The 72,089-nt window shown below is 38.4% G+C and overlaps 3 protein-coding genes across 4 annotated transcripts; 2 read left to right on the plus strand and 1 right to left on the minus strand.

Moving 5' to 3' along the window:
* The first annotated feature begins 40,104 nt into the window (after positions 1–40,104).
* LOC132624203 (leucine-rich repeat receptor-like tyrosine-protein kinase PXC3) lies at positions 40,105–41,887 on the plus strand. Its single transcript, XM_060339018.1, has 4 exons — positions 40,105–40,175; positions 40,407–40,579; positions 40,772–41,245; positions 41,811–41,887. Exons 1-4 carry the CDS (start codon positions 40,105–40,107, stop codon positions 41,885–41,887), a joined length of 795 nt encoding a protein of 264 aa, XP_060195001.1.
* A 452-nt stretch (positions 41,888–42,339) lies between these two features.
* Positions 42,340–48,689, plus strand: LOC132624204 (receptor kinase-like protein Xa21). Its single transcript, XM_060339019.1, has 5 exons — positions 42,340–42,535; positions 43,864–44,079; positions 44,163–46,142; positions 46,230–46,568; positions 48,505–48,689. The coding sequence occupies exons 1-5, from the start codon at positions 42,340–42,342 to the stop codon at positions 48,687–48,689; spliced, it is 2,916 nt and encodes a 971-aa protein (XP_060195002.1).
* On the minus strand, positions 48,016–51,753 carry LOC132623666 (uncharacterized). 2 transcript variants are annotated; one of them, XM_060338456.1, is made up of 2 exons: positions 51,038–51,753; positions 48,016–48,800 (listed from the first exon to the last, which is right to left on the minus strand). In XM_060338456.1, exons 1-2 carry the CDS (start codon positions 51,375–51,377, stop codon positions 48,760–48,762), a joined length of 381 nt encoding a protein of 126 aa, XP_060194439.1. In that variant the 5' UTR covers positions 51,378–51,753; the 3' UTR covers positions 48,016–48,759. The 2 variants fall into 2 exon arrangements, with proteins under 2 accessions (XP_060194439.1, XP_060194438.1); XM_060338455.1 differs by having other exon boundaries at positions 48,016–48,804.
* Positions 51,754–72,089: the final 20,336 nt, after the last annotated feature.

Genomic DNA, 72,089 nt, shown 5'->3' on the forward strand with positions numbered 1-72,089 from the left:
ATGGAGTGATTGTTGGAGAAAGTAGAGCACTTGTTGTGCAAGTTGGGAACCTAGCCGAGCAAGAATAGCTAAATGAAAAAGGTATGTATTCAATCTTCTTTCATGTGTTATGGATGATTCGTGCATGTTGTAGTATGTGGAATGGGTGAAATTCATGAAATAGATGTATGTTGGGGGTGGCCGAATGGGATTGAATGGTGTAGGAAAGATGAATTGATTCTTATTTAGTAATTTGATTGTTGTTGTTGTGGATTTCATAATAAAAATGAAGATTTAATGGCTTGAAATGAAGTTGTAATCGTTTGTGGATTATGGAAGAAGTTAATGTGATATTAGTATGGTTTCTTATGATTATAAGAATGAATGATATTGCTAAAGTATAGATTGTTGCTGTAGTTTATGAATTTGGAAGAAAGGAAATGTGTGGTTAGTGTTCTTGTGGAATTTGGGAGGTTTCGGGTGGAGTAGTATGTTAATTGGGTTGTTTGAATATTGTGTGAATTGTTTAAAGTGTTCTTGAATCATGTTAGAATGATTTCGGATAAATACTTGAATATGGGATCATTGGTGTTAGCTTGAGTATATGTGATTGAGTTGAATAAAAATGGAATGCCGTCGGATTGTGTAGAAAGAACTGTTAATGCTAGAATGTATTTTGAAAAAATTGTTGAAGTTGGAGATATGATTGTTGGTATTATTGTTGATAATTGGGCCGAATTCTCGGGTTTGTTGTTGTTAAATTGGCCGAGTTAGATTCTCGGGGATGTTGTATTTACAGGGGAAATGCTGCTGAAATTTCGGTAGAATATAAGTGAATTCATTTGAGAGACTAAGACAAGTATATGTCAATGAATCTAATGATTACGTGAATTCTTTTGTATGTAGACTAGCAAGCTTGGATAAATAAGCGTAGCTAATAGGACGGGGAGCAGGTATATAAGGCTTACCTTTCTTTCTTTTGGCATGATCTTTATGATACGAGCAAATGACGTATATGTATGAATTCAAAGGAATGTCCTATTCTTAGAGCCACTAGGATGGCTAATATTCTTGGCTTCCATAAGTGTTCCATATGGCTTTGATGCAAATCTATGATGTCCGAAGTTTGTCGATATGTTTCCAAATGGCATTCGAAAGATAATTTATATGACTAAAGTTTTGGTTTTTCAAATGCTAGCACGTTCGACTATCCCATTGAGTCTTGGATATATTTTGATATGTACATATGATTCCAAAAGTTATATTTGATTTGATCTATACGATATCCGAAAGATACTTGATATGATAATTGCTTCGATTTTCCAAAAATGGCTTTTGAAATGCTCGTAGAAGGTTCTGTACTTCAAACGTCCATAACTTCCTCATACTAAGTCGGATTGACCCGAAACTTGTTTCTGAGCCTTCAGGAGTCGGTAAGTATACTTGTCTATCGAGTCTTGATTTATGTGCCTATGGTTTCGCATTATTCTGTTCGTGCAAGCCTCAGTTTGGATTTCACTGAGCCCGGGCCAGGACATGTTCTCGTGCGTATTCCACTGCATTGTTCACCGAGTCCCTCTCACTTGCGGGCCGGGACACGTTATATGTATATGATGCTATGATGATATGGGGATGGTGGCCAGGATGACATATGATGATTTTATTCACGAGACCCGCAAAAGAGGGCCGAGACACGTTATATGTATCTACCGAGTCCCTCAATAGAGGGCCGGGACACGTTATATGTATACATGATATATGATGTTGACATGCATGATTCTAGCCACCGAGTCTCTCACTTGAGGGCCGGGACACGTTACGCATATATGACATATGATATGGACATGTATGATTTTATCCACCGAGTCCCTCAATAGAGGGCCGGGACACGTTATCTGTACATATGATATATGACATGGATATGCATGATTGTTATTTAAAAAGGCAAGTAATTTGATGTTCTAAAAGGTCATACTTGATTTTGGTAATTCTCTGTTTCAGTCATGATTCTGTTTCGTATATTTCATGCCTTACATGCTCAGTACATTTTCCGTACTGACCCCCTTTCTTCGGGGGCTGCGTTTCATGCCACGCAGGTACAACCAGGTGAGTGGAAGATATTACAAAAGAGGTTCCAGTGAATTTGGCAAGCCCCATCTGTTCCTGGAGTGCTGCCGAGTCAGAGTATACGTGTTATGATGTCTGATTAATGCTAGAGGCTTTGCAGACAGAGTCTTGGGTATTGGTTGTCAGTTCTGTAAGCGGCTCCATCAGCCGATATGTCGTCCTGTGTTATGATATAAATTCTATATGATTATGGATTTTGGTTTGATTTGAGAATAACGGAAAGAATATTTCTGAAAGTATTACTATGTATTCCTTTCTATTTGATTTAAAAGTCCCAAAAGAGTATGTATGTGATAAGAGTCAGAGGGTTCGCTCGACCCTAAGTAAGGGTCGGGTGCCCATCACACCCTAGGTAGATTAGGGTGTGACAGAAGTCTAGTGGACAGTGGAGCCGATGGAGGGGGTAGTCGCCTCGCTAAAGGGCAAGATTCGGGATTTGGCGTCGTAACGCCCTGAACCATGGCCTGGGCGTAACACAACAGTCGGTACCTGACTGCTTGTGACTGAGCAAATCAACTGGCTCGCTGGACCAACATGTGATATAAAAACATACTGAATGCGAAAATAAACTTAACACATGCTGATCTACTAAATTTTTAACTAAATAAACATAAGTGCATAAATACTGAATAAGTCTGAGAGTATAAATACGTATCCAACACGCCTAACACAAAAGCCTGCTAAACTCTGACTGTTTACAACTATAGTCTATGAAGCCTCTATGAAGTATTGGAAAGTTAAAATTTATGACACAAGACCCCCGACATACCTGACTGTCTGTAAATGCTATAAAGACTATAAATAAATGATAAGGCCCTGAAGGAACTGGGGCTCGCAATCAGCTGATACTGGAGATCCAATTGAGCAGATACAGCATCCTATAAATCATTACCTGAATTGCGAGATGTAGGCCCGGGACAAAAGGGACATCAGTACATTCGAATTGCATTGGTATGTAAAGTAACTGAAAGAAAGAACTGTAAGTGGGGTGCTCGGGGAAAGGGCAGCCAAATAAATAAACATGTAATAAGTGCTGAAATTGAAACTGATAACTGAAAACTGAATGAACAAAGAAGTAAAGATATGAATATTCCCTGTTTTGAATGAGAAACCACCTGTTTATCTGAGTAAATAAGCTATGTCCTCAGGCCCAATATAAAAGTGCACAAGCTACAGCCTCGGGCCTAAGTATATATACATACCTACGCCCTCAGGCGCAAAGGTGCATCAAGCATAAACTATGGCCTCAGGCCTAAATACAGGTGTTGAACATTCAACAATTTATATTAAGGAACTGAGAATCACATTGTAATACATAACTCTAGAATACTGAACATTACTATACAGAAACATGTGTTCATGAACTGATTATGAGAACTGAAGCTTCAGCTATTTATGACATGTTGAGTAATCTAGACTGAGACTCATGGGAATCAAACACAAGTCTATATATATTACACATTGATCTCACAACATTCAGAATGAAAGTCATGAACAAATTATGAAACAAGAGAATAGAAGTTCTGCAACTATTCAAAGAGTTAAGCTTAACTATATTTCTGAGGGAATTCGTAACGTTGTAAAAGAAACGTAGTGTAGGGTGAATCATTAACATTCCCAAAGTAGAGAGTTAGCCTCACATACCTTAAACTTCCTGCTTTTGAGCATAATACAACGTTGTTCAACCCTTTCAACTTTAATCTATAGCAATACAAGTCAAAGGAATTCCATATTAGCAATCATATCCATGCTTTGATCATCTAAGCATTTTATCAAACACTTAGCAGGCATAAAGCTCCACAACTTTCATTAATGGTGTTTTCTTCACCCATTTTCCATTCTATTACTTCTAGGTGATTCTACAATCTCAATTAGATGTAATTAACACCATCCTTCATCACCCATATGATTATAACAAATCTTAAGTGAACAATCCAAAACCTTACCATCATTCATATGATTCTCTTTATCAAACCCATCAACTCATATCTCATGAACTTATATTCTATAATAAGGTTACAATCAATTAAAGTAGGAAAGTCTTACCTTTTGACGTTCAAGTCTCTTGAATTCGGATTCTAGGGTTCTTTTGTTCAAGACGAAGATTCAATCGATAATCTACGGGATAGATGAGGATTCTAGCATCAATCTTTGTTAGAATGATGTAATAATCAATGGGGTTTAAGTGAGAACTCACCTTGTATGATTTGAGAAAGCCCTAGGGTGTTTTCTCTCCAAAAAGACGGTTTAGAACGAAATGGAAAAAGTTTTACGAAGTTAGGCTTTTAAATTTGGGAAAAATCGCTTCAAGGATAAAATGACATGTGCGACGCGTGGGGCGCCACGACCCGAGTCGTGCATGGAGTATTTTTTGACATTGTCAGAATTTTGTGTTTTCCTGAAAATTTGCCCTGAAGCGCTTCCAGGCGCTAGGCCATTCTGGCAGTATTCAGTTAGATGGGCTTAACCCCTAGCATAGAGCTTCATTTAGGCTCCATAATATATCGTTGGAAAGATATTTCAAAGGGATACAACTTTCTTATTTTAAGTTTTCTCAAATTCCCAATGGATTTTCACAAAATCTGTCTGGAAAATAGATGTATTGAAAACTTAGCTGATTCTATCGAATCTTAAGCTCCTCACTATCTGTCTTAATTACAAAACAACTATTTCCACCCATAGTCATCCCGATAGTACTTCACATGTCTAAAATGGTACATTAATACTCATTTAATACCTCCACACCTAATTCAGATTTACGGGTTGTTATAGGCATAAATACTGCACATATAGGGCGATTTGAGCCATACAAAGCTCACGGATTCCCTGACAAAGCATGAACTGGGGTGGTGACAGAAGCAATCGGAGCCTCACCAGGAGGGCCGCTGTGTTATGAAGGAACAATGTTAAGAGGAACTGGGCCCCAAAGCTGGTAGATCACAATTTCAACATCGGCGCGATGGAACTCATCACGGTAATGAGAACAACGAAGGAAGCAAGGTTCCCTGATGAAATTCGAACCAAACCGGACAAGAAAAACACAGGGTTACGATGCTACTTTCATAGCATGCACGGGCATGCCACTGAAGATTGTGCGAACTTGAGGATTGAGGTAGCCCAGCTACTGCTAGCAGGGCACTTCAAAGAATACATCGGCGACTGGACGAAGGTAACCCTGAACTGAGTTCTTGGACAAAAGCCAAACAAGATGCCACAACTTACTCGCACCATCAGCATGATTTTCAAAAGCGAGATAGTGAACAAAATTATGTATACGTCACTCAGAAAGGCCAAAATTTCTGTCACAATGACTACCTGTGCCCGGGAACCTCTTGAGATTAGCAGCATCTCCTTCTCTGACAATGACTGCTCGGGACTTTCCCCTTCACACAATGACGAACTGGTAATATATATTTAAATGGATAATTCTCTAATTAAACGTGTGCTCATTGATCCAGGGAGTTCGTTGAATATAATTCAGTCGCGAGTCCTGAAAGAATGGAAGTAGAGAAATCGATCATCTCGGCGACTAAAGTACTAGCAGGATTCAACATGTCAAGTGAACTGACTCAGGGAGAAATCGAGCTGCCGGTTCACGCTGATGGCATAGAATAGGGCATTATTTTGGATGTCGTGTTCGGTGACATATCTTATTACGTGATACTGAAAAGGCCGTTCCCCCTACTTTCCATCAAAAAGTTAAATTCCTTATTCCTGGGGGAGTCAGGGAGATCAGAGGGGACCAAGGTGCTACCCGGTAAATGAAAGCTGTGGCAATAATGACGGCTCGGGGGGACGAATAAAACAAATAGCAATCACAGATACCAGGACCAGAAGCCAAGGCTGGAGGAATGACGGGGCAACACGCAAGGGTGGCGACAACGGAAGAAAGCTACCAGAATCAGACTGTCCCAAAAGGGTTCGTTATCCCCGTGGATAAAGACCCCGCGGACTCAATCGTAGAAGAATTGAAACGCGTGGAGCTTTTCGAAGAACATCCGAAAAAGAAGGTACACCTGGGCTCATGGCTCTCGCTCGAGCTCAGGAATAGATTTTTAAATTCTTTGAAAGCTAACTCAAATCGATTTTCTTGGTCTCACCTGGACATAACAGGAATTCCTCTAGAGATAGCTATACACCGGCAAAGCTTCAATCCTAACCACCCCCCGTAAGACAGTGGAAGCGACCAATCTCCACCATCTGAGACCAATTCATTATGGAAGTGGTGATGCAATTGCTAATCATATGATTGGTCTGGAGAGTGAAGAAACCAGATTGGCTGACAAACGTGATGTGGTCCCCAAGAAACTCAATAAATTCACGATGTGCGTAGACTTCAAGGATCTTAACAAAGGTTGCCTGAAGGACTATTTCTCGCTTTTACACATTGATCAAACGATTGACGCCGCGGCAGGGCACGTGTTACGGAGCTTCTTAGATGCGTACTTCGACTATAATCATATTAGTCTGCACCCAGAGGATCAAGAGAAGATGTCGTTTATGACAAATCAAGGTAGTTTCTATTATAATGTAATGCCTTTTGCTCTAAAAATGCAGAGGTGACGTATTAAAGGTTGGTAAACAAAATGTTCGAAGGACAAATTGGGAAGTCCATGAAAGTCCGTATAGATGATATGCTGGTGAAATCTTGGAGAGCAGAAGACCATATTTCTTCCTTATAGGAAACATTTGACATCTTTCACCGATGCAGCATGAAGCTGAACCCGAAAAATTGCGCCTTCAGGGTTAGGTCGGGAAATTCTTGGGTTTCCTGATTTCCAGCCGACGCATTGAGATGAACCCCTACAAATTCAAAGCCATTCAAGAGATGCCCAACGCATTAGGCAATGTCAATATCGTGCAACGATTAATGGGAAGCGTCGTTGCCTTGGGAAGGTTCGTGTCCCGATCCTCTGACCAGTGCCATAAATTTTCTATTTAATAAAAAAAGATAACGGATTCAGGTGGACGCAGGAGTGCCACCAAACCCTGAAAGACCTCAAATCCTATTTGTCTGAACCTCATGTAATGGCAAAGCCCAAAGAAGGAAAGTGTCTGCTCATATACCTGACTGTTTCGATAGTTTTAGTCAGCATTACACTGGTGTGGGAAGCCGGTGGAGATTTTCTCCTCGTCTACTATGCCAGTAAAATGATGACAGGTGCAAAATCTAAATATCTGGCTCTACAAAAACTGTCCCTGCTTTGGTTACGACCGCCAAAAAGCTTCACTCATATTCCAGTGCTATCCGATAACAACGGTTACGACTGCCTCTTTGCAAGCAGCGTTACAAGGCGAGAGCCTCACAAGTTGGCTATCCAAATGGGCCGTCGAGATAAGTAAGTACGATCTGGCATATAACCATCGCACTTCAACGCATGCGAAGGGACTGCCAGGATTTTTAGACAACTTCGCTCCTACCGTGCGGCCTTGAAAGACACAGGTATGAACCTCCGACCCATCTCTTCAACTATTTTCCATTAACTCTTAAATTGTGGGAGTGGTACTGGGACTGGGACTAGCTAAAAGGATGACCGGCTCTAATAGAAGCGAACAAGAATCGAAAAATAAGTGTTGCACTCTTTTCATTGGCCGAGTTTTTCTCCCTCGAAAGAAGGGTTTTCATCGGCAAGGTTTTTAACGAGGAAAAAACCGTAAAGCATATTACATTTTGTGATTCCCGGTCAACCCAGCCAAGACCCCACGTCAATAACCATAAGCTCTTTTCCATGGCAATTGGGAGTTATTGATTTTTCTTTGCTCTAGATCATTATGTAAATGAACTCGGGCTCTGAGCCCCACCTTTTGTGAATAAAAGAGGGTCATGCCGCAACTGTTATGCTCTAAATTCATTGATACAAGCGTGTCCTCCCAGAATCGCAAACATTCACCTCAAACACATGATGTGGCCTACGGGCCTCCGAGAGTGAATGAACAATAAACCTTATGCCAAATAGTATGAAGTCGAGACATCTTCCTCATCGGCATCGAACAATTGGAGCCCCTCCTTTATTATGAATCAGATGAATAATTCCTGGTCATAAAATATGCGGTCCGAAGTAATATGTCCAGATTGGGAAATGCGATTTTGTAAAATATCAAAACAGAAATATAAGGAAATAAAGTAATCAGGATTGCTAACCACATACATCCAAAACAAAAATGGAGCAAAATTTTGACAAAGGGATCTTAGGGCGAATGAATCCCCAGTATCAAAGAGCTCCCCTTCAAATGGCCGGATAGCCCTTACATCCAGCCCACAATAAATATCAATAGAATAACAGTATTAGAGATTAAAAATATTTCTTCGCAAAAGACACTTTATCATATAAAGACAGAGACATAACCAAAGGAACGAAATGAGCATAACTGCTTATAAAAACCCAAAGAACAGGGGTAGCATTCAAAGATGAAATAACTATTATGTTACACCTTTTAGTTTTCTACATTAAGATTCGTCGTATGTTAGCTGTCTTAATTTTGGACACCGGGAATTGTTTCAAGGATATATGAGGTTGGACATGTTTAACTTGTGTTTATGAGTGTTTAAATTCATGTTGGTAAGTTAGGAAAGGATTAGAGAATAAGTGAATCAAAGCGAAAGAGTTCGTCAAATGTTATTTTTGGAAAATATGGTATATGGGTCGTATAAGTGAGATATGGTCCGTATTTTGAGATATGGACCGTATTTAAGGATTTTAAAAATTTCCAGAGAAGGCAGTTTTGGAGGTGATATTATACGACCAACTATACGAACCGTATAATTTTATACGACCAGGATGTTGGTCATATAATGTTACACGACCAATGATATGGACCGTATATATATTTACAATGTTTCATCTCACAAATTCTCGTGTTGGTTGTGTCAGAGGTAAACTAGCGTAAGACGGAGAGGTCATGGAACCATTATATGGGTAAGGAATACCTTTAACAAGTGTTAAGAAAGTATCTAAAGGTTTTTGGATCAAGCGAATCGAAGAAATTAAATTTGTTGAAATTTTGGGAAAACTTGGCAAGATTTTGGATAGAAATTTACTCTAACTTAAGAGAGGCATATCTCCTAGAATACGAGGGGTTACGGAATCCATAACCTATGTAAATTGAAGTTCAGAAAGTCTCCTTTCCAATGCAATTGAGAGATTGCAAATCTGAGATACGAGGCCAATTATAAGGCCCGTATAATATTATACGAACCATATAAGTCAATATCGGTGGAAATTTTCAGAATTTAAGTATGATGACCCCTCTTCATTTCAATCATTTTAAACACACTCCCAAGTCCTAGAGAGCTCTAGAAACCTCTCCAAAACATATTCAAACATATTTCCAAGCCTAAATCAAAGATCAAAGTGAAGATTAAAGTGGTTAGGGTTTCCAAGTAAGGTCTACCCTTGTCTCCTCTTCTTGAAGATGTTTTGGTGAGTATTTTTAAGGTGGAGTAACCATGGAATTGAAGTGTTCTTGAATTTTGAGGTTAAGATTTCATCTTAGTTTCATGTTTACGAGTTTGTTTGGTAATTATGTTAAGATCTGAGGAGAAGAAAATTGGAGAAAAAGTTTAAATATGCATTTGATGATATTTTGAGTTGTGAATTAACTTGAGTTATGATTATTAGCATGTTTTGAGATTAATCTTGTTATGAGGGATAATAATGATGTTAAGGAATATTCTTATCCAAGTGTATAAGGGGTTGTATGAAGTTGTTGTTATGGATTGATTATCAAAAGAAGTTTTGGGATTGAATTGAGTATAGTTTGAATGTAATGTTTTGATTATGGAATTGTTGATGTTTTGTTGTGTTTTTGGGTGTTGTTTTGAAGATTGGAGGAAGTAGAGATATAAGGGAAATGTTGTCTGATTTCCTTTAGCTTACCAATTAATCTAATTTGACCTTGTAAGTGTTTCAATGACTTGCCCTTAGTGCGAATCATCTTAAATGTAGATTTACAAGCTCAGAAGGATAATCATTGAGTAGTTAAGGAGACGACAAGGTATGTTAAGGCTGTCCCTTTTCTTTCTAAAGGCATGATTCCTTTGTTGTAAACCTACTCATGATATCCAAGATGTTCCTATTCTTAAAAATGCTAAAAGCTTATGATTCTAAGATTCCTATGATAATGTTGACAAATGTCTTCCGTAATGATGATTTCATTTCTAGAGATTCCAAAGCTTATGGTTCTTGATGTTCTCATGATATTATTGAGCTTGTTACATGATTATTAATTTTATTCATTGTTGTTGATCTCATCTTATGATTTTGTTCTTTCAAGGTGAGATATGTTTATGATGATAGTTCCATAATGATAATCGGAGGTTTACCGACTTTACGTCACTCTGATAGAGTCATAGCTTTTATTTGGACTCTGATGCATTCTTTATATATATGTATGTATTTTCTCACACCGTGTTGTGCTATAGTCGGCCGGGCAAGCACGTAGATGTGAACACCATTGTAGTAGGCAATTTATGATGTTACCCCCCGGACACGGGATGATAATGATATGATGATAACATCGACCCTTAATGCCCGGGCATGATACTATATATATAATACCGAGCCTTAATGGCCGAGAAGGATACTATATATATAACACCAAGCCTAAATGGCCGGGCAGGATACTATATATATGTATGTATGAAAAAGTTTTTTTTTTTAAAGCTAAGCATGCACGACATCCACATTAAAAAGGCATTCAGAGGCACATGTTGATCTCTTTTATATTATGTTATCTTCATACTTTCATTATGTTGTTACTTATGCCTTACATACTTAGTACATTATTCGTATTGACGTCTTTTTTGTTGCGGACGGTGCGTTCATGCCCGCAGGTAGACAGGGAGACGGACCAGACCCCTAGGTTGCTCATCAGCGATATTATAGGAGTGCTCCATTTGTTCTAGAGCTACAGTTCAGCTGGTATTGTTCTTTTGTGTGTATATATATATGGACATGGCGAGGTCCTGTCCCGTCCTTATTATGTTATACACTCCAGTAGAGGCTCGTAGACAGATATGTACGGTTAGAGGTTCTAGGATCATCTTAGTCTATACTTTGTTGTACCATCATATTTTGATAGCCTTATCGGCTTGTGTACTTGAGATCAGTTTGATGACATTTATACATATACAATTTTGGGCTTGTGTCCCTTGCAGATTATGACATTTATGAGTTAGTTTTACAGCCCACTCATATATGATTATGAGATGTACGTTTTGAGGTGCTCGGTAGGTTAGCTCCAGGTGCCCGTCATAGCCCTCCGATTGGGTCGTGACATATTACAAGGCAAATGGAATCTGCCCAAAAAAAGGCACTGATAAAACACTATAACAGGTTCAGAACTAAAAAAATAGAGTTAAGAGTTGGTAGCATTAGCGGGGGACCAGATTCTTTGATCATAGGGGGAGAAAGTTCTTCTGGGTATGGAGGGGTGGACTTGGTTCCGGAGGCTCCAGCTTTGGTAGGGGCTTTCTCGAGCTCAGATGCAACATCATCGAGAGGGACTTGTGGAGCTGGGTCCTTATCTTTTCTCGAGACCTCTTCTTTTTCCCCTGAGTCTGACGACCACCCATCTCCTTCGGATGACTAGGATGGATCATCATCCGGGGGTTGAACAGGCAAAGCTTGGGAAGCAACCTCCTCCACTAACAATGCCACAATAATTTAGGCATCGATATCGATCATCCATCTCGGATCTCCTCGAGAGAAATTCTACAGACACGATATATAGCATGGGCCTTCTCTAGGGCAAACCATTTCTTTTTCCTTAACGAGCAATCACCCACGTCATTACAACCCAACCAATTTCGATCAATGTTGCTTTGAAGGGTAGCGTTGGTTTTGAAAAGATGCTTGTTGGCCTCAACCTGCTCTTTATTGTTAGCTATCTAAGCCTGGAGCTTTACATCAAGAGCGGCCCAGGCTTTTTCAGCAGCTGCCTTTTCTTTCTGGAAAGATAGTAGTTCGATTTTAAGGACCCGAACACTTTCAGATAACTAAGTCTCCCTTTGCAAGACATTAGCATAATGTTCTTGGTTGCCCTCCTATTTCTGTTGCAGCTCAGCCGGCTCGGAATGAACTTCTCTGCCTTCTCGCTATGAATTTTCCTGTACTACTCCGACTGAGCCAACTTCTCCTCTAGCTCTTCCAAAGATACCAGCTTAACCTTCAGGGCAGGGAGGCGCTCCTACAACTTGTGGTATCTCTCCCACTTCTCCCTTTCCTCAGCAGCTGGAGGCCTTCCAATGTCAGAAGATGGGCCTGACACAAGAAAAATGACAAGGCGTTATGAACCAGTATGCAACTATGGGTGGATGAAAGGAGAAATGGTGAAGGAATAAAATATGTACCTGGGCGACCGCATGAGATTCGGTGTTGAGGAGACAGTCTGCGGAGACAACATTCATCTTTCTCTGGTCCTTTTCCGTGGCCAGAGGCTTCAGATAATTTGCAACTCCTATCGGCGGAGATAAGAGGTTGCATTCTCGAGGAACAGACAGGGAGACTTGCTGGAGGGACAAGGGGTTGCGGACCAGAGCAGGAAAAGAGCTTACCAAGCCTCGCCTTGGGACTTCTCAGGAGTTGATTGGCCTTCCGATAGCTGGTCGGCTCTGAGGGGAGCGGTTCGTAGTTGCAGAGCCGGCACAGGAGACACCCAAGAAGAAGAAGGAATAGATGAGCCGGGTGTCAGGCCTAGAGCATTGACTCCAACACTGGACGGAACAAATAAGGGATGGTAGGCATAATCGAGCATCGGAGCAAGGTCCATCTCCTTGTAAAGGACCTCATTAGAAATTTCTTAGGGGGATTTCCCCCTATGGATGAGCGCCCCTGAGCTGAGTCGGCCTTGTACTTGCTCGTATCGGCCTCTAAATTAATCTTCTCTTAAGGAGTTGCCGGCGTCCCCAAGGTCAAACTCAGATTACCCGACCCGAGGCACTCTTCCTAGTTCTTTTTGCCAGAGAGGTGGGGCTGGTTGATATCCTCTTAGTTTGGGAAAGGGATACCCTTTCTTGACCCCGACCCAGCTCAGATGTGGCCTGCAAAACTTATTGTACAACTACCTCAGGATCATCAAACACGTCCGCCATGGGAAGGACCGCAGACCTTTTGGGGAAACCATGATTTTTTCCCTTCAAGTTGGCTTTTGTGGAAATATCCTTTGACACTCAAAGAGCAAGAGAAGAGGAATCCAATATCTTTTGGACCTATCTAGCTAGATCCCCCATCGGTTCAGGTCTCCATACCATAGCTACAAAAACATGATGAATAGAAAAAGATAAAAGACAAATTCAGAAGTATGATAATACAACCAGGAAGTTAAGACTCACGGTTTGGGTTCCATCATTCGGGAATCGGAGTCTCTGGAGGCTTAACTAGGTCCGCGGTTGAGACAATGACATACCTCTCCGTCCATCCCTGGTTCGAGTCATCATCAATTCTAGTGACCAAAGAATTCTGGCCACGTCGGGACAGTCGAAAAAATCTCATCCCGAAGAATCTTCAGAGAGTAAAGGTGGATGAGGTGAGAAAGCGTGAAATCCTCTCTTACTTAGAAGGAGAGGTACTGGAGGCATGCCATAGTCCTTCAAACAACCATCCCCACCCGGGCCAAGCATATCTCATACCGTCTGCAAACCTCTAGAATGACTGGGTTGATCCTTTCACTTACCCTAAGTGAGAAGGGTAGGTGTAGACAAAAGAGTAACCCGTCCTGTGAGAGGTGATGTTCTCTCTCTCCCCAGGGATAAGTACTTTGATGTCCTTCCACCCGAAATCTTCTTTAGCCTGGTCAAGACTGCCGTTACGGATAGAGGAATTGCATAGGCTCACCGGCCAATCCCTGTCATTGTCAGGGGCAGTGGAAGTAGAGCTCTTGGTGAGGTCTTTCTCTCTTGTCCACTCCTTGGGGATAAACGATTTAGCTTTTTGACCGGCGGCGCCTGTAGATGGGGCTTTCTTCTTCGATGTCTTGCTCAGAGTGCGAAAAGAGTAAAACCCCTGACCGCATATATGGAGATTGAGGCTAGGGATATAGGATAAGGCCAGACTCTTTAAACTCTTCCACTTTCCTGGGCCCACGCAAGAGGGACCGTGGAAAGTGGGGACACTTTGTATTGGTTGAAAAATGGATCCGGAGTTAAGACCTCTGATCGGGTACTTAGGAAGTCCGGGGGTGTTGTCCAACTGGCTTCCTCTCTCACATACTCGGGTCACATCCAATCGCTTCAATCAGGATGTCAATGTGCGTGCAAAAGTTAGGGCTATAGTGAAGTCACATCACCCGTACATTAGGGTTTAAAAAGTGGAGGATTAGCTTATATAAACTTAGCTTAGGGTGGAGGGAAGGGATCTTCTTTCTCTTTCTCATACTCTTGTAAACACTACTTTTTGCCTTCAAGTACGAGCAATATACACAGAATCATTACTTTCTTATTTTTTAGCTGCTTGAATCATATCATATTATCTTTGTTGCTTACCAAACCCTATCCACGATCTAAACTACCCCGGACTGAGCTCATAAAAAGAGTTCTCGGGGTTGGATACATCCCACTTGTCTTTAAACCCTATGAAACAAATCTAACTGATTTTTTGATTAAATCCATTTTTACCGAAAAATAGAAGTCATTAGCAATTATATACGAAGAGTTTTACCAGTTGTAAAGATATTTATATTTGATCCGTTATTATTTTTAGATAGTTCCTTCTAATAATTTCATATATGTAAGCACTTATATTTACTAAATACTCATAAAAATTATAAATTGAGTCAATAAACAAGGCACATTTACTGAATGTTCTGAATACTTTGTGGTGCAGCTACACAAACGGAAATATAACTTGAACATCTACTATAATAATCAATTCAAGTTCTAGGATCGTGAAATACTTTATCAAATTATTGTGCATTTTTGTGAGTGATGTGCATTGTGCATCTTTTTGAGTGCATGTTTAGTGCATTTTTCCCAAATATACCTTAAACAATTGAAAATGTCTAAATTTCCAGAATGCCTGAAAATGCTTTATGTTAAGCACAATTAAGACTGAAATGGCTATTGAAATCATTAAGACGATTTCACTTAAGAATATAAGAAAAAAAATTTAATCTTATTATTCCTTTGTGAGTACAAAGAATATACCATAAAAAGACTATCTCGAGCCCAGTCCTGAAGCAGTCATCAATAATGGAATCTTGTGAGGCTGAACACACAGTTACTGCACGTTCTGAATACTTTATGGTGCAGCTACACAAACAAAAATATAATTTGAACATCTACTACAATAATCAGTTTAAATTCTAGGATTGTGGAATACTTTATCAAATTAGTATGTATTTTTGTGTGTGATATGCATGCGTTGTGCATCTTTTTGAGTGCAAGTTTAGTGCATTTTTTCCAAATCTACCTTAAACAATTAAAAATGTCTAAATTTCCAAAATGCCTGACAATGCTTTATGTTAAGTACAATTATTGGTTATTACTGGTCCTCTCAGTTAGTTCTTGTTCTCCTTGATCTTTTCTTTTTGCTATTTTGCCACTTTGTAGACTTGTATATATAACAATGAGCAGCAGTTGAATGAGGATGAACAATATTTCAATTATAATAGGTATCTGAAACAAATAACTGAATTTACAAAATGAATAGGATACAAAGTTGAAGGAGAAAAGGCTATGGAGTAAACTTTCAAGAATGTAAATATCAAAAAGGATAAGAGCATAAACAGCCTATGTGAAGCTACAGTACGGAAATGAAAGAGAGGGAGAAAGAGATGTACTCCATACTCTTTTTTTCGTCTGTTGTGGTGAAAAATGGATGGGTTGGTCGAAATTGGATGGGTTGGAAACGGGTTAGGTAAAAGGGGTTGAGTTATAGCCCGCTCATATTAATGCGGATAAAAAATTAATTGGCTAAGATATGAGTTGGACAAAAACAGATCCTGACCCCTTTTTTTTAATCTCCTAAGTTGAAAATTTGCTGAAGTTTTACTCTAGATACATAAACAAATGATATACTTATAAAAATACCCAACTATTATTCAGATTCTTTTTATGGTCATCAAGTGAATCTTTTTTTAACTCTCAAGAAAACACAATTATGCCACCAATGAAGAGAATCAATAAGTCAAATAATGATATGTTTTTTCAGCAATATGGTTACGCAAAATATAAAACCAAGAAAGATAGTAATCGATATATTGATAGGTTTAAAGACTGATTAGCTTCAAAAATGCTTTACTTAGAAGAAGGAATTTATTACAATGAGAGTTTTTTATCCGTTTATAGTAAAGATGCTTTCAGAATTATCATGGTATCGGTGACTTATTTTGACCTCGAGCTTCCCAAAATGGATGTCAAGTCAACTTTTCTTAATGGTAACTTGTTTGAGGAAATTACATAAAATAGCTTGAAGGTTTCATTGAAAGTGGAAAGGAGCACCTAGTCTGCAAATTAAGGATGTCTATTTATGGCTTGAAGCAAATTTCTCGTTAATGGTATCTCAAGTTTATTGTGACATCATTTGGTTTCGTGAAAATATAAATTTGATGAATGCATCTACCTGCAGATCAGTGAGAGCATATTCATTTTTATTTTTACTCTACATGGATGACATTTTGCTTGCTAGTAGTGATCATGGATTGCTTCATGAAATCAAACAATTTTACTAAGAAACCTTGAGATGAAACATCTTGAGAAAACATCTTTTATAATTGGCATACAGATTCATAGTGATAGATCTCGCAAAATTCTTGGATTGTGTCAGAAATCTTATGTTGGTTAGATTCTTTCCAGATTTAATGTGCAACCTTGCAAAACTGGAGATGTACCAATAGTCAAAGTAGACAAATCAAGCAAGACGCAATGCCCCAAAAATGATTTGGAGAGAAAACTTATGATAAACATTCCTTATGCTAGTGCAATAGGCAGTTTGATATATTCACATGTGTGTACGAGACCTGACATAGCTTTTGCTATGAATGTGCTTGGCATATACTTGTCTGATCCTGGCTGTGACCATTGGGTTGAAGCCAAAAAGATCATGAGGTATTGTCACGACCCAACTGGAGGGCCGCGACGGGCACCCGGTGCTAGCCCACCCGGGCACCTCTTAGCATACCTTTACATTTACATTTAGGTGAGCCACATATAAAATCATACATTTCTATGCATCAATCATACTAATCCCATTGGACAACAATACATTTATATCAACATTAGCAACTATGCCCATATCAATGTACACAAGCCGACAAGGCTAACAAAATGACGTCCAAAATATAGGCCGACAAGGCCAAACACATCTAACCATATACACATGTCTACGAGCCTCTAAGGAGAGTATGTCATATCATATAGGCGGGACAGGACCCCGCTATGCCAATAAATATGTACACAAAAGAATAAGTACCAAAAGCTATAGCTCCGAATGAGATGGAGCTCCGCTGTGTAGTCCCTGAGAAATATAGCTATGGATCAAGCCTGTCTCCCTGGTCAACTGCGGGCATGACGCAGCGTCCACAAACAAAAGGACGTCAGTACGAAAAATGTACTGAGTATGTAAAGCATGATCAATATCAATATAGAAGCATAGTAAGCAACATAAGAAATAGTAGAAGATGGGAAATAGTAGTATCAACGTCATAAGCACTTATTTCCCTTTCATAAGGACTTTCCATTTCTAGTACGTGATTGTACATACGTCCGTATTCGTATCCGTATTTATATCCGTACACATTTACATTCGTATCCATAATCGTATTCTTATACACATTCTTATTTGTATTTGTATCATGTCCGTATCCATACTCATATCTATATCATATACATATCCATATCATATACATATCATTTACAAAGCATACCCGACCACGAAGGTTTGGTGTTTCACGTACCCGACCATGGTTAGGCTCGGTGACCATACATACCTAGCCAACCAAGGCTCAGTGTTACACATACCTGGCCCTACCAAGGCTCAGTGTTACCCGTACCCAACTGCAGTGGTGCGCGCGCATCGTCATATACATATATATATATATATTCTACCCGGCCATATAAGTTCGGGATTTCATAATAGCCATACATAGGCACACATACATATAAGCTCATAGGCATCTTTAGCATTATCACTACTATCATTGTCATCATTATCGTTATCTTCGTTCACTACGTATATCCTTATAGGATTATTCTTCATATGAGGAATTTAGTACGATTGCAATACATATCAAGGATTATAAGCTTTGTAGCTTTTTGAAGATAGAATCATTTGGAGCGCATCATAGGCTCATAGAAGAATAGATATTTGGCCAAAGAACCATGCCTTATGAAAGAAGGGTTAGCCTTACATACCTTTCCGTTCAACTATTTTATCACTCGCACGTTCTCCTTCAATGCTCACGTTTCTACCTTCATTAGGGTTATACTATCATTAGAAAACCGATAGCTAGCATACATGACTAAGGCTAGAGAAAATTGGATAGCATCTCCTTTATTTATACAACATTCCTCCATATCGTAAATCAACTCCCAAACGTCAATAATACATTCACAATATCATAACAATAGTCTTTATTTGTCCACATTATCTATATTTCTCAATTCACTTCCAATCACCCATATCCATGGTCATAACATACGACTACGTTCATTCATATACATTTCCTATTACATGTTCTTAACATCATTTATAACATATCCATATCACAACACATCAAGAATCATGACTCAATTCAAGCTATTACTGAAAATGGCACTATTTCCATATTCATGACCCATTTTTCTATATCCTTCTACAATCCAAGTGTTTCAACTTTCAAATACCTTAAACAACATGGAAATACCATAAATATTACCTTAGATGTTGTAGGAACAATCTTTGGGTGGAAATACTTTACTTGAGCCAAAACCCTAGTTCATCTCTAATGAGATTTCTTGACTTGGATGATCTCTAATGGGTTTCTTACACTTGATTCACTTAGTTTATGTTGTTGATCACTAATATCTCTTGAATTCTTGTGGAAGAAATGTAGAGAGATGTTTTAGAGAGAAGGGGTGTGATAGGGAAATTAAATGAAATGAAACTTGGATCCCTCATTAAATACACCAAATCTGTCCCGACCAGTTCTACAGACCAACATACGGTCCGTATAATTTATACTGAGCGTATGTCTGGCCGTAGGTTTGTTCCAGAGAGGGGTGCCACTCTGGGCTGATTGTACGGTCCAACATATGGTCCGTATGTTTTATACGGCCAGTATGTTTGGCCGTATAATCCCTAGTTTTTCGAGGTTCGTTCTCGTCGTCTCGTTTGATCTCCAATCCTTATGGAACCTTCTTAGCACTTGTTTATCACCTCATTAACAATCTAAGGGACGTTATAACTCTTCTCCAAAGCATTATTAAGTCCTCGTTAACTTGTTACTCGTAATTCCTTTTCGATACCTATCGTAAGCCTTACCTTCTTTTGGCAAACTTTCTTCCCTTATCTCGAACGTCTTTGAAGTTTTAATTAGAGTCATCAAATGTCATTCCTTACTTATCAAAATACCGTATACTTCGTGCTCTTCATTAGTCTTTTCATTGTGCATCAACGGAAAATTTTCCGAGGTGTAACATTCTTCCCCCCTTAAGAACATTCGTCCTCGAATGTTAGGTTCTCGGGAGTTTTATAAAAATTTCGCCAGAGTTTCCCCTATAATATGGCACTACCATCCTGTCACAACAACCCATAATAACAATGCCTCACAGGGCCACAACATAATAGTAATAGAATTTGGCCACACACGACCCAAAAGCATAAAAGGAAAACATACATACCTTATGATCTTGACGTCTCATCTGGGATGTCTTCTAGGGGCTGAAATAAATGCGGGTACTTGGATCTCATAATTTCTTCCGCTTCCCATGTCATTTCTTCTCGTTTATTGTTTCTCCTTAAAACCTTAATTGAGGCTACTTCTTTGTTTCTAAGCCTTCGTACTTGCCTATCCAGTATGGCAATGGGTACTTCTTCATAAGTCAACTTTTCTGTCACTTGAACATCATTTACTGGTACGATCCTAGTAGGATCTCCAACACATTTACGAAGCATCGAGACATGAAAAGCTGGGTGAACTGACTCTAAATCAGGAGGTAGATCTAACTCATAGGCCACTTTTCCTATTTTGCGCACAATCTCATAAGGCCTAATGTATCGGGGACTAAGTTTCCCCTTTTTGCTAAATATCATTACACCCTTCATTGGTGACACTTTTAAGAATACCTAATCTTTCACTTGAAACTCTAAGTCCCTTCGACGATTATCCGCATAGGACTTTTGATGACTTTGAGCTGTTAATAACCGATTTTGTATGAGCTTGACTTTCTCTATGGCTTGCTGGACCAAGTCTGGCCCTATCAATTTAGTCTCTCCTACCTCGAACCACCCAATTGGGGATCTACACTTTCGCCCATATAAAGCCTCATACGGTGCCATTTGAATGCTAGAATGATAACTATTATTATAAGCAAATTCAATGAGGGGTAAGTGATCCTCCCAATTACCTCCAAAATCTATCATACATGCCCGTAACATATCTTCAAGAGTCTGAATGGTACGCTCAGCTTGTCCATCAGTCTGCGGGTGAAATGCCGTGCTAAGGCTCACTTGGGTCCCTAAAACCTCTTGGAAGGACTTCCAAAAATTAGCTGTAAACTGAGTCCCCCTATAAGAGATAATAGATGTTGGGACACTATGGAGTCGCACTATCTCTTTAACATAAAGCTTTGCATAATCTTCCGCCACATATGTCGCTCTGACTGGTAAGAAATGAGTTGACTTCGTGAGTCTATCCACAATCACCCATATAGAATCAGACTTACGTCGAGAACGGGGTAAGCCTGTAATGAAGTCCATGTTAATTACCTCCTACTTCCAAGATGGAATTTCTATAGCTTTTAGCAATCCCCCCAACTTTTGGTGCTCGATTTTCACTTGTTGACAGTTGGGACATTGAGCTACGAATTCTACTATATCTTTCTTCATCCCATTCCACCAATATATATACTTAAGATCATGGTACATTTTCGTCGCTCCAGGGTGGACAGAATAACGGGAGCAATGGGCTTGTCTCAATATTTGGTGGCGTAAACCTACCACATTAGGAACACATAATCTGCCTCGGCATCGGAGAACTCCGTCTCCTGCAAGCTTAAATGATGACTCCTCCTTCTGAGGGAGTGTATCTCTGTAATGCATTAGCATGGAATCTTCGTATTGTTGCTCTTTCACTTCTGCTACTAGCGACGAGACTGCTGAATTCTGAATGGTAGTTCCCCTGCTATCTGAGTCCACTACTCGAACTCCTAGGCTAGCTAACTGCTGGAGCTTACGAGCCATTTCTCTCTTCTCTGGTCGTACATCATACAAACTTCCCATAGATCTGTGGCTAAGAGCATTAGCCACAACATTTGCCTTCCCGGGGGTGATATAAGATATCAACATCATAATATTTTAGCAATTCCAACCATCGTCGTTGCCGCAAATTCAACTCTTTCTGCTTGAAGATATACTGAAGGCTCTTATGATCTATATAAATATCCACATGTACACCATATAAATAATGTCTCCACATCTTTAATGCATGAATCACTGCAGCCAATTCTAGATCATGGGTTGGGTAATTTTTCTCATGTTTCCGTAATTGCCTTGAAGCGTACGCAATCACCTTACCATGTTGCATCAACACACAGCCTAGCCCAATGCCTGAGGCATCGCAATAAACAACATATCCTTCCAATCCCTCTGGAAGTGTCAGGACTGGGGCAGAAGTCAATCTATCATTTAACTCTTGGAAACTACGTTCACAATCATCTGTCCATTGAAACTTTGCTGATTTCTAGGTCAGCTTTGTGAGTGGTGCAGAAATAGAAGAAAAACCTTCAACAAATGTCCTGTAATAACCTGCTAAGCCTAGAAAGCTACGAACCTCCATAGGAGTTGTGGGCCTTGGCCAAGTCTTCACGCCTCAATCTTTTGGCTATCTACCCGAATACCCTCGGCTGAAACGATGTGCCCCAAAAATGTCACTGAGTTTAACCAAAACTCACACTTAGAAAATTTGGCGAATAGCTCTCGAGTTCAAAGAACTCTAAGGACAGTATGCAAATGATCCGCATGTTCTGCCTCAGATTTAGAGTACACCAAGATATCGTCGATGAATACAATCACAAACAGATCTAGGAAGGGCCTGAACATGTTGTTCATCAAATCCATAAATACTGTCGGTGCATTAGTTAGCCCAAATGACATTACCCGAAACTCAAAATGGCCATATCTTGTTCTGAAGGCTGTCTTAGGGATATCTTTCTCCCTAACTCTCACTTGATGATACACGGACCTCAAATCTATCTTGGAAAACCATTTGGCACCTTGTAACTGGTCAAATAAGTCATCATTCCTCGGAAGAGGATATTTGTTCTTAATCGTCACCTTATTCAATTGCCGATAGTCAATGCACATTCTCAAGGAGCCATCTTTCTTTCGGACAAACAATACGGTTTCTCCCCACGGGGATGAACTAGTTCTAATAAAGCCTTTCTCAAGCAAGTCTTTCAATTGCTCCTTAACTCTTTCAATTCTGCGGGAGCCATTCTATAAGGGGGAATAGATATAGGCTTAGTGTCTGGCAACACATCAATAGAAAAATCAATCTCCCGCTCAGGAAGGAGGCCTGGAAGCTCTTCCGGGAACACATCCGAAAATTCATTCACCACGGGGACTAATTGAAGAGTTGGCGATTCAGCTTCTACATCTTGAACCCGAACTAGATGATAAATACATCCTTTTGTGATCATTTTCCTTGCTTTTAGATAGGAAATAAACCTACCTTTTGGTGACGCAGTATTCCCTTTCCATTCTATATCTGGTTCTCCTGGAAATTGGAAACGAACCACTTTCATTCTACAATCGACATTGGCATAGCAAGAAGCCAACCAATCCATACCCATAATAACATCAAAATCTACCATTTCTAACTCATGCAAGTCAATCATAGTACGACGGTCACAAATCACGATTATGCAGTTTCTATATACTCGGCTAGCTATTACCGATTCACTAACGGGTGTAGACACCTCAAAAAGTTTGATCGACTACGGTCCGATTCTAAATCGACCCGCAATACGGAGTAACATATGACAATGTGGAGCCCGGATCTATCAAAGCATATACATCATGAGAAAATACCGATAATATACCTGTGACCACATCAGGAGAAGACTCAAGATCTTGGCGTCCAGCCAAAACATAAATACGGTGCTGAGGACCGCTAGAACTGTTGTATCCCGCATTTTGCGCATTCGGATAATTCAAGACAATTGCGGGAGGCTGAGAGCAAGCCTATATTTTTAAACCTTGATTAGCACACAAGTTGTTTATAAGAGTTAGGGATGCGGAAATATTGAGGAAGACTAAGGGTAAAATTGGAAATTTGGAGAAATAGTTTTCATGAATTACAAGAATTAGTCACAAAGTAATTGGGCTTGGAAAATTAAAAAAAAAAAAAGGAGAAGAAGAGGCCCAACATAGGGTGGCCGGCCCTAGAGAGAGGCCCAAGGCCCATGTAAATTTAATCCAAGTAATTAAAAGAAAGGGCCATCATTTATCCTCTCATTTTCAAGAACCTTCAAGAAAAGAAAATAGAGAGCAAAGAAAACAAGGGGTTCGGCCATGACCATGGAAAATTGAAGTCTTCAATTTTGATCCCAAAAAATGTTTTCTCCTATCATTCCTACTAATTCAAGGGTCCTCTTCAACGTGGCATAATCGTTGAAACAAGAAAACCGCTCTTTGTCGCAAAATCACAACTCTAGCTAAGTGGAGAAGTTGAGAGGAAAAGGTAAGATTTAATCCTCTATTATATGTTATGGAAGGTTTGTTTATGTTGTAGTATGTATAAATAGATGGAAACCATGAAAACTATACATGTTGGGGTTTGGCCGTGTGGTGTATATGTTGTGTAGGAAAGATGAACAAAATTTTATGTAGCAATTTGATTGTTGTTGATATGTATTTTATGATGAAAATGAGAATTTGATGATTCAAATTGATGTTGGAATTGTTACGGGCCGATTTGGAAGCCAACGTGACTTTGGTGTCGTTTCTTTAATTGTGAGAATAATGTTGTTAATATGTGTGTTGTTGGGATAGTTCATGAATTTGGAAACAAGAAATGCATTGAAATTATTCCTAGGGAAGTTGGGGAGTTTTCGGGTGAAGTGTGGTATGTTGGTAGAATTGTTGAATATTGTGTAGGTTATTTGAAGTGTTCTTGAATCGTATTTGAATGGTCTCGGATTAGTAAAGAATATATGAGCGTTGATATTGGCGTGAATGTACGTAGTTGAATTGAATATTGATGAACTATGTGGAGAAGAAGGTTACTAATGTTATAATGCATTCTAAATTGATTGTGATGTTATTAGTATGGTTGTTGATGTTTTGGCCGAGTTAAATTCTCGGGGATGTTGAATTTATAGGGGAGATGCTACCCAAATTTCCGTAGAAAAGTGTTACTTTAAGATCTAACTCCTAAGGCTTATGGTTAATGTTTGGTATTTGTGACCAATTGTAGATTTTAGGAAGTTCGGGACTTGAGTTTGGATTAGCGTAAGAAGCGAATAAGGTATGTGAAGCTCTACCTTTCTTTCTTTTGGCATGTCCTAGTCCTAATAGGCTATGATACGAGTCTTGGGGAAAACTCCATTCTTAGAAATCCGAGCATAATTATGACCCTTATTCATTTCAATGTAATTGAATTATGAACTTTATGCTTTGATGAAAAATAGCTTAAACACTTTTTACTTCTAAAAGAGTCTTGTGCCATAAAACGTCCGTAACTTTTACAAATAGAATCGGATTACCTTGAAACGTTCGTAGATGACTCCATAAGGCCTAATGTCCATAATTCACGTATGCCACCTCGACTTGACCCGAGGTGGGCCCACAATTCCCGAAACCTTCTTGTATTGTTCTATTTGACCTATTTCCGTACGATAATTAAAAGAAACCTTTGGTTATTGTTCCGACTACTAAATGATAGTTGTTTTAACTATTCCATTGAATCCTATGATATATTTTGATATGTACAAATGATCTCAGAAGTTTTTCTTTGACATAATCCGTCATAACATCCGAAAGGTACGTACTATGACTATCGTCTGATTTCTTTTCTAAATGACCTATCGTTCGGACTATTCTATCGAGTCTTTCTAAATATTTTATGATGCATATAGTTTCTCACTACTCTACTCGTGGATGCCTCAATGCTTCCTTCACTGAGCCCGGGCCAGGATATGTTATCACGCGTAATCCATTGCATTGTTCGACGTGCCTCGATGTGAGGGGGCAGGTATAGCATGTACATGGGTCCGGAGTATGATGTGCCATGTACATATATTCTGGTATTGATGATATGATATGATATGGCCATCTGATATGTTATGATATGTTACAGAGCTATTCCCTACTCTGGAGTATGATGTGTTGTGGCGCCAGTGATGGGGTGGCGACCACGTTCTGTTCACCGAGTCCCATAATGGGGCCGGATATGGCATATGTTCTGACATGCATTACCTATGTTTTATGAGTAAGCATTTTTGATACTCCGGTTATTGCACTTATTTTCTGTACTCCTTGTTCAGATTATGATTCTGTTTATTGTATCTCATGCTTTACATACTCAGTACCTATTCCGTACTGACCCCCTTTCTTCGGGGGCTGCGTTTCATGCCGCGCAGGTACACACAGATGATGTGAAGTTACTACAGGGGACGTTCTAGCAGAGTTGGCAAGCTCCATTTGCTCCTGGAGTGCTGCCGAGTCAGAGTTTGTATGTATGTTTTTTTTCTGGATTGATGTTAGAGACTTTGCAGACAGAGTCATGGGTATAGTATGTCGGTTGTGTAAGCGGCTTCATCAGCCGATATGTCATTCTGTATTTTGTGATAAACTCCATATGATCACAGATTCCGTTTGATTTGGAAAGCATCGAAAAAGAATATTTTGAAAGTTTATTATGTATCTTATCTTTATTTGATTTAAAAGTCTAATAAGATTATGTGTGCCCTAAAGGTCTGTGGGTTCGCTCGGCTCCGGATGTGGAACCGGGTGCCCATCACACCCTAGTGGAATTAGGGTGTGACAAGAACTGGGGACTCTCCCTCTGCCTTTACCATGGCCGACTGGCGTATGTGAACCTGGCCCATAAGGCGTACAAATGATGAAGATCCGGCTACCGACCCTGAAGGCTGGGTCGTACCTCTACCATGAACTAAGGGGAAATCACACATAATATGGCCTGGTTGAACACATGAATGGCAAACCTCTGAACTCAATCGGCATTGACCCCAATGTAACTTCCCACACTGGGAACATCGTGGTACGGGTGGCCTCGCCTGACCCGAATCACCTCTGAACTGAGATCTCGAAAAACTCTGACTCGGCCCGGAACGAGTAGATCTATCAAATCTCTGGCCTGAAAACCGTGGTGCACTAGTCATAGAAAGGCCTGAATGCCTAGAAAACTGCTGTCTGTGCCCGCCTCTAAACTCGCCCATCAGACCCGAAGATCTAGCCCTCTTGCTATGTCCCCTATCATGCTCACGCTCACTTCTTTGTTGTTGTAGGCTTTCTACGAAATTCTGAGCATGGGCCTGAATGCGTGAAATATCCATGTTGTCCTGAAGGGACGCGGTCAAGCACCTATCCATCAAATGTGGCCCTAGGCCTTTCATAAATAGGTGCACTCGGTCACCCATATTCGCTACCATGGCCGAAAAATACCTGGCCAAAGAATTGAAGCGGAGATTATACTCTAGAGCACTCATGTTTCCTTGCCTCAAATTCAAGAACTTATCGGCTCTAGCTCGGCGAACTTCTGGAGGCAAATAATGTCGGAGGAAAGCATCAACAAACTATTTCCATACCGGGGGAGGCGCATTGGCTCCCCGTGAAGCCATCCAAGCCGTGTACCAATGAACCACAATATCCCTCAATCTATATGACGCTAACTCCACCGATTCGGTGCCCGAAGCATGTATCTAACGAAGCGTCCTTAGCATTCCATCAATAAAATTCTGAGGGTCCTCATCCGGCTTTGATCCAAAGAATTCCAGAGGGTTCAAGCTAATGAAATCAAGGGCCCTTGCACTAACAACCCTATCACCTTGCCCTGTACTTTGCCGCTGAGTCTGAGCAACAACCAATTGAGTAAGCAAATGAATGGCCTCTTTTACATCTTGGCCTGAAGCATCCGGTGGAGGAGCCGGAGGTGCTAGAGCTGGGGTTGAGGCTCCCTCACGCTCCTAAAAAATAGGCACTTTCTGGGAGGACTGAGATTGAGCTGCAGTCTGGGACTCACTTTCCTCTACAACTGTTGGCGGTGCTCTTTCAGCCCGCTTTTCTGCCATTGTCTTGCCCCTTTGGGCTGTTGTATCCTTTCTCTTTACAGGCATCTCTGAAATACACAATACACGGTTAAGGAGAAGGAAGTTCTTATATCATATCTCTATCGCACGATATTATGAAGGAAGAAGGCCAATCATTCCTAAAATGCCCGCAGCCGCTTGTTTATAAGTGTGGCGCGCAACACACCCATAACCAAGACTCTACTGGACATGGCTCGTAGACACACCCTAGGACAGAACTGCTCTGATACCACTTTTGTCACGACTGGACTGGAGGGCCGCGACGGGCACCCGGTGCTAGCCCACCCGGGCACCTCTTAGCATGCCTTTACATTTACATCTAGGTGAGCCACATATAAAATCATACATTTCTATGCATGAATCATACTAATCCCATTGGACAACAATACCTTTATATCAACATTAGCAACTATGCCCATATCAATGTACACAAGCCGACAAGGCTGACAAAATGACGTCCAAAATATAGGCCGACAAGGCCAAACACATCTAACCATATACACATGTCTACGAGCCTCTAAGGAGAGTATGTCATATCATATAGGCGGGACAGGACCCCGCTATGCCCATAAATATGTACACAAAAGAATAAGTACCAAAGGTTATAGCTCCGAATGAGATGGAGCTCCGCTATGTAATCCCTGAGAAATATAGCTATGGATTAAGCCTGTCTCCCTGGTCACCTGCGGGCATGACGCAGCGTCCACAAATAAAAGGACGTCAGTACGAAAAATGTACTGAGTATGTAAAGAATGATCAATATCAATATAGAAGCATAATAAGCAACATAAGAAATAGCAAAAGATGGGAAATAGTAGTATCAACGTCATAAGCACTTACTTGCCTTTCATAGAGACTTTCCATTTCTAGTACGTGATTGTGTACATACGTCCGTATCCGTATCCGTATTTATATCCGTACTCATTTACATTCGTATTCATAATCGTATACTTATACACATTCTTATTCGTATTTGTATCATGTCCGTATTCATACTCATATCTATAACATATACATATCCATATCATATACATATCCATATCATATACATATCATTTACATAGCATACCCGACCACGAAGGTTCGGTTTTTCACGTACCCGGCCATGGTTAGGCTCGGTGATCATACATACCTGGCCAACCAAGGCTCAGTGTTACACATACCTGGCCCTACCAAGGCTCAGTGTTACCCGTACCCAACTGCAGTGGTGCGCGCGCATCGTCATATACATATATATATATATATATATATTCTACCCGGCCATTGTCACGACCCAACCCCGTGGGCCGCGACTGGTGCCCTACTTGGGCACCCAAACGGACATACAACTAAATCATCATTTTTAAACAGAGTTGAGAACGAATATTATCAAACGCATTCAAGTATATAACAAAAGCCGACAAGGCTATATTTCAATATTTAGATAATTTCCAGAAAAATTTCGGCAGAGTTTCCTTTGTTTTACAGACTATCCAAATTAACCCTGCGCACAGATAATACTAACATTGACCACCCAGGGCCAACAAAGCAACATTTAAACATATGCGGACCGGCCGCCGCGACAAATGGGATCGCCCAAACACAACATATGCACGCATCCGTACAGAAAGACCCCAACCCACAAACATGTCTACAGACCTCTAAACAGACCGACGGAATCATATAACGGGACAGGGCCCCGCCGTACCCATGAACGAGAATATATATATACAGTAGTGACAAACTGTACCAAAAGATGGGCTCTGAATAAAAGAGCGCTCCAAATGGCAGAAAAGATATCCTAGACGGACGGATCAGCAAACCTGTCGTCGGTACCTGCGCGGCATGAAAACGCAGCCCCCGAAGAAAGGGGGTCAGTACGAAATATGTACTGAATATGTAAAGCCTGAATTACAGAAACAAAATCATAACTGGTACAGAACGTACAGAAAAAGTGAGTAGAAAATCCAAAGTATCAAATACATATCTTCAAAACATGCGGAGTGTGTACAGAAACATATGTCATATCAAATCCGGCCCCTGCCAAGGGACTCGGCAAACAGAACGTGGCCACCCTCCCGACGCTGGTGCCACAACACAGAAGAATCAGAATAGGGGCATAACCCCGTAACATAGTACATCATATCAGATGGCCATGGCAAATCATATCAGAACATGTGTACATGGCACAGCATACTCCACAAACCCATGTACACGTATACCTGCCCCCTCACATCGAGGCACGGCGAACAATGCAGAGGATTACGCTTGACAACATATCCTGGCCCGAGTTCAGTGTGGGAAACATTGGGGCATCCACGAATAGAGTAGTGAGAAACTAAATGCAGTTAAAATATCATAAATATTTTCAGAGACTCGATGAGGCATATCAATGACAAACCAATTCAATGAAGTCAGACGGGATCATAATAAGTGAGTTTCGGATGTCATAATGAATTACAGAAGCATACCTTTCTGAAGTCGTTCCGAGTGCCAAAACAATTTATAAGACTTAATGAATTATTTAAAAAAAAAATTGTTTAGTAGTTAAAAGAGTAGTCATATGCATAAAATCATTATCATAAATTCAAACATAAGTAAAATGATCATATTTGAAATTCGAAATGATAATCATACCAAATTCTTTCAAAAGTCGTCCGAATTACATAAAGGAAAGTCGCGGGACCCACGAACGGGTATCGACCCGAATCGGGTCCGCTCATGGAAAACATACTCATTATACATCATGCAAACTCTTATGAAAATATTGGAGCAATCTGAGCCTTTATGCAAAAGATATGGCATTTCGTAGTTACGGAATTCTTTAAAACAACTTTTTGTACAAAGTTTGGAAATCAATGCTTTAGAAGGCATAATTGTTCATACTTCATCACAACATACATAAGAATGCCAAGAAATATATATAAGGATCATAACGTGCTCGGATTTCGAATTTGGAATTTCCTCGAGGCTCGTGATATAGCCTATTGAAAACTAAGGCATGCCAAAAGAAAGAAGGGTTGCGCTTTACATACCTCGTACGCACTCCAAGATAGCCAATCTAAAGTAAATTCCAATCTACGCCTCGGGCTCCCTAAGGTCTACAAATATGCCAACGAATATCCAATATTAAACATAGGCACTTAAGCCATTCATTCCAAACTAACATTAAATTCTACAGAAAATTCGGCAGCACATCCCCTGTAAATAGGCCATCCCGAGAATTTAACTCGCTCAAAATCAACAACAACAACCACAATAACCAACCTAGCAACTCCAATAACCAATCCGAAAGACAATATTACATTAATACTCTCTTTTTCATCATTCGACAACTTTCCAAATATTCAATTCAACGGCTTACCTTCAAGCCAACATCAACGCCTATACATTCAAATACTAACCCAAACCCATACTAACAACATTCAAGAACATTCTAAACAATTCACATAATATTTCCAACGATCCAACAATTTCTCCAAATTGGGCCGAAAACAGCCCCTAAACTATAACATAACGATGCCCGAAATTCTAACGAACACTTACAACACACCAAGCAGCCCATATACACTTCTTACGACTTATTTCATGCCATCTTTTCAGCAAATTTCAGGGAAATACAACAGCAGCCACACGACACCACATCATCTATCCATATGCAAGTAAATCACATTATTATCTCTATAATCCTTACAACAACCCACAACAATTTTAACTCCAACTCTAACCATTAAATTCCTTCATTCTCATCACATTATCTATGATTACAACAACCAAAATATTAATTCAAATCAGTCCATCAAATTTCAATTAAAAACAGCCCCTACGGCATTCAACAACATTTCAACAACATTCCAACATTCGTGCAATTCATGTTACCAAGTTACAACTATGCTTCAACATCAAGATACATAATTTCACACATACAATTTACATTTGCATATTCCCCACACGCCCAACTTCATCATCAAACACATAGAAAAATGATCAACTCTTACCTTAACAAGTTGGCTTTTTCCACTTAGCTAGAATTTGTGAAATGAACTAATACTTGTTCTTGTTGCTCCAAATGAATTCTCCACGTTATTATCACCTTCCTAAGGGATGAAATACCTAGAAAATCTGATTTTTGGATCAACAAATTTGAGCTCCAATTTTGCTAGCTATGGCCGAATGCCATGGCTTATGCTCTCTCTCTCTCTCTAGCTTGTATATCAACGTTTCCTTCACGTATACACCATATTAAACCTTTAATCCAAATTGATAACATGAGTGGGAGGTTGAAATTACCTTTAGCAATCAGAATCTTCAAGAATCTTGTTCCTCTTTCCAGCTGCTTGCTTAACAACACAAAAAAAAAACTTAAGCTACAACTTCTCTTTAACTAATATCATGTCAAGGGTCTAGGATTTAGCTTATATGATGGATCAATTAGAAAGGGGGTTTGGGAGAGAAAATAAGGGTTTTGGATCTGTTTTAGGTCGTGTGAAATGATATAGGGCAAAGTGGTGACTTATCTATTGAGTTTAATGGGCCTCATGGGCCGAAATGTGAGTGTTTGGGTCGGGTCCAAACTTGCTGCCCTGCCAGCCCAACTTGCATCGTCCATATCTCCTTATCCCGATATCATTTTGACGAGCGGTTTGTTGCATTACAAACTAGACTCGATTAACTTTATTTTAGGCTTTTGAAACACCTTAAAACGCCTCATATTCAAGGATATATGCCTCCTACAATATAGACTAAAATCGGGTCCGAAATTTTACTGAAGTTGTTCCGATTCATTTCGTTTAACTTCTAATCCTCTTCCAACCTTATGTAACCTCTTATGCATACATATACACACTTATATACATCAATAAAAATCCATATACACATCTCGAAGGGTCCAGAGACTCACAATAACCTTAAACATAACTAGAGAACTCACAAAGCTTTGACGAAACTCCAATCGCAAAAGTATATTCATATCTTTTGTCCACCCTCTATATCATTACTAATAATCTCAAATACTTTAAAAGGTCACTCGCATTACTTCATATACATACTCATAGCGCGATTCCACACTCTTTAGGTAACCGTGTCGCCTTGGGATACTTAAGGAAACCATGTATATATAACGATATTCTTACTAACTCGATTAACTTTCCTTGAACCTTCTTAACTCATTCTTTCTTGTTTTAATACAAGTAGCACAGATTATTATGGAGTGTAACAGCCATATAAGTTCGGGGTTTCATAATAGCCATACATAGGCACACATACATATAAGCTTATAGGCATCTTTAGCATTATCACTACTATCATTGTCATCATTATCGTTATCGTCGTTCACTACGTCTATCCTTATAGGATTATTCGTCATATGCGGAATTTAGTACGATCGTAATACATATCAAGGATTATAAGCTTTGTAGATTTTTGAAGATAGAATCATTTGGAGCGCATCATAGGCTCATAGAAGAATAGATATTTGGCCAAAGAACCATGCCTTATGAAAGAAGGGTTAGCCTTACATACCTTTCCGTTCAACTATTTTATCACTCGCACGTTCTCCTTCAGTGCTCACGTTTCTACCTTCATTAGGGTTATACTATCATTAGAAAACCGATAGCTAGCATACATGACTAAGGCTAGAGAAAATTGGACAACATCTCCTTTATTTATACGACATTCCTCCATATCGTAAATCAACTCCCAAACTTCAATAATACATTCACAATATCATAACAATAGTCTTTATTTGTCCACATTATCTATATTTCTCAATTCACTTCCAATCACCCATATCCATGGTCATAACACACGACTACGTTCATTCATATACATTGCCTATCTCATGTTCTTAACATCATTTATAACATATCCATATCACAACACATCAAGAATCATGACTCAATTCAAGCTATTACTCAAAATGGCACTATTTCCACATTCATGACCCATTTTTCTATATCCTTCTACAATCCAAGTGTTCCAACTTTCAAATACCTTAAACAACATGGTAATACTATAAATCTTACCTTAGATATTGTAGGAACAAGCTTTGGGTGGAAATACTTCACTTGAGCCAAAACCCTAGTTCATCTCCAATGAGATTTCTTGACTTGGATGATCTCTAATGGGTTTCTTACACTTGATTCACTTAGTTTATGTTGTTGATCACTAATATCTCTTGAATTCTTGTGGAAGAAATGTAGAGAGATGTTTTAGAGAGAAGGGGTGTGATAGGGAAATGAAATGAAATGAAACTTGGATCCCTCATTAAATACACCAAATCTGTCCCGACCAGTTCTACGGACCAACATACGGTCCGTATAATTTATACTGACCGTATGTCTGGCCGTAGGTTTGTTCCAGAGAGGGGTGCCACTCTGGGCTGATTGTACGGTCCAACATACGGTCCGTATGTTTTATACGGCCAGTATGTTTGGCCGTATAATCCCCAGTTTTTTGAGGTTCGTTCTCGTCGTCTCGTTTGATCTCCAATCCTTATGGAACCTTCTTAGCACTTGTTATCACCTCATTAACAATCTAAGGGACGTTATAACTCTTCTCCAAAGCATTATTAAGTCCTCGTTAACTTGTTACTCGTAATTCCTTTTCGATACCTATCGTAAGCCTTACCTTCTCTGGGCAAACTTTCTTCCCTTATCTCGAACGTCTTTGAAGTTTTAATTAGCGTTATCAAATGTCATTCCTTACTTATCGAAATACCGTATACTTCGTGCTCTTCGTTAGTCTATTCATTGTGCATCAACGGAAAATTTTCTGAGGAGTAACAAGTATCTTCAGAAGACTAAAGACCACATGTTGATATATCGAAAGATTGAGAGTCTTGAGTTGTTGGTTATTCAGATGCTGATTTTGGCGGGTGCCAAGATGACTATAAATTCCCTTCTGTTATGTTTCACACTTACTGGTGGTGTCATATCTTGAAAAAGTGTTATGTAGACATTGGTCACGTTTTTTACTATGTATGTTGAGTTCGTAGCTTGTTATAGTGCATCTATGCAAGTTGTTTGGCTTCGAATTTTTTTGGAGAACTCAGAATTGTTGACTTGATTCAGACGCCATTGTGATGTACTGTGACAATAATGTAGTTGTGTTCTTTTCCAAAAATAATAAGCTGAGTAGTGGCACTAAATACATGCGGATTAAGTTCTTGACATTCAGTATCTTGATAAGACAAGGAGACATTGTTATCCATAATATTATAATAGACGCAATGCTAACTCATCCATTAACTATGGGTCTCAGGTCCATTGACTTTAAACTTCATGTAACTAATATGGGTGTGTCAGAGTATTTTGATTCTTTGAGTTAGTGAGAATCTGTAATATTTTATTCTTGTAAACTTTTATTAGATGAAATAAAATGTGCATTACTTTGATATTTTATGTTATGATTATCTTCATTATTGTTCACATTATTGATTAATCACATCATACTATCTTGACGTGGAAATTTGTTTGCCCAAGAGGTAATCCAAATGTGCAATGGCTTGCAACATTAGTTTCTCTATATTTTGGATGCATTTCGATAATATGTATCTTGAGATGAAATTGGATTCGTCCAAGAGGGCATTCATGTCTGGTGTATGATGCAATTCAGTAATACAATATCTTGAGATGAAACTGGTTCGCTCAAGAGGTGCATCATTAATATGCTGTTATGACATATGAAGGACCGATAAGGTAATAGTGCATGAGTACATATATATATATATATATATATATATATATATATATACACGTGGCACAATTGCTTACTACACTACTAGAGCATGATCTTGTTAGCTTAATTGAAAATATTGTCATTATAGCAGGTCTTGTATTCTAAAGAACACATAGACCACCGTAGTCCAATATTTCAGATTGACACTGCAAAGGTCGATTAAAGTTTATGGATTGTTTTTTAAAAATGCAGCCACAAATATTTTCCTTCATCAACTCAGAAAAATCTCTTTTCAAGAAATTCAAAGGTTTTGTTTTCGAAAATGAAGTTTTTGCCAATGTCGCCCAAATGGGAGAATGTTGGAAAAATGGACTTACATTATTTAAAGTATTTTATTTATATTTTAACGGGCAATTTGCAGGATTTCCCTTCACCGGGGGTGGTCTTAATTTTTGTCCCTCAAATCAGAGGTCTTTAATTTTTGCCCTTCGTTGAAAGCCACTTGGTTCGGGGTTGAATCCCCGCTTAGTCAAAAATTTTAAAAAAATTCATAAGTTGGGATTCGCAGGGCATAAGTTGGGTTTTAAACTCTGCTTTAAGGCAAAAAAAAAAAAAATGCTGGAATTTTGCAAACCTCTGGCTTAAGGCCTAACTTTGGGCAAAAGTTAGGCCTTAACAGATGTTTTCCTTAAGGACTAATTTTGGGTAAAAGTTTTCCTTAAGGCATAAGTTGGACCCCAACTTATGCCTTTGCGAATCCCAACTTCTGTCTTGGGAATCCCAACTTATGCCTTGCCATTTTTCTTTTTTGACTGAGCGTGAGTTGAACTCAGGACATCTGGGTGTTAAGCGAAGGACAAATATTAAAGACCACCAATTTGAGGGGAAAAAAATTAAAGACCACCCCAAAAGATGGGCAATCCACGCAAAAAAAAAAACTATTTTAACTGTTTCGGATTGTATGATGGTCCTAAATGTGAGCCAAATTATAGCGTGATAATTGGTATTGGGTCGTGCACTTTATGTGCTAGGTGAGTCTAGTGAGGTGGTAAGTGTAGGAGTAACCCAATAAGGCCCGTAATGGGAGGGCTCATTAAGGTTCCCAATTTATATCTAGGTTCCTCTCTGACCCCGTATAATGCTTTTATCTTCTCTATGATGATATCCACAGGCGAATCTAGGATTTCTGAAACATGGGTTCACCACTAAAAAAAAAAAAAAAAATGTATTATGTAGGGCTTGATCCTTAGACCTCTAGGTAAATAATACAACCTTCAATCAAGTGCACGATTTAGCTTTTTGTGACATGTGTTCCAGCAGATAGTATTATTCTAATTTTAGAAAATATATACATAAAATACCTAGTTTTACGGAGAGACCATGTGTTCATGTGCTCCACTTTTTATACCTAAAATCCCCCCTGATGATATCAAGTGAGTGTATGGGAGCTGTCCCATTGATGCCACCAGAGGCGGATGGAGCACTATAACTTGGGGTTCAATTGAACCCCAAACTTTCGATGCGGGGTATAAATTTATGTGTAAAATTTTACTAAAATTACAATAAATAGTAGATATGAACCCATAACTTTAGAAACATAATGGTTTAGTACTAAAAGTTTAAGAAGTTGAACCCCTAGAATTTAAATCTTAGATCCGCCTCTAAACGCCACCTTCTTGAGGAAGGCCAACAGCAAGGAAGGCCTAGTCTGTTATGGCTCAAACGTGTACGTCGTTCGATCCTACTAATCTTTATATATTTTTTGTCCTATTATCATGTCCGATCTTGAATTTATCATGTTAAATATCTTACACCTATATCGCATCACCTATAAACTTTTTCCTATTTGGTTAAGACGATGATTTACTTGAGTTACAAATTTAATTTCATAATCAGACTTTATGAAAAATTCGAATCCGATATCTAATTGGTTATGGTGGCCATAGCTAGTCCTTTTATGGACTTAATACGACATGGTGCATAGTAAGACCTAGCAATTACCTTGTACGTTTGAGAGACAGGTTTAAATTAAAAAGCGTGTACTAGCAGTTGCTTAGTATGTTTGGGAAAATATTTTATAACTTTCTCATGTGCGACTACATAAAGTGTCTTATTCCGCCATTAAAAAATACACGATTTCTGGAGAGAAGTACTTGACCATACAAGTATTATAGAGTTCGTGAATTATTCGACTAAAACAACAGAAGACCATAAAACTGGGGCTTTAACGATCTTTATTCATGCTTCAAGGGGCATTTCGGTTTATGTTTAATGTATCTCGAAATTACTAGTTGTCTAGATTATAGTTAAGTCATTCTTGAACTGCTTCCACATTTATAGTATGTTGTTTTCCATCACACAAGACATTCAGCATGGGAGCTTCAGTGATTTAGTCCTCTTGCTGCACATTGAATACTCTTACCATGAAAATGACTGCATCAAAACAGGATTCCTTTATATCTTGATAAATTGACTATAAGCCCGTTTGGATGAGCTTATGAATTTTGCTTATAAGTCAAAAGTCATAAGTTAGGAATTCTAGCTTATAACTTTTAATTTATTTTTGTTATTTTGGCTTAGAAATAAGTGCTTAAAAATATTTTTTTATTTTACCTAAACACTACAAAAATGCTTAAAGCACCTAAAATAGTTCTATATTATAAATTCATAGAATGATAATTTTATTCACTGCTATGTGTTGAAGGTGTGCTGTTGATCCACCACACTTTTTTTCTTCGTTTCCAAACTCTTTGGTACAGCACCATGATTACAAACAGGGGCGATTTTATGTACTAATTTTGGTTCACGTGAACACATGGTCTTTCCGTAAAATTAGGTATTTTATGTATATATTTTTTAAAATTGGTATAATATTAACAGCCAGAATATATGTTACAAGAAGGCTAAATGGTGCACTTGGTTGAAGGTTGAGTTATTTACCTAGATGACTAAGGATCAATTCCCACTTAATACATTTTTTTTTTTTTTTAGTGGTGAACCCATATTTTAGAAATCCTAGATTCGTTTCTGATTACAAAAATGAGATATATAACAAGTGTACTAATCCTTAATCCTCAATTAAATTTACTCTGAGGTAGGTTGTCTTGTGATTGACATAAAGTGCATTGTTCTTCATCTTGAAGGAAAGACATTGAGAAGTAAATTTAAGGTCTCGTTGGGACATGAGTCTTCCTTCTTTTTTTTTTTTTTTTTCAAAAAACAATTGGTTATACAGTGGACTGATTTTTTTTTTTTTTTTTTTGATGATGAGTGTCCAATTTGATAAAGTGGCTTTGACCAATTTTTCTAAGTGAAAAGTGTGACTTGGAGGCACAAAACAATCATCAAAACTGTGACTTGGAGCTTTCCTTAGAATAGTTGGATAAAGGTCAACACTGATGGACGTTTTTTGAAAGAGAGTGGGAAGGCGGACATTGGTGGAATATCTAGGGACAACAATGGGAATTTTTTGTTTGCTTTTGCTGCACCAGTTCATTGTAGAGATCATAACATGACAGAAGCTTTGGCTGCTAGGTACTGTTGATTGGTGCAAAGACAGTGGTGCAGAGACAGTGGATACCAACACATCATCATTGAGATGGACTCTCTTCTTATTGTAGATATGATGAAGAGCAAGACCACTCAAAATCTTAATTTGAAGATCATTGTAGAGGATACTGTAGAATTGACTAACAATACTGCTATCACTTTCTTACATTGCTACAGAGAAGCCAACAAAGTGGCTGATTGTCTTTGCTAAATTAGCCACAACTTTGAGTGAGCAGAATCTCTACAACAACTATGATCAGACGCCTTTTGGTGCTAAAAAAACCTTTTGTATTGGATAGAAGGCAGATTCCTAACATTAGGATCAAATATGACAAGACCAACTTTTTTGTTAGCTAAATGCTTAGCCTTAGATCAAGGAGAATGTGTAGCATTATATATAAACTTCTCTCTGTTGTGTTTTTGAGATTGCACTGCAATCTGTGATGTATACATGGGGTCCTTTTAATTTCTCAAATATCCCTTTTTTATGTCCAAACGCCAACTTAGTGAATAACCCACAGGAGATTTCAGTTTGCATCTTATTGAAAGATAATGATTTCTATAGAGGTTTTCTTTTTAAAGTGTCAGAGAGATTCCCATCGACAAAACTATAGAGGTATGTTAATTTAGGCGTTCTAGTCCTTTTGGCATTTCACCAAACAAATGTTCTTCAAGAGAGATCCAGAAACTTCAAGCTTATCGATCAAGCTAACCGAATGATCTCGGGATTGGATCTTTTTAGTCTGTAATTATCAGCCAGCCAAGGTGGTTTTTCTTGAAAGATCTAATTAATTTTTCGTTGACCCTCTAACTTCTCAACTGTAATGTACCAGCAAGAGCACTTGAAGACGAGTATAAATATAAAAGAAATTTCCAAATGTTCTCATAAGCTTGATGGCAATATTGATGTCAATGTGTTTGAATCTCGTGGTTTATAGGCATCACATTTTGTGGAAATTAGAGGGTCACAGTCGACGCAGGAAGAAAGCCATTTAAGTTGATAAATGTTGTAGTCCCTAATACCTTCAAGTCTTTGAAATCTTCACAAGATGAAGTAAAGATAATTTCTTGATCAAGAGTCACTTTACAAGTTATATTATTTCATTAGCAAAGGTTCCTTCTCTATAAGTAGCTAATTTAGTTCAATAATTATGGGTTCAAGGTCGTCCTATTAGCTACTTAGCTATCAACTTATTGACTTAACCAGTTCAACTATGTTAAAATTATATAAGGATGCATTAACAATACTGGACTATAACAACTTGTTTCTAAATAATAAGCACGTCATTAGTCAAAACAGCTACTACGATTAAGTTATTAGATGTAACATGGCTGCAATGGTGAAGATGCTTTTTCATGTGTTAGCATTTAGTTCCAGATCTTCTACATCTTTCAACCTGTTTTTTTTTTCTACATGAAGCTTCCTACCGAACTATCATTATGTTCTTAATTAGTTTGAATAATATAGAAATGTTAGCATTATCTTCTCATGAATGATAAATTTAATCAGCTCCAAGCAACAAACCATTTCCTTTCAAGGACTCAAGGATATCATCAATGGAGAAAACATCCTCGTCCTCCTTTCCTCTATTAACAATATTTTTGTTACTAATATTTCTTCACATTATAGCCGCCATGAATATAAGCACCGATCAATCTTCTCTTCTAGCCTTAAAGCCCGCATCACTTCAGATCCTAATCGCATTCTTTCCACAAACTGGTCATCTTCAACTTCAGTTTGTAACTGGATTGGGATCACTTGTGGCTCTCGTCACCGACGAGTTACTGCACTGAATATTTCAGGTATGGGACTTATTGGTACTCTCCCGCCACAAATTGGCAACCTCACTTTTCTTATTTCACTTGATTTAAACAGCAACAATCTCTACGGTGAACTTCCGCCAGAATTTTCTCATTAACGAAAATTGAGAGTCATTGATCTTAGTGTCAACCGATTCTTCGGATATATTCCTACATTTTGGGGTAATTTTAAAGACCTTCGAAAGCTGTCTATTGCAACAAATGATTTCAAAGGGTTCATCCCCAATTCTATCTCAAACTTGAAGAATCTTAGATTCTTGAGTATGAATTTCAACTATTTGGAAGGAAATATTCCTATAGAAATAGCAACTCTTCAGGGATTGAAAGTTCTAGCCTTGGGGTACAATTCACTTAATGGGTCCAATGCGCTTGCATTCTTAAACATCTCATCATTGGAGAATTTGGATCTGGAAAATGCTGGTTTAACTGGTGCTCTTCCATCTGATTTGTGTCGTCGCCTTCCAAGATTGCAAAAGCTTAACCTTAACTTAAACATGTTAAATGGAGAGATACCAAGAAGCATAGTTGAATGCTCGGAACTTCAACTCCTGTTGTTGATGCAAAATAACTTGGTTGGAACAATTCCAAGAGAACTAGGCAACTTACAGCTGCTGCAAAATTTGGATCTTGGGAAAAACAGGTTAGAAGGTACGTGTTACATCTTTCTCGGACTTGAACTTTCCTTATATTAATAGATTTTGACTTGTATATGTACAGAGTCACCAAATGGTATCTGCAAACATTCATCACATTCGTAATGCAAGGATCAGACAATCTGAATTTAAGCTACTATGCTTGGCGCACATAAAATTAAGAATCTTACAGCATATATATATACTATTTGATGGGTAAAAAACCCCTCAACTATTGGAAATAGAGCAATTATACCCTCAAATTTGATTTTTTGTCTAAAAACTGCTCTTACCGTTAGTGTATTGGCTAATTTTTACCTCTCAAAACTAACAGATGCCACCCTTATTTCTCACTTAACAATAGCTCATAAGTGTCCAAGGTAAGGGGTAAGTATCTTATAAAAGCTTATCATACCCTGAATGTTGTTTAGGCTCGTATCCTTTTGATGTGCCCTAACTCATTTCATTCATACAACTTTCCTTGAGTCTTGAAACCATCTGGACAGCGTTTGGCAATATCATCACCTCCTGTTCATTTACCTAAGTATTTGATTCCTGACATTTTCTTTAAATTTTCCCAGTTGATAGCCGTGCTGCATTTCATCCAAAAGGTTTAAATTACATCACACGGATAGATCCTATCTACCAGAAAGAGTGAGCTTACAACAACAAACAACTTATTACTCATTCAAGTTCTACACATGAAGTTCGCCTACCTAACAGTCCCTTGTCAAATTTTGATCTAATGGAAGGCACTTGTCTCTTATCTAAGAGTAAGGGTCCTCTTGCACCATTAGGGAGATCATGCTCTGATAAATATATGTTGTTATCTTGAGATTTTAATGCCATTGTAGCCAGCCAATCTGCAAGTTGATTAGCTTCCTTATAGAAGCGAGTTAACTTGACAGTAGCATGTTTAAGCAAATCTGATGTCTCCTCAATAATCCTATTGAATCTGAAGCTACTTGCCTTCTTGTCCTTAAGCATCTCAATGATTACCATGGAGTCCAATGCAATATTGAGATTGTTGTGTCCATTTGTATACACCAGTTTACTCCATACCAGGTTGCCCTAGCTTCTGCTATATTGTGGCTAGAATATTGAGTTGGTATGGCGAAAGCCATGATCAATTGTCTATTCTCACCTCTGAGCCCCTCCAAGTCCTGCCTTGTCTTTTCATTGTTTTTGTTGAAATTTCCTTCCATCTGTATTGAGCTTGAGAATTCCTGGTTCTGGTTTGTTCCAACAGACCACCAATATTCTGGGCACAAGTTGCATTTTTACCAAGTTATCTTTCCATGGGAAGGTGAGTCTACATCCTGGTAAGCTCTTTTGAGATGCTGTTTGTATTGTCCGTTCCACCTGCTGCTCCACTTTATACCTACTAATTTTTTTCTGATTTCCATAACTGTAAACACAAGTTTACTTCCAAACAACCCAACAAATCATGATAGAAGTGATATTTAATATAAGCTTTATGCATATTATGTCTTGGATTCCTGACTAGATGTCTTAACTCATTCGTGGCTCCACTTTGGCCTCATCCTTTCTTTCTTTTTCACTGGGTTAGCACATATAAGCAAACTATTAGTCCATTCCCTAATCAAAATGTGACTCTAACAACACCCCCTCCCCCCCTCCCCTCCCCCCACCGCTCACGCCTAGGCCCAACTAGAGCGTGGAGCAGGAGCCCAAACGAGAATGGACCTGACGCTGATACCATGTAAAGATATGACACCTCGGCCTAACTCAACCCCAAAAGCTAGCTCAAGAGGGGAGGATTGCCCAAGTCCATATAAGCAAACCACCAGTCCATTCCCCATGCAATGTGGGACTCTAACCCACTCTTACAAAACTCATAGGCTATGCAAGACTTCAAAAATATTAACAAATACATTTCTAAACTCGTTTCAATATAACTAAAATAATAATGCTTTAATTCACCATCTTCCATGATAATTCAACCACCGCCACTAACTCTGAAATTGCCTCGGGAGCACCAATCATCAATTCAATTAAACAGTGCCTTCTGAGGGTAAATTGCGGGTGACTTGGGTGATCTTCAGTTGTGGCTTAGCATTTTCTATCATCTGAACAAGTTGTCTCTAGGGAGTGGCTATGTTGATATGTTTATATTGCTTGTGAAGAATCTTCATGACAAATCAGATGTACCATCTTATAAATGGAGGTTTTTTCCTATGAGTATTTTATGCTACACCTAACTTTCCATAATTTCCATATTATGACCAGAGGTAGGGCCTGAAGTAACAGTTTGCGCATGGAATTATTGGTTTTAGAGAACCACCATCTTAGCATTTCTTGTCTGATTACATATAGTGTGATATGTAATGGTTAGGAAACTGAGTTTTGTCGAAGTTAACGTTAAGGAGAATAAAGTGTAAAATGGTCTGCAAAAAAAAAACTTGTAGTTGGCCAATGATCGAAAACATTTAGTATTCCGTTTGATATTTAAAACAAACTTTAGGGTAATGGTTTTCACTTATGTTGCTTCAGCTAATGCCAACTACCAATAGATTATATATGGTTGGTTTGTTTTTATATGAGTATAGTATGGAAGTTAAACTCTTGTTAAAATATGAACTCTTATGATATTACTAATTGGTACTTTGACAGGCACAATACCTAACGAGATTGGTCATCTTCATAACTTGTTGTGTTTAGCCATGGAAAGCAATAATCTAACAGGCTCAATCCCAATAACCATATCCAACATTTCATCACTTGCGAATTTATATATGAGTGATAACAAGCTTCAAGGACCTTTACCAAAAGAGGTTGGAAATTTAACTATGCTTATCTGGCTTAATCTTCGAAATAACAACTTGGCAGGTATGCAAAAATATATTTGCTGAACGAATTTTGAAATTCCAAATTTCTAGATACTTCTATTGATCCTAATCATTATTTTGCAGGTATAATTCCAGATGAAATCGGTAACCTTCAGGAGTTGTTGTACCTTCAATTGGATCAGAATAACTTTAGCGGTTCGATCCCTATTGGTATCTTTAATATGTCAGGGCTTGTATCACTTTCACTTTCACAAAACCACATTTCAGGTAGTCTTTCTTCCATTATAGAGCATTTGCCACCCTATCTTGAACAAATTCATCTACTTGACAATAACATTGATGGTGTTTTACCAAGTTCCATCTCAAACTTGTCAATGCTTACCATACTCGCCCTTGGTGGAAATGAACTTAGGGGTTCAATTCCCGAATCCCTGGGAAATTTAGAATTTCTAGAAGTTCTCAACTTGTATGGCAACTCCTTCACAAGTGATTTGAGCTTTATCACTCCTATGTCCAATTGGAAAAACTTAAGAGAATTGATATTGTCTTTCAATCCCCTAAATGCAATGCTTCCTAAATCCATTGGCAATATTTCTTCTCTTCAAATATTTTCAGCAGAAGGTTGTAACCTCATGGGTCATGTTCCAACTGAAATTGGAAATCTCATAAAATTATCTTATTTGAAGCTGGAAGACAATAACTTGACTGGCATTAACCCGACGACAATAAGCTCGTTGAAAAACCTTCAACAGTTTTTACTTGGTGCAAACAGAATTAGTGGTCCTTTCCCAAATGGATTGTGTGAGCTATCCCAATTGGGTTTGTTAAACCTTTCACAAAATCATCTGTGGGGAAGTATTCCTAGTTGCTTGGGGGATGTGACTTCCCTAAGAGAGGTTTATCTTGATTCCAATAACTTCACTGCTAGCGTACCTTCAAGTATAGGGAACCTTAAAGACATCTTGAAGCTGAATTTGTCTACAAATTTCTTCAATGGTTCTCTACCACTAGAAGTTGGAAACCTCAAAGCTGTAATACTTCTGGATCTTTCATGGAACCAAATCTCAGGCAGCATTCCAATTACACTAGGAGGTCTACATAAATTGATTCAACTATCTTTAGCTCACAACAGAATTGAAGGATCTATTCCTGAGACATTCCGGGAACTCATAAATTTGGAAGCATTGGGTCTTTCCTATAACAATATGTCCGGTGTGATTTCAAAGTCATTAGAGGCACTTAAGCAACTACACTCCTTTAATGTCTCATTCAACAGGTTACACGAGGAAATTCCAAATGGAGGTCCTTTTGTTAATCTGTCTTACCAGTCGTTCCTATCGAATGAAGGATTGTGTGGTAACCCTCAAAAGCATGTCCCAGCTTGTTGTTCTAATTCAAAGAGCCGTTCAATTTCAAAGAAAAGAAGACTGATATGGATTGCCTTTTCAGTTATCTCTGTAATAGGGCTTATTTCAGGAATAGTTTTTGCATTGATGAGACGTCAGGGTAAAATAGTCAAAGCTGAAGATGAGTGGTCACCTGGGGTAGCACCACAAAGAATTTCTTACCATGAACTTCAAAGAGAAACTCAGAGTTTTGATGGAAATAACTTGCTAGGTAGTGGAAGTTTTGGTTCTGTTTACAAAGGAACATTGGCTGATGGGATCGTAATAGCTGTTAAAGTTTTCAACATGCAGATGGAAGGTACATTTCTAACCTTTGATAGAGAATGTGAAATCTTGCGCAGTCTACGTCATAGAAATCTCATCAAAATTATTGGCAGCTGCTGTAACTTGGATTTTAAAGCATTGATACTTGAGTACATGCCAAATAAGAGCTTAGACGAGTTTCTATATTCTCAAGATTATTGTTTAAATATAATGCAAAGATTGAATATCATGGTTGATGTTGCATCTGCTCTAGAATATCTCCATCATGGTTACTCTGTACCGATTATTCACTGTGATTTGAAGCCTAGCAATGTGTTACTTGACAACGACATGGTGGGGCACCTAACCGACTTTGGCATTTCTAAACTTTTAACGAAGGAAGAATCTATTGCTCATACTACAACTTTTGCCACAATTGGTTACATTGCTCCAGGTGAATTCCTTATTTAAATTGTAATAAAGATATGGATTGACGAGTCCTAAGTCTATTGGCTGACATATTTTAATTTTCCTTTTCTAGAGTATGGTTTGGAAGGCCTTGTATCCAGAAGGTCAGATGTTTATAGTTATGGTATCATGCTGTTGGAAACTTTTACCAAAAAGAAACCTAATGATGAAATGTTCACTGGAGATACGAATTTGAGAAGCTGTGTGCATAATTTACTTCCTAATGAGTTGGATCAAATCATAGATGCTGACTTACTAACACTAGATGAACAAAATTTAAGTCAAAAGCTGCAATGTATTTCATCCATCATGGAGTTAGCTGTGAATTGCACATCTAATATTGCAGTTGAAAGGATGAATATGACTAATGTTGTAGCTGCACTGGAAAAGATCAAAGAGAAGCTTTCTTCCTGTAATTAGATGACCTAATGACCTGACATTAGGTAATTTAATTTTCATATCCATTTCTGAAAGAAAAAAAAGTTATAAAGTTCAGTGGCACTTAACCATCACTAATTGTTCCTCGGATGTTATTGCAGGATTTCGTTGCTATTGGAAATTGAAGGGATAGAAGCGCATTTACTTCGTACTTAATTAAGTAATAGTACATTTTTGGGGACTATTGTTATATAATGCTACTGAAAGCTTGTGTACGCGTTTCTTTTATGGAAGATCCAAGTTTGTTTTAAGAATTAAAACTTAATCTCCATATTTTTGTATAACTAAAGTATTTATCCTTTTTCCTTTTTCTCGTTCTTTACCAATCTAATATACTCTTCCATGGCATGTTATACTTTCTTGTGTAACAACAAGATCATTTTTATTTGTCTAATTTCCTAAGCATCCCTCCATCATTATACTAAAAATAGATATCGATGTATGCTGTTTAAATAATATTATGAATCAATTAGTATCTATGCATATATGATTCTTTTCACTATTTATTTAGTTCTTTTTTTATTACTGATTGATCAAACTAAATGAAGTCATGAGTTTACCTTGCTATAGACTTTAAAATAAAGGAGATCTGAGTACAACAACATAATCATTAGTCGCCATTTATAACTGTATGGTCTACAAGAAACTATCTAGGTAGAAAATTTAAGAGCTTGAATTTAAAGAAAATAGAAAAACGGAAGAAGTATGGAGTGTTAGGATTTCATCGCCGATTGATATCTAGTGTTGTTTGTTTCGAATACACTCTTAGTTTCCTTGAATCTAGCAACTAAATCGTCACATTGATCTTTTGTTAAGATGCGTGTTTCGTACAATGTATTGCTACTTTAAGGATCAAAATACAGTGCTTTTTTTAAGCTAAGTGTTTCTCATCTGGTCTAAGTAACTGGTCATCCACAAGTGACATTGTTGAATTGCAAGATGAGTCAATTCACCCATAGCTTTAATCTTGTGCTCTAGTGAAATAAATTGTGAAATATTTTGTATTTCAATCAGCACGACACCATAGCTATTGATATCAACTTTTGCATAAATGAATCATTCAGGACTATACTTTTTTCCAGGAAATAGTGTTACTTAAAATCTTTTAGATTAATAAATATAATCTTATATAAATATGGTAAAGCATGGCATCAAAAGCACTTTGGATAAAAGTTGAGACCATAATTACTTGATGTCATTTATTCTGTGGTACCCAGTCTCCTATATTTTGAGCAATGAATTAATTCAGTGACATTTCAATAGTTTTGCTATGCCAAAGTTGCTAACATGTCCTCCACATGTCATCTCACAAGTTAAATTGGGGACTCATGTAAACTATGAGTCCACTAAACAGTATAGAGAACCAGGTTCTCTATCTGTTTCCTCAGATAAAAGACAACAAGTAAATTTGTATACGATGTTTGCGTGAAAAACTCCTTTCTCCAAGGATTAAAAACTATGATCCACTGGAGTAGGATTTCAACTTCACTAATCGAGCAACTTCAGATTACAACTCTTGCAACATAGGAATTAAACTCTTAATCCCTCACCCCTTACAATAACTCTATTGTAAGACCTATACAATAACTCTATTGCAAAGCTACAAATCTTGACTAACTCTAGCCAAGAAAAATCAAATAACAAAAGTTACAATCTGTCCTACAATAACACTTCTTGAAAGTACAGTAGGATTACAATTAAAGGACAAAAAGACCAAGATTCAACAAACCTAAGGACACAAGACATCTTCAGTTTCAAAATCTGGTCCTTGAATTTGTAGCAGATTTGTTCTTGACAAGACTTAGAGAGCAGTAGCAGCTAGCACTTGAGAAAAATACTTTTTTTTTTTTTTTTTCAGATTTGCAAGTGTTAGGTTTAGCACTGTAACATGTTGTTTATATATTGAGGAGCATGTAAGGATCATGTGAAAATGGACAGGGACATCTCAGCCTTTTGTTTGGCCTCTAGCAAACTGCAGCTGCACTGCTGCGGTTCTGCCAATGATGCAGTACCGCATGTTTACAGCTGTAGAGTTGATTGTACGACATGCAATGGACCTGATCGAGCACCTGGTCTCTATTTGGTTCCTCGATAGTTTGGACAAATAGCATATCTTATCAATTTCCCCCTTTTTGATGATTAGAAACCCAGAATTGATGTTCCCCCTAAGAACCAGATTCCCACTTGTTCCCCCTGTGGATCAGGCCTATCTTTCAAGCAAACAATATGTTAGCAGCAATAACATCATTGTTTTGGGAGATCAGCATATCAATTTCCCTTATTTTCCCCCTTTTGGCATCATTGAAATGAGTAGCCAAGCGGTATAAGCAAAAAGAAATTCAGGCATTAACTCATGGCCACTTGGACAACACATCATAAGCAGAAAACAGGAATAACAATGTAAAGCAAGCATTGCATAACCCAGAGTAATTGCCAAGAAATGATTAATCATATTAAAACAATAGTCTTAATAGCAAAAAATATGATAATTAAACGACCAAAAGAGCAGAGCAGATAAAAGATTTTTAGAGGCTGAGGAATATAGGGATTGAAGACACGATAGGAAGAGGACTAAAGAGCTAGAGCCTTGAGTATTCAATCAACCCTTTCACTAGCATTTCTTTGATCCTGCACCATTTGATCACGAAGCTCATCAATCCTTTGTATCAACTTTGCATTTTCAGCCCTTAACTCAGTATTAGCAGCCTCCACCTCACCACTAGGATCGGGTCCCTACGGCTTTGCAACAAGTTGGGCTCGCAGGAGAGCATTGTCGGCCTAGAGCCTTTGAATCTCAGTAGGCTTTCCCTTCTGCTTCAATCAAGCTAGCAATGGTTAAGTTGCTGCCAACACTACCTTTCTTTGGTACACACTCACATTCCTCTAATGTCCCTATGGTGATCATCTGCTTTCGAGTTCCTACAGTGGTTTTTTCCAGTTCTGACCTTAAAGTCCTTAAAGACCCTGGTTATAAAGAACACATATGGAAGACCGTGCTTTCCTTCTCTTGCAATAACAAACTTTATGGTATGCTCTATCATGAGAGCTGACAAACTCATGGGATTGAAGATTGCTAGTGCCTCAAGGAGAAATAGGTCCAAGATGGAGGCAATTGATATTCTCTTAGTTTGTAGGAGTAGAGCTTTTTGACCGGCTCAAACAAGAGTTGATACTCAGACTTAAGTGTCTTCTTGAAAAGCCTACTCCCTTGTAGTAGTTCCTTCCCTTTTGACAATCAGCTCCTTAAAATCCTATGAAGCCTTTCCTTCCACTATTTCAGACCAGCAGTTAGGACACTAAGGATCTCGCCTAGCTTAGCTTCATCCATTTAAAAATTTGTGCCATGATCTCTCCTAGCCTAGCTTCATCCATTTCAAAATTTGTGCCACTCACAGACAAAACCAAGGTGTGATCATCAGTGTAGCACAAGTTGGCACAAAATTCTGCCTCCTTTTTTTTCAAACACACTAGGAGCAGGTGGGACGAAGAGATGATTCCATTGTTGAAATTCAACAATTTTAAGCAACTTCTTCATCCCATACTGGTCACCAATATCAGAGTCAAACACTCTACCTAACAGTAGTTTTTGAGCCTTTCCAATTCAGAAGACCTAATATTTTGCCTCTTGGAGGAAATAGGTTCCTCATTCACACTACTCTTTCTTTTCTTAAGAGGTCGAGACACACTCTTCTTCTTTTTACCCTGTTCACAGTCATCAACTACTGCATCCTTGTCAATGATTGTCTTTCCTTTCTCTTCTATTTTCTTTGTTGAATTCTTTCTAGCACATGGGGATTTCTCCATATATGTCTCCTCATCCTCATCAACAAGCCTATTTTTTACTATAGTCCTCCTTTTACTTCATAACACTCTTGTCTTTACTAGCCTTTAGAGCGGACTCAAGTTGACCCCTTTTCTTTTGCTTGGTAGTGGGTGCTCTAAAAGCAATGTGTTTATTTTTGTTGATAACACCTTATTTCATAGCACCAGAGGTTCCTAACACTAAACTTATGATAAAATTATCATTGAAAATAACTTCCTAAGGAGGACTGGTGGAACCAGGTTCCTGTTTAGGAGAAGGATCTCCCAATGGTGCAATAATGGTAGACACAACTAAAGGATTTATTTCATCATCCAAATTTGCCCCGGAGGACCCTGGTGTCTCATCCCAAATAGGAGATAGCTTGAGTGCAGAAAACTTAGACTCTTCTTGGGTTGAGGAACCAGGCCCTCATTCAATTCGCCCTTTACCTACCCATTTTTATTTCCCCATGAAACCCTGCCCTGCCTTATTCAGCCTGCAAGGCATCAACAAAACTATCCACAATCTCATCCTCACTGTCCAAAATATTGGACCTATCCAATTGCTTTTCAAATAAAGACCATCAAATTTTATTGAAGACTCGTTTACTCCTTTATCACTACTAAAAGGGATGAGATTACCTGAGTTGGTCGGATTTCCCGTAGACTTGCCTTTAGTTGAAACATTTTTTGCCTCCTCTGCAGTACCAACACTGGCATTCTTATGCATGTCACCCGAGGTCGATTTTTCAGCAATACCACCTTGGTCCTTTGTACCCACAACTGTAGCCACCGTAGTTTGGCTAGAAACCTTGACGTCATCATCTTTTTCTTCTATTTCCTCAGTATTTTGAAGGTATTTAAAGACTGACACGGTGTGATTACTCTCTTCCAAGGTGAGCTTTTCAGTAGAACCAGGGATTGAGGATACAAATTTCTTTGGGGTTTGATGTTTGCGAGTCTTAAGGGGACTAGAAATCATTGGCTTTGTCAGTGTGATAGAGGAACTTTGGTCAGTGGAGATTGGGGTTTGTGGAGATGATTCATGCGAGTTTGATTCTGATAGAATTGGGTTTTTGGATAGTCAGAGAGTGGGTTCTTTTCTGGTACAATAGAAGAAGAAAAATCGTGTTTGAGACAAGATCAATTTGGAAGCAAGAGGACATAAGGAGAGTAGAATATAGAAGGTTGTTGGAGTTTCACCCTTGTGTTCAGTGATAGATAGAGTAAAGTGGAGTACTTAGGACTTACAGTGAGGAGAGAGATAAAAGAAATTGGGTTGAAAGGAAGAGAAGGAACCGAGGGTGATTGGATGCGGTGAGCAGGTGTCAGGTTGGGAGTGTCTTTTGGAGATTGAGGAGGGAAATGAATTAATGGCATGGCACTTTAAGTGCTTTAACAAATATATAAGTATTGAATAGACTACTATCCTGAGTCACAGGAACCAGGTTCCTTGGCAGTTTTGAAAATGCATGCAAAAACTCTGAGAAATGCAATGTCACCCATTCTTATGTTGTCCTGAAACTGCCATGTACGTATACTTGTAACAATAAGAGTGAGTTAGATGCCACCAAAAAAAATACTTTTTAGCGTTGTACCTTACCTCTTAACATAGCCAATCATTTAGGGAAATCGAACAAAGGCAACTGGCTGAGCTTGATTAAGCCCAACTTAAACGATTTCTTGCAAAGTGTTCCCTGCTCAGTGCCTTGGTAAATATGTTTGTTACCTGGTCCACTATCTTGCAGAACTTCATGCATATCAAACCCTTTTGGATATTATCCCTTAGGAAATGGTGCCTAACGTCAATGTGCTTGGTCCTTTTATATTGCACTGGATTTTTTGCCATATTAAGTGAACTTTTATTATCATACAACAAGGGCCCACAATCAGTAAGTACACCAAAATTCTCAAGTTTTTGTTTGATCCATAATAGTTGAGCACAACAAGAGGCAACAACTACATACTCAGCTTCAGCAGTAGAAAGAGCCACATAATTTTATTTCTTTGTACCCCATGAGATCAAGCATGACCCTAGAAAATATGTCATTCTAGATGTGCTCTTTCTATCCACCAAATATCCAACATAATCGGCATCAGCATATCCAACCAAGTTAAAATTATCTCCTGAAGGATAGAAGAGGACTAGATCTGAGGTTCCATTGAGATACCTTAAAATTCTTTTTGCAGCCTTCAAATAAGATTCCTTTTGTCACGACCCGTCTATGGGGCCGCGATGAGCGCCCGGTGCTAGTCCACCCGGGCACCCCCTTGGCTTACACTTATCCTTACATCTAGGTGAGCCGCATAATTAAACATACATTTTTATTCATCATTCATGCTAGTCCCATTGGACGACAATGCTTTCATATCATGGTTGGCATTTATACCACGTCAATGTACATGAGCCGACAAGGCTATCAAAATGATATACAAAATATAGGCCGACAAGGCCAGATATATCTAACCATATACACATGTCTACGAGCCTCTAAGAAGAGTATAACATCTCACATAAGCGGGACAGGACCCCGCTATGCCCATACTATGTACACAAAAGAATAAGTACCCAAAAGCTATAGCTCCGAATGAAATGGAGCTCTGCTATGTAGTCTCCGAGGATGTAGTTACGAATCAAGTCTGTCTCTCTGTGCACCTGCGGGCATGACGCGGCGTCCACAAACAAAAGGACGTCAGTACGAAGAATGTACTGAGTATGTAAAGCATGATCAATATCAATATAGAAGCATAATAAGCAACATAAGAAATAACACAAGATGGGAGATGGTGATATCATCGTCATAGGCACTTACTTGCCTTTAATAGGACTTTCCATTTCTAATGCGTATTTACGTACATTCATCCATATCCGTATCCGTTCCATATCTGTACTCGTATTCGTATACATGCCCTTATTCACATTCATATCGTATCATATTCGTATTCCTTCACATATCTATATCATATACATCATCATATCATATACATAGTACTTACATAGCATACCCGACCATGCAAGATCGGTGTTTCATACATACTTGGCCAACCAAGGCTCAAGGTTACTCATACCTGGTTACTCATAGTTACATCTATCTGGCCCTACTAAGGCGTCAGGGTTATCCGTACCATCTGCAGAGGTGTGCACGCGTTACGTAATCATATACATACTTATTTACATATCTTACTCGGCCTCATAAGCTCGGGGTTCCATAATAGTCATACATAGACACATATACATAATAGCTCATAAGCATCTTTACTATTTACATCATTATCATAATCGTCACCAACATCATCATACTATCATCGTCATTCATCACATTTATCTTTATCGGCTTACTCGTCATACGAGGGATTTAGTTCAATCGTGGCGTATCAAGAATCATGACCTTACTAGCTCGGGAGATCAAGTCATTTGAAGGACATCATAGTCTCATAGAAGAGTAAGATATTTGGCTAAAGAACCATGCCTTATGAAAGAAGGGCTAGCCTTACATACCTTTTCCATTCAACTATTCTACACTTGCGCTTTCTCCTCCAATGCTAGCGTTTCTACCTTCATTAAAGTCATACTATCATTAGAATCGATAGCTAGCATATATGACCAAAACTAGAGAAAATCAGACAGCATCTCCTTTATTTATACGACATTCCTCCATAGCGTATATCAACTCCCAAACGTCAATGATACATTCACAATACCATAGCAATAGCCATTATTCATCCGTATTATCCACATTTCTTAATTTTTGCTTTCAATTACTCATATCCATGGCTATAACACACAACTTTTTCCATTCACGTACATTGCTCATCTCATGTTCTCAACATAATTTATAACACATTTACATCACAATACATCAAGACTCATAACTCAATTCAAACTATTTCTCAAAAAGGCACTATTCCACATTCATGACCCATTTTGCCATACCTTTCTACAATCCAAGTATTTCAACTCTTAAATACCTTAAAAAACATAGAAATATCATAAATCTTACCTTAGATGTTGTAGGAACAAGCCTTGGTTGATAATACTCCACATGAGCAAAACCCTAGTTTATCTCCATTGGGATTTCTTGACTTGAATGAGCTTTGATGGGTTTTCTTACTCTTCATTCACTTAGTTTATGTTGTTGATCATTAATAATCCTTGAATTCTTGTGGAATAAATGTAGAGAGAGGTTTTAGAGAGAAGGGGTGAAGTGTAGAAATGAAATAATAGCCTTGGTCCCCTTTTTAATAACCCAAAATCTGATTTGAAATAAACAGTCGTCGAAAGTGCACAGTGGTCGTAAACCCAGTTTACGGGCCGTATTCCAGTTTAAGGTCTGTATTCTGTGGGCGTATTTAAGCATAACAGAACCAGAAAGTATGTTGGGGATCATGGTGATTTACGATCGCAGTTTACGGGCTGTATTTCAATTTACGGTCCGTATTCCAAGTCGTATTTAATCGTTTGAACATTTGACAGAAAGTTGAAGTTTTGGAAGCTGAAATACGACATGGAGGTTTACGGGCCGTATACCACTTTACGGTCCGTATTTCATTTTACGTTCAACTGGCCAAAGTGCAAATCTGCAACTTTCCACATTTTCAGAACCTATAATTAGTCATTATGGAGCATAACCTATCTCTTATTACAATTGCCTTTGGAATCTTACTTAGGGTCATCAACGTCATTTCATACTCATGGAAATATCGTATACTCGTACTCCTCACTAGTTCATTCACTTGCGTACCAACGGAAAATTTTCCGAGGTGTAACATCTTTGGGCTTGATTGGAACCTTGCACACAACCCAACACTAAAGATAATGTCAGGTCTGCTAGCAGTTAGATATAGTAAGGACCCAATGATGCCCCTATACATGGTTTCATTGACAGGAGAACCAGGTTCATCCATGTCTAACTGAGTAGCAGTGGCTATAGATGTATCAATAGGCTTGGCATTTTCCATCTCAAATCTCTTAATCAGCTCCTTTATGTATTTTTGTTGATTGATCATGGTTCCTTTTGAGGTTTGCTTTACTTGCAGTGCCAGGAAGAAATTTGGCTCACCCATCATGCTTATTTCAAATTCAATTCCAATGAGCTTGGCAAATGCTTCACAAAAGAAATCATTGGTAGCACCAAAAATGATATAATCAACATAAACTTGAACAATCAACAAATGTTTCCCTCTTTTCTTCAGAAATAAGGTGTTTTCAAATTTTCCTCTTCTAAAGCCATTTTCAAGAAGAAACTTTGAAATTTTTTCATTCCATGCCCAAGGAGCTTTCTTTAAACCATATAGAGCCTTATCAAGCTCGAACACATGCTCAGGATGCTCATGACTTTCAAAACCAGGAGGCTGCTTGACAAAGACTTCCTCCTTTAGATATCCATTAAGGAAGGCACTTTTGACATCCATTTGGAACAATTTGAATTCTATGTAAGATGCAAAAGCAATGAGAATCCTGATTGCTTCCATTCTTACAATAGGAGAAAAAATCTTATCATAGTCTATTCCCTCTTCTTGATTGTAACCTTGAACTACCAACCTTTCCTTATTCCTGGTAGTGTTTCCAAATTCATCAAGCTTATTTCAGAAGACCTACCTAGTCCTAATCATTGTTCTGTCTGAAAGCCCAGGGACCATATGCCACACCTTATTTCTCTCACATTGATGGAGCTCTTCTTGCATAGCAACTATCCAATCAGCATCTTTCAATGCTTTCTTGATATTCTTTGGTTCAATTTGAGACAGAAAGAACTGAGAAGCAAACATTTTTCTTGCCCTTGACCTAGTCTGAATACCAGATTCTAAAGGGGTAATGACATTTTGAAGTGGATGAGAACTTTTGTGCTTCCAGTTGGATACTTGAACTTCAGGATTAGAGGGATTATGTTTCTCCCTATTAGATTCAACATTGACATCGACAGAGGCATGACTTCCACCTCTTTGTCCACCCTCAGAAGTACCTGATACATCATCAGCCACCAGATATTCAGCTTCATCATTTTGAGGCCCTTTGCTACCCAAATCATTTGATTCATCAAAGATAACATGAATACTTTCTTCTACACACTGTGTTCTTTTGTTGAAGACTTTCTATGCCTTGCTATGAGAAGAGTTCAGATCCCTCTGAGTGAACACATGCTGCAAACTGCGATGATCTGTGTACACCTCAGAACACCATACAAGTAGTGCCTCTAGATTTTCAACGCAAACACCATCGCTGCCAACTCTAGATCATGCGTAGAATAGTTCTTCTCATGCACCTTCAACTACCGAGAAGCATAAGCGATCACCTTCTTTTCCTGCATCCAAACAGCACCCAAACCAGAACATGAATGTTACACCTCAGAATTTTTTTCCCATTAGCGTACAGTGAATAGGCTAACAAAGGATATAGTGTGTGCGATGTTTTGATGAGTAATAACGTCCATTAGATTGGTATCGAAGTGTTGAACAATTGTTAAGAAGGTTCCATAAGGATTGGAGATCAAACGAAGTAACAAAAATAAGATTCAGTTAACTAGTGGGTTATACGGTCGATTATACGGTCCGTATAATGGTTTTACGGCCGTATAATGAACCGTAGAAGTGTCACAGAACGAAGTTGAGAAAAAGTGGGTTTTACGGTAGATTATACGGACCGTATAAAATTATATGGCCCGTAAAATGAACCGTCAAGTTGACACAGAAAAGGGCAGCCACTGGAGCAGTTTTATGGTCGATTATACGGACCGTATAATGGACCGTATAACGGCATCGGGACAGATTTCAACTTTATAAAAAAATGATCCAAGTTCATTTTATTCATTTCTCCTTCTCACTCCACGACCCAATCTCTCTCTAGAACATTCCAAACTCTTCCAAACCAAGAATTCAAGTGAAGGATCAACTCCATCAATCCACCAAAACCAAGTGTAAGAAACATATCAAAGGATTATTTAAGTCAAGAAATTTCATAAAATGTGGAACTAGGGTTTTGTGCAAGTGAAGCATTTCAACTCAAGAATTGTTCAACTATCATCTAAGGTAAGTTTCATGACTTTATCATGTTGTTTAAGTTATTAGAAGACTAAGAAGCTTGAATTGTAAAAAGACATGGGAAATGGGTCTTGAATGGGTGAATAGTGTCACCATTGAATGATAGTGGAATTGAATCATGAATGTTGATGTGTTGTGATTATGAATACGTTATAATTGATGTTTATATCATGAAACAAGCATTAAATGTGCGAAAACACAAAAATGAGTTATAAGAGTAAATGTGGGAAAATTGGAGGAAAATGGTGTAATGAGATAAACGTATATAAATGATGCTTCTTGATTGTAATATTGTGGATGTTGATGTGACCGTTGGGGAGTTGATATAGACTATGGGAAAAAGTTGCATAAACAAAGGAAATGCTGCCCAAATTCTCCTAGAAATAGTGGGCACGTTTAAGTAACCGATTGGCTAACGTTCATGCGACTTCTCTTGAAGGTAGAAACGTGAGCATCGAAGGAGAACAAGCAAATGATATATTAGTCAAATGACAAAGGTATGTTAAGGCTCGTCCCTTTCTTTCAAAGGCATGATTCTGATGTTATGGCTTCATAAATGTTTCCATATCTTCCTTGTTTCCAAAAGTTAGACGTTTATGATTCCAAGTCATGATTCCTTTCCTAATAATTCATAAATGTTTTCCAAAATATTCGTATTTTCTAAATAAAAGATTTATGGCTCTGTGAGCTCTTGTGATGACAACGATGAACCTGTTTTCATAATGATAATGATGATGTCAAAGATGAGAATATTTTTCCTACGAGGACTATGATGACGATGATTCCGTGTTTAGAGGTTCCAAGTTTACGATTTCAATGACGATATAAGAATGTTGAGCTACTTCTTGACTTCTCAATTTTATTCATGAATAATGACTATTTTTAAGGATTCCAAAGTATATGAATTGACGCCTTATGGGATTTATGACCTTATTCTATGCTTCCTCTTGATGTTGTTTTTCATTGATAGTCTCACCTGATAATAATTGTTCCTTCAAGGTGAGACATGACGATCATGGTTATTCCATAATATAATCAGAGGTTACCGACCTTACGTCACTCCGATAAAGTGCACCTTTTGTTGGGCTCTAATGCATGCTACGTATATTATATGTGTATATGATATGTATATGTACATAGGGGACATGGGGAAAAGGTGAGGCGCTATAGACGCATAGCCACCTGATCAGCTGGTATCTTATGATATCATCCCGGACGCGGGATATATGGGTGATGGATCGGGCCGTTCATTCCGCAGCAATATATTAATATATATGATGATATATGGATTGGGATGCACGTTCCGCAACAATATATGATATGATGATGGATATGAAGTACGTCAGCATGTGTTATTTCTTTATAAGTGACAGTCATAGACAGTTGCTCCATATTGATGCTTCCTTTATCTCATTGACGTATTTTCTTTGTTATGCCTTACATGCTCAGTACAATATTCGTACTAACGTCCGTTTTCTTTGGACGTTGTGTTCATACCCACAGGTAGACAGGGAGAAAGCGCAGCCCTATAGGAGCTATCCGCAGATTTTCAGGAGCACTCCATTATTCCGGAGGTGCTAATCGGGTTTATACTTTTGTGTATATATATGTATATGTATTTTGGGCATGAAGGGGTCTTGTCCCGTCCTTATGTCTAGCACTCCAGTAGAGGCTCGTAGATACGCAGTGTGGGTTAGATGGTCTCACAAGATGTTATCGTATGTATATATATTTTTAATGGCCGAGAGGCTAATGTATATAAAGCATTTATGTTGCTATATAAAATATGTTTTCCTATAATTTCATGTACAAGTTGATAAAATGGGCATTAAATGATTAAGATGAGCAGTAGACCAAGCGGTGCTCGGTGGCTAGCTCCGGGTACCAGTCGCGGCCCTAGCTGGGTCGTGACAATGAAGCATCACAATAAACAACAAAATCCTTGCCCTCCACGAGCAATGCCAGAATAGGTGTTGTGGTCAACAATGTTTTGAGCTTATGAAAACTCTCCTCACACTCGTCGGACCAATGAAACGGTACCTCTTTCTGAGTCAAACGGGTCAAATGAGAAGCAATAGAGGCAAACCCCTTCACAAACCGATGATAGTAGCTAGCCAGACCCATTAAACTACCGATCTCGGTCACTGACGTGGGCCTAGCCCATTCCTTGACTGCCTGAATCTTCTGAGGATCCACCATAATACACTCCTTCAAACTAACATGCCCCAAGAAAGACACAGAAGATAACCAGAATTCACATTTGGAGAATTTAGCATATAGTTCCTTCTCTCGCAACACCCCAAGAACAATTCTCAAATATTTCTCATGCTCTTCCTTACTCCTAGAGTACACCAGGATATTATCAATGAATACTATTGCGAATGAGTCTAAATAGGGCCTAAACACACTGTTCATCAAATCTATGAACGCAGCTGGGGCGTTTGTAAGCCCAAAAGACATAACCAAGAACTCATAGTGCCCATACCTGGTTCGAAAAGCGATTTTTAGGACATCCTCTGCCCGAATCTTCAACTGATGGTACCTGACCTCAAATCGATCTTAGAGAACACAGAAGCTCCCTGTAGCTGATTAAACAAGTCATCAATACGGGGAATGGGATACGTGTTTCGGACGGCTACCTTATTCAGTTGACGGTAGTCAATGCACATACACATAAACCCATCCTTTTTCTTAACAAACAACACCGGAGCATCCCACAGAGAGGCACTCGGGTGAATGAACCCCTTACTCAAAAGATCTTGCAACTGTTCTTTCAATTCCCTGAGTTCTGCTGGCGCCATCCTATAAGGTGGAATGGAGATGGGACGGGTCCCTGGGTCTAAGTCAATCCTAAAGTCAATGTCGCAATCCGGTGGAATACCTGGCAAGTCTGCGGGGAACACATTCGCAAACTCGCGAACTGCTAGAACCAAATCAAGGGATGGAGTATCTGCACTGGTGTCTCGGATATGTGCCAGATAAGCTAGACAACCCTTTTCTACCAGTTTCCTAGCACGAACAAAGGATATCACTTTCTTAGGTAGGGGACTAAGATTACCCTTCCACTCAAGTCTAGGCGCCCCAGGCATGGATAATGTAACAGTCTTAGCATGGCAATCAAGTATAGCATAATGGGGGGACAACCAACTCATACCCGAAATAACATGGAAATCTACCATGTCTAAGATCATCAAATCTGCCCAAGTACTATAACCCATAAAAGAAATCGCACAAGAAGGGTAGACGCTGTCTACCACCACATAATCCCCAATAGGAGTAGATACATATATAAGGGTATCACACATTATATCCAGACCCACAGCAAAATAGGTAGATACAAAGGAAAAAATAGAGCCCGGATCAAACAAAATAGAAGCCATATGGTCATAAACTGAGATAGTACCTGTGATAACTGCATCCGAGGCCTCAGCCTCGGGTCTACCGAGAAAGGCATACAAATGATTGCGCCCTCCCGTAGCCTGTGAACCACCGCAATTACCATTACCAGTCTGAGCCCCACCCCTGCCGGGATTTTGTCCGCCTCTACCTGCCTAAGGACCACTTCGGTTAGGCTGAGCACCACCCTTACCCGTGGTGTGGCCGCCCTACCCTGCCGGTGCGTGATCCTTACCCTCTCGATCTGGTGTAAATGGAGCTCAGGGAGCCTGATACGGAGTCCTCTGCCCACTCTGTCTAAGTTTGGGGCATACCTCTTAATATGCCCTATCTCATCACACTCGAAGCAAGCACGGTCCAGTGTAGGTCGCTGAACAGAAGCTGATGAAGAAATGTAGCCTCCATGCTGACCGGAAGCCTGATAATTTTCCCCTGATGTGCCCCCAGCTGACACCTGCATCGCGGACCGAACTGGATGGCCTGAATATACCTGCGAACTCTGACCTCTCAAGAAGGAGTTGCTGAACATCCCACCCTTACGGGCCTTCTTCTCAACCTGTCTTGCATAACTCTCCTGTTTAATCCTCTCAACAATGCGGACATGCTCCACTATCTCCTGAAATGAAGCCCAGTGGCTACAAGTTGAAGAGCCGATAACTGAAGTTCAGTGTTCAACCCCTTTATGAACCGCCGTATCCTCTCCCCCTCAGTGAGCAGCAACTGAAGAGAATGACGGGAAAGTGAGTGGAAACGAGACTCATACACAGCAACCGATGAGTTGCCTTGGTCAATAGTAGCGAACTCATCCTTCCTTCGGTCCTTCAGAGTATGCGGGACGTACTTATCCAGAAACACAGAGTAAAACTGAACCCAAGTTAACAGAGGAGACTTAGCTGGACTACACTCCACATAAGCCCTCCACCAAAGCATGGCATCACCCAAGAACTAGAAGGTCACGAACTCCACCCCGTACTTATCCACGACCCCCATCTTATGGAGCCTCTCGTGACAGTCGATGATGAACTCATATGCTTCCTTCGACTCAGTACCATAGAACACAGGAGGTTTCATTTTAGTGAGCCTCCAAAACAGATCATGCTCCTCGCTAATCATCACTGGACCTGCAACTGGCCTCGGGAAGGCCTCAAAACTCGAAACCTCCTCCAAGCGAGGTGCCACCGCTGCTGCATGCTGACCCCCCGGAGCTTGTGTTCTGTCTGTACCTGTGGTTACTACTCTTGTACTAATACTTGCTGGACCTGATAGTATAGCCCCAGCCTGTGCTAACCCATGCAACCAATGCAGCACCTGTGCCATGGCATCTGGTATACCCTGAGCAGCTATAGCTCCTGGTGGAGCCGGTATTGCTGCTGGTTGGGCTGGTGTGGCTGCATCTCCCGCTGCCTCATTAGGAACCACTGGAGGCACGGGATCAACCATTGGGACACCATCCCCAACTGGGGCCGCCCACTCTGCCAGCTCCTCTGCCTCCACCTCTACCTCTAGCTGTTGCTGTACGTGTTCTCTCCATCTGCGAGATAATGAAGGATAGTCAGATACCAATTTGAATCAAGTAGCATGAAAGAAAGAAAGAAAGAAAGAGAGTTTTCCTAATGTCTGACAGCCTATCGAAGATAAGTACATACGTCTCCGTACCGATTCGCTAGACTCTGCTAGACATGTCCTTGTACGATGAGATCGACGAACCTAAAGCTTTGATACCAACTCTGTCACGACCCAACCCGACATGACTGGCACCAAACTAAATCCTAGTGGGCGAACCAACATACAAGACATCTATCCATTCAATTCCGGTTTTATATTAACCAACTAATCAGTTGTTACTCATTAAAACATCAAATAAACGTATGTCATGCCATAAAATACTGAAATAAGTGCGGAGGTTCTAACTATTACAAATCCAAAATCCGAAAGTCATCGTACAGGACTCTAATCTAAAACATGTCTAAGAACTGAAATCTACCTAATAAATATCCATAATGTCCAGAATAAGAAAAGACATCATAAGAAGAAGATCTTCGGGCGGCCTGGCATGGGAAAAAGCTCACCCTAAAATCTGTCAGCAATTATCCTCCACGCTAGATGTGAGGATGAGTAGCGGTCTCTGTATCACAATCTGCACTCAAAAGAATGCAACAAGGTAGTATCAGTGCAAACACTATGTATCAGTAGATATCATAGGCCGACTAAGATTAGTTTCATGCATATTTCATAAAATCAATAGAATAAACAAGCCAGTCAATTATACACGAATATCAATAAATCACCACAGTCAACCACAGACAAACACAATCAAATCACCAAGATGCCAAGAATCACAATCACGTAAACCACAATGGAAGTAAACTTACCACAATAACCTCACTCGCTATACACACATGCTATCTGATGTCATAGCTTAGTAGTCATGACCTGTAGGGGACCCATGGTGTCCATGTACCACTCGTTTCGGATTCACTCCTCGGACCCGAGCATAAACCTCTGATCCGGAACAAACCTCAGATGCGGCCATATCAATGTACCTCTCATTTTTGGAACTAACCTCGAACCACGAGCCCATAATCTAGGTCACATGTGTGCCTTTTCATACCTCTTAACAGGACAGTGTTTCTTACCTTCTCATTATCATTGCTTAAGTCACCATTTCATATCACAATATCACCGAGAAGATTATATTAGCTTCTCATCACAAACACATCCACTGCAGATTTAACACACACGAATAGTGGCACGAGGCATACACAATCACATTCACATAGGAATTTAACCACACAATATCATGCATGAAAACTAGACATGTTTTCTCCTAAAGAAAACATACAATCAACTAACCAAATTTTAACTCAAGTAGACCGTAACCTACCTCAACATAGAGCTGGAACACGCATGTTACGTTGCTACAGCCTTCCCTTTTCTCAAAGCCTCAGTACGCTCACGGTCTAGAAATAAAAGGCTCAATGAGTCACAATACTCAATTTTACAAATACCAAAGCAATAATATCCTTCCCTTACCCCATTCCAAAGGATAGATGACTTTCTAGGAGATAAACAACCTATCAAGGGCTTTAGTAATCACTAAGCATCAATTTATAACAAGATTCTATCAAATATTCCCATTACAAACAGTTTTTAGGATAAAGACACCATTTTTACAGAACCCTAGGTCTCCAATCACTTAGTTTATGGTTCTAACAAGCTTAGAAGTTTTATTAACATTCTAGGATTTCTATTTCAACTTTACCATTAAAGACCCATGAAGATGATTACAATAATGAAGGGGAATGGAATAATAAAATGGAAATTAATGGAACTTACCTCGCAAAGTTGTCTTGCCCTAGCTTGAAAATTCTCTCTAAGTGTTTGTTGGGAAGTATGTTGGGGTTTTGTGAATAGAGAATATGAGACTAAGTATAAAAATCCCGAGCCACTGTTTTTCATCGACCACTACGGTGATCAAAACACCGGTACGGTTCCGCTATAGCGGTCAAGTGACGGCTATAATGGTCCCCAACGAAACCGCCTGACCGCTATGGTGGTCTATCCACCACTATAGCGGTACCGCCATAGCGGTACGCCGCCCGCCACAGTGGCCACCAAGGACACGGATGACCTCTGGCAACGGTCAGAGCGTCGCTATAGTAGTACCGCCGCGGCGGTACTCCCACCGCTGCAGCGGTCCATTTTGGGTAGTGAGCTCGACTTTTGTCTTGTTTTTCCCCTATCACCCCACATTTCATCCAAGGCCTCAAAAACACAAAACAAACATACACATATACAAAAAGATGCCCTACGAGTCCACCCGAGGCCTCGGAATTCCCAACGGAGTCCTAATTTCCCATAACGACCGGAAGGGTCGTTACACCCCTGCCTCCCTTCACCATCACTTTTGTACATAGAAACAGTTACATCAGAGGACCAGGTCCACTGTAGTGACTTATCAAGCTTACTCTTTACCGTTTTCAAACTTTCTTGAAGCAGTTTATTTTTTTCTAACTCAGGGATGAGATTCGTTTTAGTTCTCTCAAGCTTATTTTCAAGCTCGAGATGAATCTTACTAGCATCCGCTTCTCCTTTAGAGGGAGTATTCATCCATTTTTTCATTTGGCTGCTTAACAAAGAATTATCTCTAGTTAATTCATCAATCTGTTCCTTCAAATCTACAGTGAATATAACCAATTCATCCCTTTCTTGTTATAACTCATAGATTTCTTCAGCTAGAGCACTCTTTTCATCAATGAAACTATGATATGCATCAATTAATACATTTGACAATGACAACAGTTTTTTTAGAGTAATTTTTCATGTTTTTCTAAACATCTAGAAATTTACCTTATTCTATTCATTGTCATCATTACCATCAGATTTTTCCATTAGTACAAAAATTGATTCATATCTCAAAGGTTCATCCTCAACAGCCATCAAGGATGCTTCTCCTTGATCCTCTTCATCCTTAGATTCACTTGAGGAATATCCCCAGGCAGCAAGAGCCTGTTTCACTAGATTGTCAGCAACTTCTCTCTATTTGAACTTCATATCAAGGACTTGGTTCCTACTTACTGTCTTTTTAGCATTGTTTTTGTAGTAGTCTTGCTTGTGAAAAGGACACTCTCTGATAAAGTGACTAGATTTCCCAGACTTGTGACAACATTTATTTCCCTTGGGATTTTTTCTTGTGCTTCCCTTGTTTGGAAACCACCATTCTTTCTATTCATTTTTTGAAACCTTCAAGTGAGATAAGCCATGTCTGACTGATCATCAGTGGAATCATTTTTAGTAGCAGCTTTGAGAACCAAGTTCCTTTCCTTCTTTAGCGCCCTTCTTTCTTGATCTTTTTGTCTTTTCAGCTCATAGGTTTTGAGATTCCCACTGAGCTCATCAATGGTAAGTTTTTGCAAGTCCTTCACTTCAGTGATAGCATTAACTTTGAATTCCCATGAGCTAGGCAACACTCTAAGTAACTTACGAACCAATCTATTTGTAGGTATAACTTCACTAAAAGAATAAAGTTCATTGATTATGGAGGTGAACTTGGTATACATTTCATGAATTGTCTCTCCATCTTTCATTTTAAAGAGTTCATACTCAGTGGTAAGTATGTCTATTTTGGACTGCTTTACCTGACTTGTTCCTTCATGAGCAGTTTTAAGTGTATCCCAGATCTCTTTTGCAGATTGACATGAAGAGATTTGATTGTGCTCATTAGCTCCAATGCCGCACATGACGATTTTCTTGGACTTATAGTTTTTTTCCACAACTTTTCTATCAATTTCGTTGTATTCCTTCCTCGTCGTTTCCTCAGTTTTAACTCTAGCTTTATTTTTCTTCATAGGAACAAATGGACCATCACAGATGATATCCCATAGCTCTGAGTCTTCAGCCATGAGGTAGTCATGCATCCTTGTCTTCCACCACCCATAGTATTTTCCATTTAATCTTGGTGGTCTTATGCTCGATTGTCCTTCCTCTAAGTTTGGCGGTGCAGCTATGAGAAAGATCCTTTCTAGGTGTTACCCTTTTAGAAATAACCCACTATGATACTAATTGATGTAAACTATGAGTCCACCAAACAGTATAGAGAACCAGGTTCTCTAGCTGTTCCCTCATATAAAAGACAGAAAGTAAATTTGCACGAGATGTTTACGTGGAAAACTCCTTAAAAAGCTCAGTGTGAAATTTGAATGAGATATATCTTTCTTTTTTCAAATTCAAAATGTCAAGGGATTAAAAACCACGACCCACCAGAGTAGGATTTCAGTTTCACTAACAGAGCAACTTTAGATTACAACTCTTGGGACCTAGGAATTAAACTCTTAATCCTTCACCACTTACAATAACTCTATTGTAAGCCCTTTACAATAACTCTATTTCAAAGCTACAAATCTTGACTAACTCTAGCAAAGAAAACCAAAACAACAAAAGTTGAAATCTGTCCTACAATAACACTTCTTGAAAGTAGAGTATGATTACAAGTAAAGAATAAAAAGACAAAGACTCAACAAACTTAAGGACTCAAGACATCTTCAGTTTTGGGATTTGGTCCTTGAGTTTGTAGCAGTTTTGTTCTTGACAAGACTTAGAGAGTAGTGGCAGCTAGTACTTGAGATAAATATGTTTGTTTTTTTTATTTTCAGATTTGCAAGTGTTAGGTTTAGCATTGTAACATGTTGTTTATATATTGAGGAGCATGCAAGGATCATTTGATAATGGATAGGGACATCTCAGTCTTTTGTTTGACCTCTAGCAAACTATAGCTGTGCCGCTACGGTTCTGCCAATTGTGCAGTACCGTAGCTTTATAGCTATAGAGTTGACTATATGACGTGCAGGGGACCTAATCGAGTACCTGGTCCCTATCTGGTACCTCGATAGTTTGACAAATCATCAAAATACAAAATAGCATATCTTATTAGGGATTCTTGGATATATCTCATCGCATAGTTACAACCTTGGTGTTTGGATAGTTATTGACTTTATCAATAAAGCTGATGTACTTATCTCATATTTTTGTTACTTTATCACTTCTCTATTCCATCTAATTGCTTTCCTTTCTCTTCATCTAATTGAAAGAAAATTTCCCAATGGAATTTCAACATTTAGTATCCATGGGAGCAAATCCATATAACTGTACCAACAAAATACATACTTCATGCATTCGTACCTTCCAGTATCCCGATTTACAATCAAATTTACTAAATATTTTTTTGCCTTGTATTCTATTTATTAATTCTGTCTTATCTGGTAATTTATATCCATCCGTTCAACGAAGGAGAATCAGAAAGACAAGAAAGACCAAGAGTAAGTTTTTCAGATAACAGAATAGGTAATAATTTATTATCAAGAATTTTAAATAGAAGAAGACCAGAAGAAAATAATCAACAGCTAAGCGAAGTAATAGATAAAGAATACAGATTTTCCAACAAAATCAATTAAAACTATTAAATCCAAAGATTTTATACAATACAAGCCAGCTCTCAAGTACAACCCAATTATATAGACATTATAGAGAAGAATAGTTATCAGGCATAGGAACTAAAGTTACAACTATAAATTTAATAAACCCAGAGGCTGTAAGACAAATAAAAAATACCAGAAGAAGCTTAATGCATATGGGATTAATAGTAATAGGGTTAAAAGGATTAACCAGAAAAAATCTTGGAACTAAAGTATTAATAGTAATCTACGATGATAGGTGGTCAGACACGAAGAAGTCAATAATATGAATAATAGAGGTAGATATGACAAATAATGGAGGAATTTTTTATATTAGCCCAGACTTTATAATGAATTTAGCAGAATTTGGAAAACATATCAAAATAGGAATACAGACCAAAGGATACGAAGAAATGTGTGATGGAAATAATTTATTAATGTGTGTAGGATTTTTAGGAAAAATGACCAATAATAGTAATACAAAAATTTAAAATTAAGGTAGAAGATGCAGTAGAAGTAATGGGAAATAGAGGAATAAAATTAATAAAACCCATAAAAATAAATCCTAAAGAATATGCAGGATTAGAATGGAATTTAGAGGACTTTAATAGGAAAAAGATTCTACAGCCAGAGTCTCACCTAATGTACACTAACTCCAGAGAAGAGACATCAATAAGATTTACCAATTATAATTACACACCACACAGAAATATAGAAGAAGAAAGTACTTTAGAATAAAATGAAACTACTGAGTCAAATTTAATGAATATAGAATTAATACAAGAAGATTTTGAAGCAGATATAGCCATAGAAAAAGAAAAAGAGATCCATAAGAAAGAGAAAAATAAAAAAATTTAAATGTAAAGGATGTAAATTAGGAAATCTAGTATTAGAAGAAGTAATAAGTCATTTTAAAATACGTGAATGTAGAACAGATAATTGGGGATATAGAGTAGAAAATATGTCCCAAAAGAAATCAAACGAATTTGATCAAATATTAAAAGACATACAAGACAGTGATGAAGAACCAGAATTAGACCCAATAATAAGCCAAAAAAAGTTAATGGAATCTAGTATATCTAGTTCTAGTCCATTCCAAAGAACAACTCCTGAACAATACATAGTAGACACAAGTACAAGAAATGTACTTAGATTTGTATACATACATATACATATGTATACGTACATATATATATATATATACATAACATACATACATAGGTTAGAGGATCTTTTATAGGTTAATAATTCTGGCGATAGGTTTTTCCAATCTCAAAAAAAGTCCAAAAACAGCCCTAAATGCCACCTCGGCTAAGCGGGCACAACAACAAGACCACCGCCTGAATTTGAACACTACCCTTGGTGAATTCTAACTAATTAAAGATCTTCACCATAATACTTAGTAGTCTAGTGTGATATAGTTCAACACAAGATGTTTAGCCTATCATTTAGGCTAAAGATAATATAGAAATTTTTTAAATGAAATAAAAGAAAAGAAAAGGAAATTACCTAAGTGAATTTTGTCGTAACCAGAGGAGAGAGAGATGTAGAAAACTTCAAACTTTTATTTAGTAAATTTTTTACAAGAGAGAGAAGGCAGTGTATGAAAGTTTGCTTCCTCTTAATTACAAGTGATCCTTTTATAATGGATCATAGACAAAATGACAAAATGCAAAGATAAAAATGGCCGACAAAGAAAATGAAAAAGAAAAAGCTATCTTTAATAAAGTAAAAAGTACAATAATTAAATAAAACAAACTACTTTGCTTTATTAAAGCTATGCTTTTATAAAAGCTGATTTTTTTGTGGCGGGGTCACCTTATCACTTCATTTTAGTCTTGCCTTTGACTTTTTCGGTGCTGGAAGATTCTTCTTTTTGGCTGTTGAATTATGCCAAAAATTGTGAAAAGTCCTCCGTATGATCAGGACTTTGAGATTCTCGAGCTAAAACATGCCTATCACCTGTTTCTTCAGCTTCTTCATTGCCAGTCGTATGACCAACCGATGCCATAGATATGTCTGCCGAAATTCGAGAGATATCAATTCCAAGATTCTTGGATAATTCCTTTTTAAATTATTCCATATAAAGGGCTATCATTTCTTCTTGGGATATAATCCCTTTTTTCATCGGAATTCTGCGTGCAATATGCTGAAGAGAGCTAGGAACTTCCCTTTGTCTAGAATTTATTGATTCCCGATAACCAGCAATGGTAGTTTCAATTTGGTTTATTAACTCTTGTCCTGGAATGGTTTCATCATTTGATTTTTGGATCAATTTCCTCTAGAATTTTGTATAAAAAAATCCTATGAAGACAAGGGATATTGTGCGAGGTATGACCCACTTCCACAGACCATTTCATTATCCATGGAATAGAGAATTCAATGAAGAAATACATATTAGCAATTCCTTCAAAGAAAATATTATTAGTTTCCAAATCTATGATTTATGGAGAGACTTCAACCCATTTAGTATATAAACTTTTGAATGGTTCGGGCAAATTTTTTATGGTTGGACCATAATTAATCCACCACTGACAAAACCAATTAGGGATGCCTTGTTTATAAACATTGGCACAAACCTTTATAAACCAAGAATGCTTTTTATTAGGATTTTCATATAAAAAGACTTCATTGAAAGCTTCAACATAATCCCAGTAGTTAAATTTAACTGGAACTTTTTGTTCAGGATGAGTATAATCGTTTTCCTTTAAAGTACTTAATCCCTATTCATTGGGAGAGAAAATCTTTTTTATAATAATTTTTGAAAAGTTATAAACTTTTTTGCTAGTAATAGGATAAAAATGCTGAAATTCTGCTGATTCTAAAGATGAGAGGACCATCTCATAATTCATACGACATTTATAAGTAATCGTGGCATATGATGCTTGATCAAAATTCCTTTGCATTATTTGCCAAGGTTCATTTCTCCATTGGAGATCGTCATTTTCTATGAGAATTATTAATTCTCGGCTATCATTTTGTTCATATGAATCTGTGTCCTCGTAATCATCATCTGCAATGGCACTAGAATATGATGGAGGCATATTATTCTTCAGTTTTTGGGATTTTATTAAATCCAAATATTGTTGGTATGTGATTTCTTCCTTAGTTACTGGAAGATTCTGCAATATTGGCGGCTATTAGCCTTTGGTTGCCAATTTGAGCAAGAACAGTACCACGACCTGTTCCTTGTGATGTTGTTCCTCTTTCTTCCGTCCTCTATAAGAGTTGAGGCTAAATTGTGGCCTCATACTGCAAATAAGATGAATAAGAGTTATGAACTCAAATATTCCCTTGTTAGAAAATCAGGGAGACTATTATCTCTCCCTTTCTTATAATGAATTTCAAAATCAGATGGAGCTAATAGTGCTTGCCATCTTGCAAACATTTGTTTAGAAACATCATGCTTGCAGTCTTTAGAAAACATAAATTTTGCAGCTTGGCAATAAGTTTTTATTAAAAACTTTTGATTATATAAATCTCCTTGAAATTTAAGTATACATTTTACTATAGCAAGGATTTTCTTAGCCACGGTAGCATAGTTTTTCTGGCTATTATTCCATTACTAGAATAAAATTGTATTAAATACTCATGTTTATCTTCTGGGGAATACTGTTTCAATATTCCTCCATAGCCAACATCAAAAGCATCTGTTTCAGTAATTTTTTGCCAAGTAGGATTGGCTAAAGTAAGACAAGGAAGATTATGAACTTTTTCCTTAATCCTGCGAATTGCTTGAGTATGATCATCAGTCCATGGTTTTGGAATCTTTTTTTAATCTATCATATAAAATAGTTGTATCTTTTGATAAATCTTTATAAAATGGTGAAATATAATTTAAGCTTCTAAGAAATCGTTGAAGCTGAGTCTTATCAGTAATAATATCAGGAAATTCAGACGCAAATTCTATACTTCTATTAATAGGAATAATTTTTCCCTTTTCAATATTATGACCCAAAAATCAAACTTTGGTTTGAAAAAGAGACATCTTTGTTTTGGATATAACCAACCTATTTTGTATAATTACTTTCTTGAATATATCAAGATGTTTAAAATGCATTTCTAGAGTATTTGAAAATACTAAAATATCATCAATATAAACAATGATAAAATTACTCTAAGGCATGTAAATATCATTCATGATTTTTTGAAATTCTGAAGGGGCATTTTTTAATCCAAATGGCATGACATTCCATTCGAATTGCCCAATAGGGACATTAAAAGCAGTTTTATATTTATCTGCTTCGGCAATTTGAATTTGCCAATATCCTAATTTTAAATCAAATTTTGAAAATATAATAGCATTGTGG

Source organism: Lycium barbarum, chromosome 12, assembly GCF_019175385.1.
Source record: "Lycium barbarum isolate Lr01 chromosome 12, ASM1917538v2, whole genome shotgun sequence".
Classification (NCBI taxonomy): Eukaryota; Viridiplantae; Streptophyta; class Magnoliopsida; order Solanales; family Solanaceae; genus Lycium; species Lycium barbarum.

What these genes read in the sequence shown, in the direction of transcription:
- LOC132624203 (XM_060339018.1), top strand. Translation starts at nt 40,105, where the DNA reads ATGGCTGCAATGGTGAAGATGCTTTTTCATGTGTTAGCATTTAGTTCC. An exon ending in TCTTCTACATCTTTCAACCT is followed by an intron (nt 40,176 to 40,406) that starts GTTTTTTTTTTC and finishes TTCACATTATAG; the next exon opens with CCGCCATGAATATAAGCACC. An exon ending in TACTGCACTGAATATTTCAG is followed by an intron (nt 40,580 to 40,771) that starts GTATGGGACTTA and finishes GTAATTTTAAAG; the next exon opens with ACCTTCGAAAGCTGTCTATT.
- LOC132624204 (XM_060339019.1), top strand. Translation starts at nt 42,340, where the DNA reads ATGGCGAAAGCCATGATCAATTGTCTATTCTCACCTCTGAGCCCCTCC. An exon ending in TCGAAATAACAACTTGGCAG is followed by an intron (nt 44,080 to 44,162) that starts GTATGCAAAAAT and finishes ATTATTTTGCAG; the next exon opens with GTATAATTCCAGATGAAATC. An exon ending in AATTGGTTACATTGCTCCAG is followed by an intron (nt 46,143 to 46,229) that starts GTGAATTCCTTA and finishes TTCCTTTTCTAG; the next exon opens with AGTATGGTTTGGAAGGCCTT.
- LOC132623666 (XM_060338455.1), bottom strand. Translation starts at nt 51,377, where the DNA reads ATGATTTCTAGTCCCCTTAAGACTCGCAAACATCAAACCCCAAAGAAA. An exon ending in GGGAAATCCGACCAACTCAG is followed by an intron (nt 48,805 to 51,037) that starts GTAATCTCATCC and finishes TTTGCTTGAAAG; the next exon opens with ATAGGCCTGATCCACAGGGG.